At 40.5% G+C, this 72,089-nt stretch overlaps 1 pseudogene; it reads left to right on the top strand.

Annotated features, from left to right (window-relative positions):
- Window positions 1-16,944: 16,944 nt before the first annotated feature.
- Window positions 16,945-58,126, top strand: LOC132888273 (uncharacterized; annotated as a pseudogene).
- Window positions 58,127-72,089: the final 13,963 nt, after the last annotated feature.

Genomic DNA, 72,089 nt, shown 5'->3' on the forward strand with positions numbered 1-72,089 from the left:
TCTACAGATTTACCTTTGACTGTGCAGTGACAGTTCCATCATTCTATCGCTAAACGAACAGCTGATCACACTGAGGTGCTCGCTGACTGCCGATATTTATTAGTTTGGTCTTGTGTTTCCTTTCCTTTGCAACATAACGTCTTTTTTTCTTGCTTTCCATTACTGTAGTCGGTCTTTTACATTTCATTCGTACACTTACGTCCTCTATTTTTCTCTCCTGTTTCAAATTTGTATCTCACAATGCCTTGTGCGAATGGTGAAAACCCATCACATGATGCATGCCGTAGTATCTTGTAGGTGCAATGGACTTACCAAATCAGTCTCATCAAATCAGTCTCATGTAAAAATGTATCAGTCTCATAAATTCATTAATCAGTAAATCAACTCAGTCTCATAAAAAGGAATCAGTCTCATAAGTTCATTAATCAGTCTCATAAATTAATTAACAAACTGGGTGAAGGCAATTAGAGTTCTTTTCTTGGCAGAGGTTGGCACTTCAGTGAATATTGTGACAATAGACAGGACACAGTTTATTCCAAAGATACCATTTATTGAAATAGCTGACAGGAATTAGCAAACTAATACTGATCAGATGTAGCAACAATAGCAGCCAAGGAATAATTCAATATAAATGATGATACAATATATACAAAATATATACATATAAGAATCAGTAGTGTGTATGATAATTGAGGCACTAATGGTGATCAGAAGTAATAGGGTGAGTGGATGTTAAAATGTGATAGGGAAAATCACGTGGTTATGTGTGTGTGTGTGTGTGTGTGTGTGTGTGTGTGTGTGTGTGTGTGTGTGTGTGTAATGCGAATGGAATGCACAAGCCATGCCAGGCTATGCCTACAAGGAGAGCGCGTGAAAATTAAGACAAGAAATCTGGAGTTTGAACTAGCCTCGGTTAAAAAGCGAGAAAGAGAGAGAGCATGCACAATCTAACTAAACAGATAGTAAACAAAGTAAATCAACAACACACAGTCTAAGACCGACTTTCATGTGAATCAAAATGTGTACATTTAAAATCATAAATGAATTCAAATAAACAACACTGTTCACGTTAACTAGCTACAAGTAAAACTAACAAACTTTGCCCAGATGCCAGCCTTACTCGTTAGCGATTGGAAGTGTGCCTTCTCCTTGACAGCGCGGGACGCAGATCCGGGAAGAAGACGGTTTTGCTCCTTACTCAGGGTGATCACTCTTATTCGCAATTGGAAGTGCCTTCTGTTATCCGGGATAGCGCGGGACGCAGATCCGGGAAGAAGACGATTTTGTTCCTTCAGCTCATCAGCTGGAGATCCTCGGTCTTCCAATGATCTAAAAGGAATCTTGTTTATAATTTGTCAACGTTGAAAAAGGGAAAAGTGATCCAGTCACCTTTTCTCTTTGGAATACTGCATAGGCTGCAGTAACTAACCGGTTCAGTTATTATTACAACTCTGCGAAGGTCAAATACATTGAACTTTGGCTAAAGTCCGGTATCAATAGCTTGTTCTTTGTTCTCTGTCCTTCTGTAGCGCCAATGCATCGGCTTCTCTCTTTCACGTGTGGAATCCACCAGAGAGCGGATCCACAGCCAGAGAGAGCGGAATTCATTTCCCTCGCTGATTTAAAGCAGTCGTGATGTCACTGTACCTGGTATCCGGTATCCTCTCTGTCCAATACTGTTACAGGAAGTCAGAGGAAGGGGAGGAGATAAAGCATGGCATCGAGTACAGAGATGGGTGTGTTTCAAACTGGTTGTGAAAGGGTTACCATGGTTACGGGCATGGCCACTGTCCCTACAATCTTGAATTGCGTCATGATGAAGGAAGAAAAAATAATGGAGACTTTAAGGCCACGTGGCCCTAAATTCATTAATTGTTCTATTAAAAAAACTAATAAAATTGGAAGTCTGTGATTCAAATTCAGTAGCTTTCGGTCCACTAAACAAAAATAATTGGGTTTTAGGGAAAATTCTTTTTATGACCTACACTTGAAAAATTTGAAAAGCAGTCTACCTTTAATAAGAAAGAGGATTAGCTAATATTTTTTTCCAGTTTCTAGTTGTAAGCTAGGGCTACTAGCCAGATAGCTACAGGATAAGCACATAGATACTGTATTGATGTGAGAGCCAGAGAAGTAGCCTGCTGGAGTTTACTGCAAAAGAAATGTTGATCAGGATTTATAGTTGATGGCAAATTATTTGTGCCTGATGATCAATACTGGGAAGAGTGGCCAACTGTCTGAGAAAGGCAAGCCTTCTGGTGGCTGAACAAGCTGATCCATGATCTGTATGGTCTGGAATGATTTGGGCAAGGGAAGACCTAGTCACTGCATGATGATGTCTGAGTGGCTGGCTCTGTTTGTCACCTGTGCTCTTCCTGGGCAGCTTGTACTCTTCCCTCCTCGAAAGTTCCGGACAGCTCTACTGGTAGAGGACCTCCAACTACTTCTATCTGTTGCCAGCAACTCCCAGTTGTTGTGATCAGTGCCAGCACGAGCCAGCTGCTGCTTCAGCTGGTCTTTGTAGCGTCTGCGTGGAGCTCCTATGCTGTGTTTGCCATTGCACAGCTTGCCATAGAAGATGGCCTTTACAATTTGGTGGCCCGTACGGGGAATACTATCAACCAGGTAAGGAATTTTTTTTTTGAAAATAATTTTTCTAGGGGGGGCTTCCGCCTGGTTGGTGGTATCAGAAAAAAAACCAGTTGTTTATTTTGTTTGGTTATCCTCGTAGCTGGTTTACGGGAAGATTTTTGGTTATCCTCGTAACTGGTTTACGGGAAGATTTTTTGGTTATCCTCGTGTAGAGGCACGGGAAGGCTATCCTCGTAATTGGTTTACGGGAAGGTTATCCTCGTAATTGGTTTACGGGAAGGTTATCCTCGTGAATAAGCTGTCATGGGAAGAGCGCGCTTTATGAGTTAAACCCATAATAATTAATCTCGAGACTGATTCCTTCGTGCAACCATTATGGGGGGTTTCCCCATACGGGCCACCAAATTGTAAAGGTTCCCCCAGCTGGAACGGTCAACTTCTCGAGACCAATGCCCTTGTGCCACCTGCAGAATTCTGGAGCGAAAACACCGCGAAAAAAAAACAGACCAGAAACCAGAGATTGGCTTCACTGCCGTTTTATTCACAGTCTTTTCACCAAAGTTAAAATATTCCAAACATCCTTTTATAACATCCCAAAAAGCTGTTTTTGTGTGTTGTGTCTTTCGAATATGTGTGTGTGCACAGATGTGTGTGTGATGTGTAAATGTGTGTGTGTGTGTGTGTGACCTTGGCTATGTACGTGCGTGTAGAGGGGTGGGTGTAGGATGTGTGTGCGTTATGTGTGTGCGTATGTGAATGTGTGGATATCTTGTGCTAAGTCAGCAAATCACATCTTAAGTCCAATGGAATTCCTTAATTCCATTAATGTGTGTGTGTGTGTGTGTGTGTGTGTGTGAGTGAAACCTTCAATCATAAGCAAAATAATATTTCATATCAACGGATGTTTTTTAACAACTCAGCAATTCAGCATTTACGCACGTCAAAGAGTGCGAGATGTTTTTACGACAATTTTAAACAACGACACCATGTTTAGTCTAAAAGTGTCTTCTCCACTGGAAGAAGGTCACAAAGTAACTTGGTCAAGTTACACAGGAATACAGTACAACACTGGTATCGTAAAGTCCTTGGGATATTGGAAAAAAACTTTATGATATCAGAACTTTATGATAAGCCTAAAGTCACTTTTTAATAGAGAGCAAAGAAACACACTTTCAAATTCAATCTTTATTTGCAAACACATAACACATACATAACAAATCTGGATGACCAAGCTGAGTGGCAAGGTCCTGGGCACGTGCTTGGAGTATGGGGCCATTGACTGGAACATTTGAAGCTCTTGCATCACGAAACCAGAGGTCAAGTGCTTTCTCAATGTCTTCATGTGAGGATTTGCGCATTCTCTTGGCAGCTGGACTAAATGAAGACTGTTCATAGCTCTGAATAATCTCTTCTTTCTTTTTGATCCATACTGAGAGAGTGCAGGGCTTGATGTTGAACTTAGTCGCTATCTCACTCTTCTTGAGCTGACCAGCCTCAACAGCTTTGAGGGCTTGATACTTTACTTCCACTGTGTTTGATTCCAACTTGCGCTTCTTTGGTGTGATCTCGCTTGCCATTTTGAGACTGATTTACAATTGAGAAAACAGCTTGCTCTTTTATACTGTCCCCAAATCACCACTTAACTACTGATCAGATCAGCTCAAGCCCAGCAAGATCCTCAAGTGCAATTGATAATTACTCACTGCAGCCTGATACTCATTAAAAAGCTTAACACAAACAATGGTCAAGTGCAATCAGTAATTACTTAACAATCAACTTTGCAGGCTTCTGGGGTGCTTGACAGGAAAACTTTATGATAAGTGTAATTTATGGCCCCTGGGGACATCAAAATGACTTTACATTATACCTAAAATTTATGATAAGCAAGTTTATGATAAGCCAAAAGTTTTATATCATATTTAATGGACTTTATGCCGGGAAATGAAAATCACTTTACATTATCCATAACTTTACAATATCAGTGTTTACGATATCTGTGCTGTACTGTAGTTTAAAATCACTGTTATAGTATATGTAATAGTCTAAAATAATAAAGGATCTTAAAAAACTCTAAAATATTAAAATCATAAAGTCTTAACACTTTGTGCAGCAATAAGGCTAATATAAATCTATAAAACTTGGCGCTGTTCAGACACATTTCTGATCAATAATACACATTTCATATCAAAATAAGCAGAATGTTCTGATGATATGATAGCAATGTTCAGACAGAATGGAATTTTTAAACAATGTCTAGCTGAGACAGAAGGTCATTTTAACTGAACAGAATAAATCCTTACAATTTTGTCACAAAATAAATTACTGCCTTCTTGGTCAAGAATAAATACTTACAATAATTTATCCTTACAAAGGAATAAAACCTTACAATGGCCTTTGGCATTCTGGAGTCGTCCATGCACACGATCTGGCCAGCCCAGCCCAGCCCAGCTGTCGCAGCATCAACATGGTCTCGATGCTTGGGAGATCTGTCTTCTCCAGAACCTCTGGATTTTCCCCTATATTCACCTGTTATTTTAATAATTTTCAATGGAACTGTGGGAAGTATTTTATGGCAACTTTATTAATATCGAAAGATGAATAAATGTTAAGGATTGTTTGAGAGTAGATTGTGCCTTAAATGATAAAATAATAAATTAATATCCTCACTACTGGCGGCATGGTGGTGTAGTGGTTAGCGCTGTCGCCTCACAGCAAGAAGGTCCTGGGTTCGAGCCCCGGGGCCGGCGAGGGCCTTTCTGTGTGGAGTTTGCATGTTCTCCCCGTGTCTGCGTGGGTTTGCTCCAGTTTCCCCCACAGTCCAAAGACATGCAGGTTAGGTTAACTGGTGACTCTAAATTGACTGTAGGTGTGAATGGTTGTCTGTGTCTATGTGTCAGCCCTGTGATGACCTGGCGACTTGTCCAGGGTGTACCCCGCCTTTCGCCCGTAGTCAGCTGGGATAGGCTCCAGCTTGCCTGCGACCCTGTAGAAGGATAAAGCGGCTAGAGATAATGAGATGAGATCCTCACTACTTCTATTGCTGTCTGACATCCACCTGAAATGCACAAGCACATCACACTTACCTTAATGAAACACTTATTTTAATAGTACAGGTTAAGAAAACAATTGTGCTTTTATTCAGTATATTTCCTCATCCCACCAAAATTCATTTCTGGTTACATCACTGCCAGCACAACACACGGCATACTTCTGAAACTTTTCTAGATGTATGGTTTGCATCAAGTGCAGCAATCAGTTGTTAACCAACATTTGAGACCATGGTCAAGCCAGTTGCGGCAGAAGCTGGTGTGCACATATATACCCCAATTTACGGTAACCCTTCAGGTGTGGAAAAAATGGCTTTCGCCCATCGGTTTCAGTTAAGCTGTTAAGGTGAGCTCATGCGTGCTGTACAAAGGCAGTCGCTACATTACAGATCTACTGTGAAGTCTGGATTGGGTGAAAATGTTGAGCAGTAGTGTTCCACTGGCCAATTTAGTATTATTTTTTCCCGTGTTTGCATGGGCCAAATCATTTTGGATTTGGTCCACGGGCCTTGTGTATGGCACATGCTCTGGAGAATCAGCATTTATTCTAGCAAATTGGAAACATTTTTTTAATGTTTTCTTCTCTTTCTTTTTTGAAAGTAATCCTATCCATTAAATTGTCACGGACAACAGTCTCAATTCCATTCCCACCAAAATCAAAACCATCTTTTTTACTGTCACTGTTTTTACTGTATTAAACTGCCTCATCTTTCTGTCTGACAGAAACTAGCTCCTTTGTCTCTATGAAAAAAGCAGACATTGTTGAGATTTATATGAGCTACTTCTTGAAATATCCTCTAGAGAGACATGAGACAGAAGAGACAATTGCAAACTAGCAGACATAATGCTAGAGTTAAAATGAACAATTCAATTATCTTTAAACATAATTTCTGGTCTATTGCAGAAGCTCAGACAAAAGTACTCAAGATCAATAATTTCATCTCTGCACAACAATCTAACTGAAAAAGACAGACAGGCATTCATAAAAGAACGGCCATTGTCATAAGTATTATTCACATGCATTGTACTGAAAATCTATTGAGGATTAAAGCGATTTTCCAACTCAAGGATATAATTTGAGAAGAACATCACTGAAATGCAGTTAACTTCATAAACATGTTCTACAAAGAGCACATGGTATGATTTGCCTTTCAATATTTCAATTTTCATAATTAAACATTTAATGCAACTTCTATGTCCATATTGCCAATGTTTTTTTTTTCTGTGATTTGAGCTTTTAGTGTACCTTATAATGAGATTTAACTTAAAAGTGCTGAATGCAAAGTCGTCTGAAATTTTCAAAATTTTCTATTGTGCATGGCATTTTCCTATGTCTCGCAAGAAAAATATCATATGGACAAGATGTGATCATTTTGATGTACTGAGGGTCGCTTTTCTCTGTTTTGGGACTGTTTTCCTCCCTCTTGAGGTAAACAGTATGGCCCTACAGAAACAACTGAACATGAGGAGCTTTAACTAATTAGCATGACTATGGAACTGCGTCACACCAAGATGGCGATGCGCAGAAAACATTGTGACTCTGCATCGACCTCGGAGGTTTTTTCATTTGCAGGGATGTAATTTGTGGCTGACATTTGTGAATAGATCCACAAAACAAAAGACGAATATATATTTTCTCTTTTGTTGCTTGTGTGTTATTGTTTTTCTCTGTAAGATCAAAACATTAGCTGTATAACTCCATACTTGTTACCATGGAGTCAGGCCCATGCATTCTAAGGCTAAGATAGCTAAGTGCTAACTAGAATGATTTAGTTATCTGTCTAGAAATATGGCATGTCATCTAACTTTGCTCTACTTTGCAGTTGCACTCACTAGGCAAGCTTTCCTTCTTTCCCGCTGGCTTCTAGCTGGAGGGAGAGCCGAGTCCACCATGTTTGCCGATGCCAACTTGTTTTGGTTAAAAGTAGGTCAAACACGCCCCACTATGGTCAAGTGATATTGTCGCTCACTTGCTTTGGCAATCTCCGGAATCGTAAAATGCGGGACGCTTTTTATCTCGGCAAAACATTTCCACACAGGATACAGAGTGTGCGCAGCAGCAAAGCATCTTGAAACTCCAACAACAACAGAAATAGAACATTTTGCCCAGAATTCAACTTTGCAGTCAGAACCTTTAAACAGCTTTGGCAACCACATGCCATGATGTCATTCTAATACAACAAATTGAGTGTATTATCAATGTCTTATCACACACTGACAATCATATGCACGTGTTATTTAAACTGAATGACTTAAATATGGTTAGATACTGTGTGTCTGTTAATTTTTTTCATTTCTATGACTGTTTAGTTATTATTTATTGTTCATTGTTTCCTGTAACATTGTCCTGTACTTCATGTCTGGTACTTAACCACAACCAATTCTGGTATTTCTGGTCATACTGGCAATAAAGTGTTCTGAGATCTGAGTTCAAATGCCAGCAGAGAGTGAGGCCTTATCTTTTTTCCCTTTATAACTGGCTTTCTTGGTTTGTTCTTGGATTGACTCATTAATTGTAATACATCCAAACTGGATATCCTGTCGTTGCAACTGGAACGTCATATGAATTGGTGTATTAGTAACAACCATGAGGAGGAAGTACTCTGTGTAGAGTGGCATGTTATGATAGCGGCCATGGTGAAGACATCCACCTACCAATGGCCCAGTTCCTGCTTAGACACAAGAGCATCTTATGAGTTTCCTCTGTGACAGATGAACAGTTGGTCTGAGGATTGCATGGCCACTGTTCGGACTAATTAGGACTATAAGGGGAACATTGGACAGACTAGAAAATGTTCTGCAGAAAGTGATGGCCAGGTAGTGGCAGCACAAACTTCCCAGACTGGCAAGCTTCTAAGTACTGGTCATAATGAGAAGACATCCCTCATATAGTGGTATGTTACTAAGCTTCCAGACAGCTTATAGGCCAGAATGATGACATCTAACACCCAGTGGAGCAGTCTCTGCTTAGACAACGGAGCCCTATAGGGTGCACATAGGGCAGAACAAAGAATGGTCTGAAAAAGATACATGATGATGTCCAAGTAGTAGCAGCTTAAACTCCTTGGAGCACTCAGTCAGTCAGTCACTCACTCACTCATTCAATTATAGGAAATGCTTTATCCTGGTCAGATTTACAGTGGATCCAGTACCTATCTCAGAAACACAGGGTGTGGAGCGAAAATACACCACGGATGGGAGACCAGTCTTCATCCCTAATGGGGATACACTCATAAGGTGACTTTGGACATACCTAACAACCTGTGTTCATTCTCTCTCTCTCTCTCTCTCTCTCTCTCTCTCTGCCCCACCTGTCTCTTCCCTCTGTCTGTCTCTCTCTCTATCGAGCTACCGTACATGTCAATCCTGAGACTCCAGTGATGCTGACCTCTTCTGCTCCTCAAACCCATCTGATCCATTCTGATGCCCTATGTCTGGCTGGAGTCTCATCACATTACTCCTGTGGAGGACGGCCCCGTATGGACAGTTGAAAGTCACACTTGGAAGATGGCTCTGGACACTTACAGTAATGCATCTATGGCTGAGGACTACAATTAATATGATAACTTTAGGACTGCGGTTGTCATGAACAGTTTTGCACTCAAGTTTCCATCAATGAATAGTTGATAACTTCAAAAAAGCAAAACAAAACAGACCTCATGTTAAAACTATAATGAATTTCCTGGTTACACAGTTATACTTTGTGACTATATAGGACACTAGTATCGAAGCAAATTATTTATAATCATGCTATCTGTTATCACCCAAATGAGGATGGATTCCCTTTTGAGTCTGGTTCCTCTTAAGGTTTCTTCCTCGTATCATCTGAGGGAGTTTTTCCTTGCCATCATCACCACAGGCTTGCTCATCGGGGATAAATTAGGGATAAAATTAGCTCATGGTTAAAGTCTTTAATTTTCTGTAAAGCTGCTTTGCAACAATGTCTATTGTTAAAAGCACTGTACAAATAAACTTGACTTGACTATTTCAGAAACACAAGGCATGACGCGAAAATACACCCTGGATGGAAGACCAGTCAATCACAGGGCATTCTTAGAGCAGTATGCTTCTATGTCATGCCTATAAGGAGAAGGGGCGCTTTGTACTGTTACAAAGTAACAGTCCTTCCCCAAAGCCCCAGCAGTTATGTCTAAACTGCCTGCCTCAGTGACGTTGCTGCTGAGTTGGTATGACCCAGGTAGAAGACGTTATTTTCATATGTCTGAAACAGAATAGTCCAAGTGTGCAGGGGTGTTAGGTTGCTTAACTGCCGATGTGTCTTTAGTTTAAGGATGCTGTGGCTTTAAACTGTCAGAGCCAATCAAAACTTGATTGGCTGCCTTAGTGGCAGTCTGATAGTACAAAAGGGGATGAACTTTTAGTTTGAAACAGACACATTTTGAGAAGCAGTGGAGTTGCTGTGTTAGAGGTCTTCCAGGCTGATTTGTGGTTTGAAAGCTGATGTTCAGTTATGCAGTCTGAGAAGTTAGCAACTTACGCCCAGCACTTGGAGAAACTCTGTCAAACCTGTGAATATTGAGCTGCAGTTGTGCCTTTGTGCCTGCCTTCGCCATTTTTGTTGTGGCTCAGCCTACATAGATGGAAGTTATTGAACTGTATCTACTCAGGCCACCAGATCATACACATCATGCGCATCATCTCGTGAGTGCACCCTGGATCATCTTCATCTTCGCGGACCATCAGGATTTCATCTGGGACCGACATTTGGATCTTTAGTAAGAGCGCTCTTTTCTTTTGGATTTTCAAGGCCCTTTTTGTTTTGTTTTTTTTTGGACTAAAAATATCGGAGCGCCATAGCATAAAATTATGACTATTTCTTGTATAACTATGTTGAATCATGTTATGGTAATATTTTCTGTGTATTAAAAATGTATGTAATATATGTGTGGTGGTGGTGGTGGTGGTGGTGTTTTTTTTGTTTGTTTGTTTTTTTTTTTTTTTTAATTTCACATCACAGAATACCAGCTTTTGTTTGGGCTCTTTGATCCATTTTAGGGAGGTTGAATTTGGGATATAGGTTCTCTGACCTTGGGGTCTAGGATTCCGTAACAGAATAGTGGCATTTTTTTTATATGGGGCCAAACATCCAGGCCCTGATGATGGTGGTAACATTCACCACCAAGTTGCCCAGTTTTTGCTTCAACATGGGATGCCCTTGTATCTTTCCTTTCCTCAGGAAAGAACAGTTGTTCTGAGGATTGACTGGCCACACTTTAGTCTAGGCAAGATGTGTGCATTGGGTACCAAAAAGAACACTCTGCAAGTCCACCTTCACGGTGGTCAATCGATTGGATTACACAGTTGAATAATATGAGCTTAGGTGGGAGTTAAACTCCAGGTTTAACTACAAGATCACTCCAGATTCATGCATACAAAGGCAAGCTTATCAGAAAAGCATGCATGTAGCAGGATGAGGCATGGGTGGGCCTGAACTTGGTGCATACTTGAGCCATGTTGTCTTACATATACATATGTGATCTCACTCTCCCTCTTTCTCTCTCCCTGAGTAAATGCTGAGTACTTGGAAAGCTGCAATGTGATTTGTTTTTAGAGTTTGATTTTTTTTTTTTACTTTTTTATCGACTGCACCAAGGGCACAAGCATCAATAAGTAAGCTTACATTACTCAGAGTACCTTGACCCAATTGACCCAACAGAGACATGAAGTGGGAATTGAGTGAATCAAAGTCCAGACCTGTATGCTTATTAGCAGAGTCCAACTGAGTTAGCAGGGTCATGCTATTGCAAGGGAGACCCTCTCAACCACACTAGCAGCACATATGTTTGCACAGGTCCACTGGTCAGCTACGCAGTGGGAGATGTTCATAGAAGACACAGTGTTGAGGAAACAAGATGTTATGCAAATAGATAAATATGGTATACATGTGGTCTGTACATGATGAGAAGGACAAAATGCCTGTATGACAGCAGGATTTATTGCAAATACTACATCATACATTACTTTGTGAGTTTGTTGGAAGTTTTCCATATGTGTATGAATGTGTACAAGAAGCTGTTCAACTGATTCTGCTCAGTCCTTGTGGTTAGGAGTGAAATAAAACAGAAAAAAAATAAAACAATAGAAGTACAAGGACAGACTTAATGTCCCAGAAAAGATTTGAAACATTACCTTTGCCAGTGTCCACCATAAAAAAAAGAAACCATGCCAACACTCTGTAAGCATTTTATGCACTACATCTATGGATTTTGATTGGGATAGATATGTCATAAGGCTTGAAAAAAGACTGAAAGGAAACAAACAATTCCTACCTGTATTTGTGGACAAATGAATTTACTATCCTACTTGATTAGCTTTTTAGAGTAGGATCTATGTTTGAGTATACATTAACAATAACATTTTAAAGATCCAAACTAGGGCAGCATGGTGGTGTAATTCAATTATTCAAAGACTTTCTCCAAACATCAATTTATTGATACATTGAATAATACACCAACTTTGTCCACCTAAGATGGTGGGGTTAGAGACTTACCTTTTTAAACATATAACCCAGTCTATTAAATAGCTTGGAGTCTACATTTCATGATTCTTCATCATACACATTCAGAATGTCTATTTGCAATAAAATTAAACTATCCACAGTTTTCACAATCATTTTCTATGACACCTATCTTCTGTACCTTACAAGCCTGTCATTTTCTCATCTCATCTCATTATCTCTAGCCGCTTTATCCTTCTACAGGGTCGCAGGCAAGCTGGAGCCTATCCCAGCTGACTACGGGCGAAAGGCGGGGTACACCCTGGACAAGTCGCCAGGTCATCACAGGGCTGACACATAGACACAGACAACCATTCACACTCACATTCACACCTACGGTCAATTTAGAGTCACCAGTTAGCCTAACCTGCATGTCTTTGGACTGTGGGGGAAACCGGAGCACCCGGAGGAAACCCACGCGGACACGGGGAGAACATGCAAACTCCACACAGAAAGGCCCTCGCCGGCCCCGGGGCTCGAACCAGGACCTTCTTGCTGTGAGGCGACAGCGCTAACCACTACACCACTGTGCCGCCAGCCTGTCATTTTATTTTATTTAAACAACTGGACATCAGAAGCATTCCTCTCTACACAAAAGCATAAAACTGTTAGAAAATAACACTATTAGTTCCACCTAATCAGTTGGCGGAAACCAAATGAAATTCTCATCACAGTTTTTCTCTATCTGCTTAGAGGCTATTATGGAACAATCCAGTGTTTTTATTCAACAGTAGTTCACAACATCAAGTAAGAATGGAATAACCAGAGGGTGGCAGTTATTCAGTTATGGCTTGCTCATGATCTTCAACATCATTCAGAAATATAAAGCATTTTCAAGTCAAGTGGGTATTAATGTCACTTATCTATATAACATGTAACTGAATATGAATATGATTATTCATCCACAAGGTTCTGGCTTAGGCCCACTTTTTTTTTCTTTATGCAGTATATGCTACCTCTGGGTAATACTATCTGTAAGCATGGTATTAACTTCCACTGTTATGCTGATGACACACAGTTGTATGTTTCAACAAAGCCAGATGAGAGACACGAGCTTAATAAAATTGTGTAATATGTACAGGACATTAGACACTGGATGCTTATGAACTTCCTTCTACTTAATTCTGACAACACAGAAGTGATGGAACTAGGACCATATGTAGCTAGAAGTAAGTTTTCTGACTGCATACAACTCTGGATAGCCTTTCTGTTTCTTCGTGTGCAGCAGCAAAAGACGTCGGGGTGATCATTAACTCCAGTCTTTCATTTGAAACTCATGTTGATAATATAATGAGGATAACCTTCTTTCATCTTAGCCTCTTAAGGCCTAGAGTGCTGGGAGGTGTGGCTCACTGAGACAGACATACCCAAAATTAATCAAAAATAATTCTACAATTATTAGGTCAATATACATAATCTTGGTCTCCATGAATATGTAAGACCTCAGAAAATATATTTAGTGTCACTGTGATTATTTCAATGCTTAAGTAAATTGTGATACCGGTAAACCAAAGGAGAAATTTACATTTTTTAAAATCCTGGCCTAACATTTATTCTAGATTAGACTGTAGATAACACCATGATAGCAATAGTCCCCCACACAAAGATACCACATTTTTCTCAGCAAATTGCAAATCCTTGACTACAACTGGAAAACAAACAAACAAAAACCAGAATACCACAAAGTACACAGATGCTACAAACATTTTAGTAAGTATGGATCTTACCAAAACGGCATATTTTTTTTGTTAGCTTTTTACCTGAAGTCAATTATAGTAGCATTCTATGGGACCCGGTACAAGGTCTGTATGGTTTAAGAAATTAGAAATATTGCTAAAATAAGAAATGTACTGTCACTACACAATGCGGAAAAATTAGTGTATGCCTTTGTTATCTCTAGGTTTGATTATTGTAATACCTTACTATCTGGATGTTCCAGTAGGTGTATAAACAAGCTCCAGTTAGTCCAACATGCAGCAGCAAGAGTCCTGAGTAGAAATAGAAGATATGACCACATCACCCCTACGTCATCCACACTGCATTAGCTAACAATCAAATTTTGCATTGATTATAAAATACTTCTATTGACCTATAAAGCACTGAATGGTCTCATGCCACAGTACCTGAGTGAACTTCTGATCTTTTATGACCCGCCACACCTACTTAGATCAAAAGATGCAGGCTATTTGTTGGTATCTCAAAGATTGAAGGCTACATTGGGAGCAGAGCCTATTCTTACAAAGCCACACACTTATGGAACAGCCTTTCAAGTAGTGTTTGGGTCACAGATACAGTCTTAGTGTTCAAGTCTAGGCCGAAAATATTTTTGTTTAGTCAAGCCTTTGGTTAATAGCTTTTGATTAGGTAAAGGAGCAGGTCTGGATGGTTCTTGGGCATAGAGTATTTTGGTAAGCTGGGATGTATGGATGTTGTTGCCCCCCACTCACGTGTTCACTCAGGAGTGGCTGGCTGCTTTATATCCCAGGGCCTGCTCATGTCTGTGTTACCATCTGACTCTCCCTTTTAATTATTCTGTCATAGTTAGTCTTGCTGGAGTCCCTGGTTGCACTCAGTGCACAATGTACGGTATACTGTTCTTAACCATAAGGTGACATTAGTCATACCTAACAACCTGTGTTTTCTCTCTCTCTCTCTCTCTCTCTCTCTCTCTCTGAGTTACACATCAATCCTGAGATACCAGTGATGCTGGGATCTCCTGCTCTTCGGACCTGCCTGATCCATCCTGATGCCCTACTTCTGGCTAGAGTTCTCACCACACTACTCCTATGATGGATAGCACCATATAGCAGTATAAACATACACTTTTAAGATGGCTCTGGACACTTACAGTTTTGCTACAATGGCTTAGGGCTACAATTGCCATGAAAACTTTAGGATTGCAGTTGTCATGAACAGTCTTGCACTCAAATCACCATCAATGAACAGTTGATAACTTCAACACAACAGACTTCATGTTAAAACTATTTTGAACCTCCTAGTTACACAAGTGCACTTTGTGACTATATAGGTCATAGAAGCAGGTTATTTATAATTATGCTATCTGTTATCAACCAAATGCTGATGGGTTCCCTTTTGGGTCTGGTTAAAACAAGTGACTTTTGGACATTTAGACTCAGTGGTGCAGAGGTTAGCACTGTTGACTCACGCCAAGAAGGTTCTAGGTTTGAACGTTATGGCCGACTGGAGCATGTCTGTGTGTAGTTTGAAAGTTCTCCTAGTGCTTGGGTTTCCTTTGGGTGTGCCGGTTTCCTCCTACAGTCCAAAGACTTGCAGATTGGTTTAGCTGGCTATTCTGCTCATAGATGTGAATGTGAGTGTGAATGGTTGTTCATGTCTATGTTAGCCCTGTGATGTATTGGTGACCTGCCCAGGGTGTACTTTGCCTCTCCCTGAAGTCAACTGGTATTGGCTCCAGCTTCCCCTGCAACCCTGATGGATAGGCATTATAGATAATGGATATTTGGATGTGATAATGTTTTAAACTAATACAAATACAGACAGGAACAGTAGGTACACAAGGTGTGTCACATTGAGACTAGGTGTATGCACCAAGGACTTGGATCTTGCATGATGAAACAAAAAATTGCATCAGTGTGAGCTTTAAAGATGCCAAAGACAATGGTCATGTTCAGGGTTATCAGGTTCCAGCAAAATTTCCACCCCAACAACATCTCAGAAACCACACAAAGACTTTGCCCAAAAAGTTTAGGTATTGGACAATAGATATGCATTTTCTTCTTTTTCTCTCAGTCTTTGCATGGGAAACAGTTGAACAGTAGTGTTCAGACTTTCATGATTTATTTACAGACCTATTGCTCCATGTAGCCCACATAAGCCACATGCTTCCACACAGGACAGCATACTGTATGTCTGCTGGGGTTTCCAAAAAAAAATTACTTCTTGTTTAAATCCCAAAAATATATAGATATTTGGAGTACTAAACAAATGCAGGTACATATAGTTGCAGTGTCTATCCTCTCTATCCTGTATATTGGAATGTAATGTTCAGTTCAAAACCCTGTACTATGTGCAAAGCATAACAATACAGCAGTACACAGGTCTACATAAAGTGTAAATACATGACAGTGTGAGACAGTTGTAACAATGTATAATGAATTCACATGACAAAATACACAGAGGCGGCACGGTGGTGTAGTGGTTAGCGCTGTCGCCTCACAGCAAGAAGGTCCGGGTTCGAGCCCCGTGGCTGGTGAGGGCCTTTCTGTGTGGAGTTTGCATGTTCTCCCTGTGTCCGCGTGGGTTTCCTCCGGGTGCTCCGGTTTCCCCCACAGTCCAAAGACATGCAGGTTAGGTTAACTGGTGACTCTAAATTGACCGTAGGTGTGAATGTGAGTGTGAATAGTTGTCTGTGTCTATGTGTCAGCCCTGTGATGGCCTGGCGACTTGTCCAGGGTGTACCCCGCCTTTCGCCCGTAGTCAGCTGGGATAGGCTCCAGCTTGCCTGCGACCCTGTAGAACAGGATAAAGTGGCTAGAGATAATGAGATGAGATGAGAAAATACACATAGAACAGTGCAAGCTAACTATACAGGACAACAGAACAGTATCAAATGCGAAATGTGGCAGCAAGATCAAGTAAAAAGTAGCAGCAAATAAAAACATCTCACAATAACAAAGAACATGTCCCATAATAGCATTATAAAGTACATACAGTGTGTGCAGTGATGGTAGAACAATAGTAGGTGCTGGGAAAGGTTTGAATAATCCAGGTGGGTGGTGGGGAGCAGCAGTGTGTAGAGTAGTCGCAATGCGTCAGGGAGCTGTTCTAGAGTCTGGTGGTGGTGGTGATGTGGATGTTCTGGCACCTTCTGCTAAATGTCAAGAGGGTAGAGAACCTGTGAAAGTGGTGGGAGGGCTTATCCACAGTGCTGGTGGCTTTGCAGATGCAAAATTTGTGGTAGGAGGTGTCAGTGGTGGATAAAAAGACCCTGATGATCTTCTCAGCTGTTCTCACAATCTGCTGCTGGGTCTTGCGGTCTGAGACAGTGCAATACCTATACCAGACAGTACAGGGTGTTTCAAAAAATCTGATATAATTTCACAATCTAATAACTTTGCCAATTCTTGTTCAATTGACCTCAAATTTTAACAGCATGTGTGGAAACAGGTCAAAATTTTATGATGAATGTTTTTTGTTTTTATCTTTTTAGGTATAGAAACGGAATTCACTGGAAAAGAAAAGGCATTTTGTATGTTATAAAGTACATACAGTGTGCAGTGTACAGAGTATGCTCGAACACAGATGAACAAGACTGTGCAGTGTGCATTTATGAGAGAATTCTCTAAAAATGTACCAACTGAAATACAGATTTGGACATGGCACATACAGTTCAAAGAGGAAGGCTGTCTGTGTGTGTCTGTGTCTCAGGCGGCGTGCATATTGAAAATTTGTGAAATTGTTCATGGAATCCATATACCTTTGAATTTCTTATTCAAAATTTGAGGAATAAATCTTCTATTGCTCAACATTAAGCCTGTTCAGTTTCATTTGCCTAGACTATGTAGTTTCTGGGATACTTACTTCTCAAATATCACATTTTTTGAAACACCCTGTAGATACAGTTTCAGTACAAAAGCTGAAAGGAGCCATGATGAAAATGGTCAACATTTTCACAGTTATAGTCCTCAAATAATGTTACTTCCAACGTAATCTTGAATCTTTATTTTGGAGATATCATCTCTAAATTGATTGGCAAAACATTATTTGGCAAAAACATATGCAACAACCTTTCAACCTTCATCCATCCATCCATCCATCCATCCATTATCTGTAGCCACTTATCCTGTACAGGGTTGCAGGCAAGCTGGAGCCTATCCCAGCTGACTATGGTTGAGAAGCAGGGTACATCCTGGACAAGTCATCAAGTCATCATGGTCAATTTAGAGCCACCAATTAGCCTAACCTGCATGTCTTTGGGGGAGACCAGAGCACCTGGAGGAAACCCAGGCAGACACAGGGAGAACATGCAAACTCCACACAGAAAGGCCCTTGTCGGCTGCTGGGCTTGCACCCAGGACCTTCTTGCTGTGTGGCGACAGCTACACCACTACACCACTGTGCTGCCCTTTTTAATCTTCACAGAACCCATATTGCCAATAATGATACCACCTGGTAATATATGGTATGTACCCACTTTCCCACCTTATATTACTAATTACTTTTACACTTAGCCCTGACCTCAACCCCACTGAACACCTTTGGGATAAACTGAAACTCTGACTGTGCACCAGGCCTCCTCACCTAACATTGGTTGTGACATAACATTTTCTTACTAATGCTCTTGTAGCTTAAATGGTAAATCCACACAGCCATGCTCCAAAGTCTACTGGATAGCCTTTTCAGAAGAGTGGAGGTTATTATAACAGTAAAGATGGACTAAATCTGGAATGGGATGTTCAGCAAGTACATATGGGTGTGATGTTCAGGTGTCCATGTACTTGCAGCTCCTTTTTCATCTTATGTTTTTATCATTTATTACCAAAATTTCTAGTTGGATGTCATGATGCCAGGAGTGAACACTGCTGACCTCCACTTTTCTGCCTGTTGTACTATTTATTGGTTACAATGCAACATTGCAATCACCCAACCATCCTAAGCCCTTCTTATCTGTTAAGCCTTTTCCTGACCATCACCAAAGATACATTACCAAATCCACCACCAAGCATGGTGGTGATGCAGCCAGAAACAAAGGCCAAAGCTGAACTGTTTTATTCTTTTTTATTTTTATGTTTTATTTTTTAAACAGTCTGTAAAGGTGCATTAAATATGATTCACAGGACATTTCTGCCACAACATAAATGGAGTGGAAGACTGATGTGGTACATGTTCATGAAAGCCTTTCTCAGGAAAATGATGTATGAAATCCAATCACAAGTGAACACTGGAGATGCATTCATAACAACAGGTATGAATGGCCATGCATCTTGGTTGTCCACTTGTGATCTGATCACCTTGGCCAGATGTTAATGCAAGGTGTGAATGGGGCCCTATAAATAATTTGGAGACAATCCAGTGTACAGACAGGAGGTAGAGACAAGACTAAATGAAAACAAAGAATATGTTGCAATAAGGGTATGGGATGTGCTAATACTAGAGACTCCTTCCAAAAATGCTAAATAAAAGTCCCCTCACAGAATTTCACCATCTCTACAATTACGCATTTTAACTAGAAGGACACTCGGTAGAGTGTATACCTCGGCCAAGCCACATGTTCAGAGTTGCATCAAAACCTAATCAATTGTTCCTTGGCCCATGGTCCACCTTTGCTCAAAATGTCATCAAAATCGTTCACTTCTTTTTGAAGTACACTTTGAAAAAAAAAAATTCTGGATCCACATACATGTCCGGAGTTGCATCAAAATCTAATCACTCGTTTCTTGGCTCATGGTCCACCTTTCCTCAGAATTTCATTAAAATCTGTTCACTGCTTTTTGAGTTACTTTGGGAACAAACAAACAAATGAAAAGTCGTGCAGAGCATGATACTTGTGAAAATCACAAAGAAACGGAAGTTATGGCCGAATAGGTATTTTTACAAGATTTGACCTTGGTGACCTTGACCTTTGACCTTAACCCACCCAAAATTAATCATGTCTTTGTGTGACCCTAGTGAGCTGTCCTGTGCATTTTAGTGAAGATTGGTCAAAATGATAATGCTAGAGCACCAACAAACAAACGGACAAATGGACAGGTCAACAAACTTGCAAAAATCTCCGATGTTCACAAGTAACAAACAAACAAATGGAAATGAAAACATAACCTCCTCCAACAAAGATGGTGGAGGTATTAGGTTTCTTTTTAAGCTTAATGTGGAGTGTACACCATACAAGTTTCTGTGTATGAGTTGTTACAATAGAAATTATAATATATCACAACCCCGATTCCAAAAAAGTTGGGACAAAGTAGAAATTGTAAATAAAAATGGAATGCAATGATGTGGAAGTTTCAAAATTCCATTTTTTATTTAGAATAGAACATAGATGACATATCAAATGTTTAATCTGAGAAAATATATCATTTAAAGAGAAAAATTAGGTGATTTTAAATTTCATGACAACAACATCTCAAAAAAGTTGGGACAAGGCCATGTTTACCACTGTGAGACATCCCCTTTTCCCTTTACAACAGTCTGTAAACGTCTGGGGACTGAGGAGACAAGTTGCTCAAGTTTAGGGATAGGAATGTTAACCCATTCTTGTCTAATGTAGGATTCTAGTTGCTCAACTGTCTTAGGTCTTTTTTGTCGTATCTTCCCTTTTATGATGCGCCAAATGTTTTCTATGAGTGAAAGATCTGGACTGCAGGCTGGCCAGTTCAGTACCCGGACCCTTCTCCTACACAGCCATGATGCTGTAATTGATGCAGTATGTGGTTTGGCATTGTCATGTTGGAAAATGCAAGGGCTTCCCTGAAAGAGACGTCGTCTGGATGGGAGCATATGTTGCTCTAGAACCTGGATATGCCTTTCAGCATTGATGGTGTCTTTCCAGATGTGTAAGCTGCCCATGCCATACATACTAATGCAACCCCATACCATCAGAGATGCAGGCTTCTGAACTGAGCACTGATAACAACTTGGGTCATCCTTCTCCTCTTTAGTCTGAATGACACGGTGTCCCTGATTTCCATAAAGAACTTCAAATTTTGATTTGTCTGACCACAGAACAGTTTTCCACTTTGCCACAGTCCATTTTAAATGAGCCTTGGCCCAGAGAAAACGTCTGCGCTTCTGGATCATGTTTAGATACGGCTTCTTCTTTGAACTATAGAGTTTTAGCTGGCAACGGCAGATGGCACGGTGAATTGTGTTCACAGATAATGTTCTCTGAAAATATTCCTGAGCCCATTTTGTGATTTCCAATACAGAAGCATGCTTGTATGTGATGCAGTGCCGTCTAAGGGCCTGAAGATCATGGGCACCCAGTATGGTTTTCCAGCCTTGACCCTTACGCACAGAGATTCTTCCAGATTTCCTGAATCTTTTGATAATTTTATGCACTGTAGATGATGATATGTTCAAACTCTTTGCAATTTTACACTGTCAAACTCCTTTCTGATATTGCTTCACTATTTGTCGGCGCAGAATTAGGGGGATTGGTGATCCTCTTCCCATCTTTACTTCTGAGAGCCGCTGCCACTCCAAGATGCTCTTTTTATACCCAGTCATGTTAATGACCTATTGCCAATTGACCTAATGAGTTGCAATTTGGTCCTCCAGCTGTTCCTTTTTTGTACCTTTAACTTTTCCAGCCTCTTATTGCCCCTGTCCCAACTTTTTTGAGATGTGTTGCTGTCATGAAATTTCAAATGAGCCAATATTTGGCATGAAATTTCAAAATGTCTCACTTTCGACATTTGATATGTTGTCTATGTTCTATTATGAATACAATATCAGTTTTTGAGATTTGTAAATTATTGCATTCCTTTTTTATTTACAATTTGTACTTTGTCCCAACTTTTTTGGAATCGGGGTTGTAGAGAAAGCACATAAATATAAATCTGTGATTTGAATTACAGCTGGCACAATTGTCAGAGCTGCTGTTATAGAAACTGAGTCAACACATTTGAACCAATCAGTCTGAAGAATTCAACAGAACTTTGGAATAAAAATTAAATAAAATAAATACTGTTTGCTGAGATAATACAGTACAAATACGCTTTCATAATAAATGTTTATGCTTTTAGAGCAAGCCATTGCCAAATGAGGTTTGGCTTAAACCTCAGTAACTTTTAAGTTTTAGAGGTTATTTACTGTTTGAACTGTCTAAATAACAAATTTGACTTTCATATATTTGGGACTCAGGGCTTGGCACTAAACTAACTGCAGTTTAAGTAAAAAAAAAAACCAAAACAACCTCCCCCCCCAAAAAAAAAAAAAAAAAAAAAAAAACAGATCAGTCATTTCTGGGATCTTAGACAGGCATGGTGTAAATCATAAGCTGTTAGCAAGATTTAAACACAGGAGCTACTGATGAAGCTAACCAATTATTATTTTATTACACATATAATTTGTGCCTGACATTTATTTTTACTTGATGGGACAATTGAGAGTCTGGCACCGTTTTATATGGTCTTCCAGCACCTTTTTTGTATTTATGCGCAGTAAATATTTCACGATTTCATGCCAGAGAGCTCAATTACATTTGCTAGTCAGGGCAGTAAAACTCCAGCCAATTTTTTTTTTTTGTAAATCCACATTTTTCTGCACGAATAAGCAGGGAAGAACTACATTAATTGATTCAATGAATGGAGCAAAGCCTTCTCCAGCCCCCTCTTGAACTCTGAAATGGTGATTAGAGATGTATAATTGATTGAATTCTTAGAGAGCAGCTCTCTTGGCTTTTTTTTCTGTTTTTTTTTTCTGCTCTGCTGAATTACATGACTTTCATGAGTGACCTTGCCTGCTGTGTTTTCAAAGGACTTGCTCATACAGTACAGTACAGTATAGTTTTTCTGCTTCTAGAGCTTTATTTTTTCCTGGTTTTGATAGCAGATTTTATCATCAATAAAAATGCCACCTTTTTGAATAGATATTTTAGATCAATATCCTCCTTTTATTTTAGCACAGGTAAGCTGAGGCACACACAAAAAACCTGGGACATGAATAAGGACCTTGAAATTTCCACCTTGAAAATTGAACTGTGAATAAACAAAAACACAGGAAACCTTCGTGGATTACTGGTCTATAGTAATCCTAACCAAGTAACAGAATATTTAACAGTTATTCCACAAAATCAAGTCATACATGAGCTGATACCTGATGAGGCACAAAGTGCCGAGTTGGCTAAAAGCCATACACAATGAGACTGAGTGGAATAGCTGTTTTATTCTATCCAAGTTCACTGGATTTTGAGAAACAGAGCATTTTTATTTTTATTTTTTTGCAAATTCGATACAAAACTTTATACAAAACATCTGACAAAATCACTTCTGCTTAGAATGTAAACAAATCGGCGAAATGACAGTAGCAATTTGTGAAAAATGCAATCATGATAATTCTTGAAACATTAAAAAAAGATACGTTCTTACCATCAAATACTTTCATTTCATATTTTGTTGCTTTTTTGTATTTTTTAGGGTTTTGTTTTTGAGTAGAGTTTTTATTTCGTCCTAGGTTAGTTCAGCAACACGCTCAGCCATTTTGTTTTTCTCTACTCACGGTATATGAGCTTATATCCTAGTAGTAGAGTAGCCAATCAGAGAGTGTGATTGCTCAAATCCAGTGAATGTGGATAGAATATTACTTTTTTTCTATCGCTAAACAGATCATTGCAACAAAGCAAGTCTCTATGCCAAGTCATACAGTATGTCTGACATGATGTTTCATGGTGTGTGCACCATCACACACTGCTGAGCTTTAAGTAGGATGTGTATAAACAGAATGCATGATACTGCATTGCATTATTAGGTTTGCGAAGTATTTTTCATGTTACATCTTAGCCAGTTTAATGACATGTCTTAAGGAATGCCCAAAGATTACTTATTCAGCCAGGACTGTACACACACACACACACACACACACACACACACACACACACACACACACTGTGTGTGTAGGTATGAAGAGAGAATTCTGGAGCGCAGTGGAGGTAATTACAGGAAGCGTGCTTTCATTTTTTTCATTTGACTCCCCCTCTGAGTATGATTCATAAGTGGTTGTGAAATTAGGAAAATGTAGGCACACAAACAAAATCTGGCTTTGCAGTAATACACGTTACTGATTTACACTACAGCTGAAAAAGTGAAAGGAAACAGGTCACAAACAAATGGTCATGCTAATGAAACTGAGATGCCGACAGTCTTTAAACTCTTGACTATTAGGCTAATGAATTGTAACATAATAAGTGTGTGATGTTAATTGTAACAATAATGAGAGAGCGCCTTAATGGCTGCTTCCAAAATGGGCATCATGCCCATGTACTTCAGAGTATCAGTCTTTTCTTGAATATACATTAGTTTTTCTTTCTATTTTCTTTCTTTTCAAACTGTGAAAATCAGAATTAATTGAAATCCAAAGAGGCATTTAGAGAGAGAGAGAGAGAGAGAGAGAGAAAGAGACTGTTCATTACTGAATATGCAAACACAAATATAAGCAATATTGTCTGGCATATTTTTACATTGACACAATCATCACTGACAGCAACACAGCTTGAGACAGTAACTTGAAGAGAAAATAATTCAGTTCAATCTGTTAGAGATTTTTACAGCAGGTTTTCTGTTGGACATTTGTGAAAAGATAAAAGTTTCTTATGAAAGAAAAAAAAATAAGGTCGGTTATGTAACATGTTCCCATTAAAGAATAAATTAATTTCTCTTGTGTTGGAAAGGTCAGTGTCATCACTTAAAGCATATATAGTTGTAGTTTAACAAAAGCAAAATGAAAAATTCCCTGTTCTACCTAATTTAGTATTTTAATCTAAATATATGTATCTACACACTCACTTCTAAAATTCTAAGATTCCTGTTCTTGGCTGCAGGAGTGGAACCCAGTGTGGTCTTCTGCTGTTGCATGCTGAGATGCTTTTCTGCTCACCACGGTTGTAAAGAGTTGCTATATTAGTTACTATATCCTTCCTGGCAAAAAAAAAAAAACTCAAACCAGTCTGGCCATGTTCCTCTGACCTCTCTTATCAACAAGGCATTTGTTTCCACTCACAGAACTGTCGCTCAATCACTTGATTTTTTTTTTTTTTGCACCATTCTGTGTAAACTCCAGAGATTGTTGTGTGTGAAATCCCCAAGAGATCAGCAGTTTCTGAAACACTCAAACCAGTCCATCTGGCTCAAACCAACACCCATACCACAGTGAAAGTCACATTTTGAGATCACAGTTTTTCCCATTCTGTTGTTTGAAGTGAGCATTAGCTGAAGTTCTTGATTTGTATCTGCATGATTTTATGCTTTGAGCTGCTGTCAAGGGATTGGCTGATTAGATAACTGCATAAAACACCAGATGGTTGGGTGTTCCTAATAAAGTGGCTGAAGAGTGTATATCATGCAATGATACTATATGTATGTGTTTCTGTTTCTGTTTAGTATGCCAAATATTCATATCTGATATTATCATATCAGCAATGCGCCTGAAGAAGGCATGGCCTAAACCAGAACACTGCTATGCCTCTAGAAACACTGGAAAAAAAGGAAGTAAAAATTCCAGCACTGTGAGCATGTCACAAATAAACATTGTATGTGCATCACACACTGATCTTTCTTTGTCCTGCAGCTTCATATCTGACTTGTTTGCTCGCACCCACATGAAAATGTCGCTTGCCAGCTTGATTGTTTTTACTGCATTCCATGGAGCATTTAAACAGTATCATTAATAGAAAGTAAGAGGGTGGCCGAACAGTGTTAGCGAGCATGCTTATTAACAGTTAGTGAGAGGTGCTGTGAAATGTGTACACACAAAGCTATTCACAGGGCTATACTCAGCTCATGAGTCAAGTTGAATCTTGAGACTTTGGGAACAGGAATTAGAGGGATGTTCCTCTGGCGATGATTAGTCAACCAATTCTCTTTCTTCTGGAAACAGACATGATCTAATTCAAAATAACATTCCCAAAATGATCCTGTTTAAACACCATAATTTGGTAGTGTATCAGTCCTGATAGACACCTACAGCACAGTGCAAAAATCTTAGTCACTTTTTTTTCATGCAAATTTTGTTATAGATTTCTATTTTATGACTTCTACATTATCAAGTCAATACAAAAACATTTTAGAGTCCAAATGTTCATTTTCCAGCACAAAATTAAATGTTACAGAAAAAAAAGTTTGTATCTGAGCAGCATATTCCATAAGAGACTACTTTTCAGATGAAAAAAGAAACCATAACGAAGGCTGCTGGGTTTTGGTGCAAAATTAAGAAGCAAGTGTGACAGTCAAAGTGTCCAGAAGAACTGTGGCTGGTTCTGTAAGATGCTCAGTAAAACCTACAGATAATTTCCTTATAAAACTGCACTCACTGTACCTGAGACTACTATTTTTTTTAAGCAAAGGGTTGACTCGTCTCACACCAAATATTTTTTTCTTTTATTATGGCTTACTGCTTACTGTTTATAGTATTTTTTAATGTTGAAACATCCATCCATCTATTATCTGTAGCCGCTTATCCTGTTCTACAGGGTCGCAGGCGAGCTGGAGCCTATCCCAGCTGACTATGGGCAAGAGGTGGGGTACACCCTGGACAAGTCACCAAATGTTGGAACATTTCATTTTATTATTTTTAAGCCAGGGGCGGCATGGTGGTGTAGTGGTTAGCGCTGTCGCCTCACAGCAAGAAGGTCCAAGTTTGAGCCCCGTGGCCGGCGAGGGCCTTTCTGTGTGGAGTTTGCATGTTCTCCCCGTGTCTGCGTGGGTTCCCTCCGGGTGCTCTGGTTTCCCCCACAGTCCAAAGACATGCAGGTTTGGTTAACTGGTGACTCTAAATTGACCGTAGGTGTGAATGTGAATGGTTGTCTGTGTCTACAGTATGTGTCAGCCCTGTGATGACCTGGCGATTTGTCCAGGGTGTACCCCGCCTTTCGCCCGTAGTCAGCTGGGATAGGCTCCAGCTTGCCTGCGACCCTGTAGAACAGGATAAAGCGGCTACAGATAATGAGATGAGATTTTTAAGCCATTTTTGGTCAACAGCATTTCTGTACATGTGCCTAAGACTTTTGCACAGTACTGTAGATGCCCTTTGAACCTTTCTGGCAAGCTTTATTAAAATAAAAGAATAATAAATAATGAAAAAAATAAAAGAATCATGCTTTTCCAATTCATATTTGTATGGCTATTTTTACATTACCAGGCTGAAGGGACTCAAATGTGATTTTTTTTGCCTTAATGTGACACAGATCTGATGTTTTCATGGCTGTATGAATACAGAAATCTTATCTTTTCAGATCAGATTTGAGTCACTTTCATATGTGGTCCTAAATCCGATACGTATCCAATTCATTGCCATGCAACATGAATGAGAATGATCAGATCAGAATTTAGGTGGCTTTTTGTCTTCCTCAGCCAGCACCAGCAGCATGGCAAAACAACAATGGAGGAGAACGATATTAGCTCCAAAAACAGCAAAAGCTAGCCATCTGGCTTTTTTTTTTTTGCCTTTTTGAGCTGATCATGTACAGCTGGTGAACTGTTTGCTGTCCTCTCGAGCAAAATGTGATGCATGCATTAGATACTACCGCATACATTTAGTCAGTTTTAATACCATGATTCATCTCACAAATATGACATTCTTTGTTGTTGGAGATGCAGGTGACTCATGTAAAAATGTATCAGTGGAACAAGTCCGATCTGAGCAAAAAAATCAGAATTGAATAATGAGGCTTGTAATATAAACATAGCCTATAGGTTTAGAATACATTCTCCATAATAATGTATTCATAATTAACAGTTATTCCACGAAATCAAGTCGTATATGAGCTGATAGCCAGTGAGGTGCATAGCTTTAAGCCATGTATGATGAGACTGAGTGGAATAACTGTTTTATCCTATCCACATTCACTGGATTTTGAGAAATAGAGCAATTTTATTTTTATTTTTTGCAAAGTCGATACATAAAAACTTCATGCAAAATGTCAGACAAAATCATTTCTGCTTAGAATGTAAACAAACTGGTGAAATGACAGGAGCAATTTGTGAAAAATGCTATAATAATAATAATAATTCTTGAAAAAAAGATATGTTCTTACTATCAAACACTTCCATATTTTGTTTCTTTTTTGTATTGTTTTGGGGTTTTGTTTTCGAGTAGAGTTTTTATTTCGTCCTCAGTTGGCTCAGCAACACGCTTCGCCATTTTGTTTTTCTCTACTCATGGTATATGAGCTTATATCCTAGTAGTAGAGTAACCAATCAGAGCATGCGATTGCTCATATCCAGTGAATGCAGATAGAATAATCAGTGACATCCCTAATGTATATTAAATATGTATTACATTAACATGTTTGCATGCATTTCCTTGAAACTACATCTCGGTATAAAAATGAGCAACATGATATAAGTACAGAATCATGGCAATAAGTGCAATAAAACTATTTATGAAACAGCACAGCTTGAGGTAAGTTTATGCAGGAAGTTCTCAGAGGACATAAGGTTGCACAAGCACATGCACATCAGTAAATCCTTGGCTTATGCATATCATAATTAATCACAGCTCGGAGGCCATCACTAAGTGCTGACAGGAGTCAAGCAGTGGTGTTGCCCTCACAACCCTAATGACAGCAGCAGGTTACACAGACAGGCTGACATAGGCTCATGAGAAATATCATGACCAGTGATGTATATTTTTTTCCCTTCTCAAAATGATACTTTTTGAAGCACTGTAATACAAGGACATATTATGTAGTTTTTCTTGGGTTTAATTAGAGTCTTATGTTTTTATAATTAGTCGTTCTTTCACTCAGAGCTCCAGCCTGTGCATATGGCCAGCTGTGTGCCCTCAATACATTGTTCTGTAATCAGTGTTTTTTCAGCAATGTAGCAGCCCATTCTTCATAGTTGTGGCATTTAAAATCTTTCAAATATACAGTCATCTTCTGACTTATTGTCAGCTTCAGACGTATTGTCAGAGTATGCAGTACTGTATATTAAAAGAACAACACAAAATGACTCAAAGTTTTTGAGTCAGATGACTGGTGAATCTATTTTCTTCTAAGAAAACAATCCTATTTGAACTAGAAGGACACTTGGTAGAGTGTACTGTACACCTCCACCAAGCCACATCTTAGAATATCCACAAAAAAAAAAAAAATCCGCATACACATCTGGGTTTGCACCAAAATCAACCGTTCCTTGGTCTATGGTTCACCTTTCCTCAACATTTCATCAAAATCCATCCAATACTTCTTAAAGTTGCATTGGGAACAAACAAACAAACAAACAAACAGGTAAAAACATGACCTCTTTCAAGAAAGTTGTCAAAGGTAATATATTTTTTTCTCAAAACAATGTGGGAAAATCATTTCCATTCCTAGATCATAAATAAAGAAATCAAATTGTCATTTTTGAAAAAAACAAGCTTATTAATGACGAAAATGCTCTGAGGAATCAGCAATTTGCCGCTTTTGACCTTTTCTTGTTTCCTGATGTATAAATGTGTTGCAAAAGTCTTTTTATAATCATTTGCCTCCCAGTCATTTGGGGGAAAAACTGTAAAAAATAAATGTCTCCACCTGTTTAAGCCAGGCTTGTAGTACTCAAGTCCGACTCATGCCCTAATTTTAAAGACTTCAGACTTGACTTGGACTTGAGCACTGATGACTCGGACTTGGACACGTGCATTAACTGCATTCAGACTTGTAAATTGGAGACGATGACTTGGATGACTTAATTTTTATACTAATTTCATGCAAGAGAATGCACATTCACCTGTTCATACGTCATGTTCAGGAACAAACTAATGTTAATGGCACTAAAATGCCTGGAGAGAAGCCCCTAGGATTATCTGCTTTCCTTATACAGATTTATTGTGCAGTGGGAAAAAATGCACTGCTGTGTGTTCCATATGTAGAAGAACTATCAAGGAGACGACGGGGACAACCTCGAACTTCAATTGTCATTGGGCGAGACTCCACCCAGAGAAGTCAGTGTCACATTATGTTCATTGCTCTGTTGATAGCGGGGCTTTCTGACCAATGAACTAGCTAGTGTTAACCCTTTCTCATTTTATTTCCCCTGTTGATAGTGGGCGGGGCTTGCTGAGTGATGAACAAGATTTTTATCTGTAGCCTATTAACTAAAATGGGGCAGTCGAGTAGTAACAGTAGTCCAACACAGTAGCAGAGACGATTTCACATAAAGGCAGCAACAGCCACCATCAAATGTGGTTGGAGTCTTGTTCTCGGACTCGACTCAGGCCCTGTCCACACGGCAACGGATTCAGGTGACTCCGATACAATTGCTTATCGTTTAGGCCTGGCGTCCACACGGCACCGGCGTTTTGGGTGCCCAAAACGCAATCTTTTTGAGAACGGGTTCCAGAGTGGAAAGATCTGGCAACGTTGCCGTTGTGAAGTCGTCTGGATGAGTAGAACGGATTTGTTTACGATGACGTCACAACCACATGACTGTGAGTGCTTCACGCCGGGTAGAAGTGTAACGAATATCACCAGGAAAAAGCCTTACAGAGCACTAGTGAGAGGGAAACACGAGCTTGGATATTATTATTATTATTATGTTCAGTGTTAGTTCACAGTAGTAATGCAAGAAGCAGAATAGTGACAGTAATAGTGAAGCAAAAACATGCAATTGTACAAACACTGCAGCTCTACAGCAAAATATTCATTTATGAAATGGTCTGATTCTTAACACCAGTAGTGCCAATGATCTTCTCATTGCGATGTGATGCGAGTTGTCAACAAATCCTATAACTTGGTTCATGAAACGCGCTTACAAAATATTTTCACTGTGAATATTTGTGTAATGGTGCAATCCCGCCAGCAAAAATAGGGAAAAAAAGGAGCGATCTCACCTCTTCAGATGTTGATTTAAGTCCGACAATACATTCCTCAAAAAGGGCGTAGAGGAGCAAATTAATCCAATTTATTCCGGACCATTAAAGACGCCGCCTTCCGCGTAGAATCATACGTCATCCTCGCCGCCATATTGGATAGGTCAAAGCGGAGAATAAAGATTCATGTGCTGCCTTTAACTGTACCAACAGGTTTACCATCCAAACGAGATCACATGGGATTACCTTTCACAGGTGAGAAACAAATTAATCCATCAACGTGTAGTATTCAATTTATTCCGGACCATTAAAGACGCCGCCTTCCGCGTAGAATCATACGTCATCCTCGCCGCCATATTGGAGAGGTCAAAGCGGAGAATAAAGATTAGCTGCGTTTAACTGTACCAACAGGTTTGCCGTCCAAACGAGATCACATGGGATTACCTTTCACAGGTGAGACTGGAAAAATACTTTTCATTGTATTTGGTCATTATAATGTAATTTTACAAACAGATTTTCCTGACTTTGTGGCTAATATGAAGTCTCGCGCATTATGCGCATGCGTCCTTACTTCTTCTATTGTTCTGGTGTCTCCAAAGGGACCGTCTTACAGCGCCCCTAGAGGTGTGGCATGTGTATTGCATCGTTTTCAGCAAGCGTTGCGTTGCCATATGGACCTGATATTTTACTGATTGTTGCCCATTTGGACGCGATATATTTTTAAATAACATCTCGTTGCCATTGTCGTGTGGATGTAGCCTCAGATCAGTAGTGGACTTGACTCGAAATTTTATTTAATAACTTGGACTTGACTCGGACTTGAACACTGGGGACTTAAGACTGGACTCGGACTCGAGGTTTAGTGACTCGACTACACCACTGGTTTAAGCTGAAGATCACATTCATTACATATTACAAATTTCATACATTTTTAACATAGATCTTTTATGTAAATACAACAGACATCTTCATACGATAAATCTGAAAATGTCACTCATTACATGTTATTAATTAATGCATTTTTTTTCTTGTTGTGCATGCAGGCCAGAGATCATTATTTTTCTTTGATAGGCCTGCCTTCTGGGCGGCACGGTGGTGTAGTGGTTAGCGCTGTCGCCTCACAGCAAGAAGGTCCTGGGTTCGAGCCCCGGGGCCGACAAGGGCCTTTCTGTGCGGAGTTTGCATGTTCTCCCCGTGTCCGCGTGGGTTTCCTCCGGGTGCTCCGGTTTCCCCCACAGTCCAAAGACATGCAGGTTAGGTTAACTGGTGACTCTAAATTGACCGTAGGTGTGAATGTGAGTGTGAATGGTTGTCTATGTCTATGTGTCAGCCCTGTGATGACCTGGCGACTTGTCCAGGGTGTACCCCGCCTTTCGCCCATAGTCAGCTGGGATAGGCTCCAGCTTGCCTGCAACCCTGTAGAAGGATAAAGCGGCTAGAGATAATGAGATGAGATGAGGCCTGCCTTCTATCAAAGCGGTTGGAGCAATTTCCCTTTAATTACCATCTTAATTAATATTTACACACACGTCCCACATGTCATAACAAAACGGAAAGATGCTTATTTTTGGTAGGTTTCGAAGGTTGTAAGGTCAATTTGTAATGTCAAAGGGTCAATCCTAACCTCCTGCAGCATGTGTAATGCTATCATCACTTGCAGACTTGCCGGGACCCGCGGCAACTGAGGCTAGTCTCCATGGCAACACCAGCCGCAGCGCACAATGTCCTTGGTGTGAAGATGGAGGAGAGATATGAACACAAATTGTTCCTTGAAAAGCCTTCCGGCCCTCAGCCCCTGTGTGCCAACTCCCTCTGGTCAGCTTGACATGCATACATGCCCGGGGGAGCGAATGTGAAATTTTGAGAATGGGGGGTGAGGGGGGGCTTTGTCATTCCTCTGTAGAACAAAGGCAACCAGCACTATAGTTTTCATTTTCTACAGGATGTGTGCGTGCGCGCGCGTGCACGTTTAGGTGTTGACTCACATGCTGTACATTGTCCTCATCACTCAGCCTTTATTGATTGGCAACATGTTTATGCATACAGAGAAATAATCATGTTGCTCTGCCTCATCGTATCTTTTCATATGTTTCCTATCCACCATCACACAATGAATATTTGGTGTGCTGTGACGTGAAAATAAGATTTTTACCCCCTCCATGTTATATATAATAGACTAATCAGATTTCTGCTTGGATAACTGTATTTGCTGAAGGATTTTTTTTTTTTATGAACGTATTTGCATCTACAGATGTGTTTTGAATCAGTAACCGACATGTCACACATAGCATTCAAGAACAATACACAATCAAATCAGCAGCACATCCTGAACATTTCCATACAATACACTAAAATGTGTAGATGTGAACATTTCTGGAGACTTTAACAGCCCTTTAACAGCCACAAGAAGAAGAAAATAAAGCAGGTGTAACATCCTTTTGTCACATTTCTTAATAAGATTAACAACAATACATTGTTTAACTGAATCCTTTTTTTTTTATTTTGTGTCTCTACAATACAATTCAATACAATACAATAATCTTTATTACGTAGGTTCCCAAAATGGGGTCTTCATACCTAATTTACAAGTGCTGGAAAAACAAATAATTATACTTACAAATAATAAAATAAATGAAAGTATTCTAAGGAAACATACAGAAAGGAGTTATCAAAACCTAATAAGAGTTTGTTTGTTTTATCTGTAACTGCTTATCCTGTGCGGGGTCGCAAGCTGGAGCCTATCCCAGCTGACCATGGGTGAGAGGCAGGGTACACCCCAGACAAGTTGCCAGGTCATCACAGGGCTGACACACACATAGAGACACAAGCAACCATTCACACTCAAGGTCAATTTAGAGCCACCAATTAACCTAACCTGCATATCCTTGGACTGTGGGAGGAAACCCACGCAGACATCAACAGGGGAGAACATGCAAACTCCACACAGAAAAGCCCTCGTCGTCCACTGGGTTCCAACCCAGACATTCTTGCTGTGAGGCAACAGTGCTAACCACTACACCACTGTGCCACCCTAATAAGAGTATTATTTACAAATGTTATCATCAAACTTAACAGAATTAGTGTACAACCATCCATCATCTGTAGCCGCTTATCCTGTTCTACAGGGTCGCAGGCAAGCTGAAGCCTATCCCAGCTGACTATGGGTGAGAGACGGGGTATACCCTGGACAAGTCGCCAGGTCATCACAGGGCTGGCACAGAGACAAACAACCATTCACACTCACACCTACGGTTAATTTAGAGCCACCAATTAACATAACCTGCATGTCTTTGGACTATGGGGGAAACCAGAGCACCCGGAGAAAACCCACACAGACACAGGGAGAACATGCAAACTCCATACAGAAAGGCCCTCGCCGGCCGCTGGGCTCAAACCCAAGACCTTCTTGCTGTGAGGCGACAGTGCTAACCACTACACCACCGTGCTGCCCTAATAAGAGTACTATTTACAAATGTTATCATCAAACTTAACAGAACTAGGTGTACAACCACCTCTCAAAATAATGCAACTTTAAGTTGCGTTTAAAAATGGATAGTGATAGAGATTCATTGAATCTCATAAAACAATTGAAATGATCTGTACAACCCCGATTCCAAAAAAGTTGGGACAAAGTACAAATTGTAAATAAAAACGGAATGCAATGATGTGGAAGTTTCGAAATTCCATTTTTTATTCAGAATAGAACATAGATGACATATCAAATGTTTAAATTGAGAAAATGTATCATTTAAAGAGAAAAATTAGGTGATTTTTAAATTTCATGACAACAACACATCTCAAAAAAGTTGGGACAAGGCCATGTTTACCACTGTGAAACATCCCCTTTTCTCTTTACAACAGTCTGTAAACATCTGGGGACTGAGGAGACAAGTTGCTCAAGTTTAGGGATAGGAATGTTAACCCATTCTTGTCTAATGTAGGATTCTAGTTGCTCAACTGTCTTAGGTCTTTTTTGTCGTATCTTCTGTTTTATGTAGGGTGACCAGACGTCCCGGTTTTACCGGGACAGTCCCGATTTGGGGTTGTGTGTCCCGAGTCCCGACAAAAGTCTGTCGGGACACGGATATGTCCCAGTTTTCGCCACTCGTGACGTTTGCGACTGAGCAGCGTGGGAATCATTAGCGGAGAAATGTTTGCATTTACTATTTTGATGAATTGACAGGAATCACAAACTTTCCTGGTTACTGCCCCCTGGCCCTGTGGCATGGGTGTTTATTTAGCCACATTATTCCAGACAACAGAACGTGTTGCCATGCAACAATAAAATAAACATTAACTGGTGCGAATGTTCTTTGTCTAGCAGTTAGCAGCAGTAATGCCGCAGCAATTATGCCGAAAAGAAAATGTACCTTTTCCAAAGATTTACAGGGCACCTACCCCTTCCTCCGAGAGGTGCAGAACAATGCGCACGAAGCCTACTGCACACACTAAGTGTTCCTTCTCTGTAGCCCATGGTGGTAACACCGATATACAGGATCACATTAAAACGGCTAAACACAAGTGGTGGGTTGAGGCAGGGCTAATGCATTTTGTTTAGGGTGGGTGGATTGACAGTCGCCTTAGCTTTGTTCCTGTGCTTTGTTCTTGTACTGAGTTGGGTAGCCTATGTTGCAAATGATGTGCGCTCCTGTGGGGGCTTTCCTCGGGCTGTCGCCCCTCTCCTCCTTTATTGCTGTTTTGTTTGAGTGTATATTCTCAAATCACTTGTCTCTTTTTTGTTTCTGTTTAACATACCATTATTGCATTCCGTTTTTATTTACAATTTGTACTTTGTCCCAACTTTTTTGGAATCGAGGTTGTAATTTGAAAGACAGTGGAGTGGTGGTGTAGTGGTTAGCACTGTTGCCTCACAGCAAGAAGGTTCTGGGTTTGAGCCCCGGGGCTGGTGGGGGCCTTTCTGTGTGGAGTTTGCATGTTCTCCCCGTGTCTGCAGGTTAGGCTAATTGGTGGCTCTAAATTGACCGTAGGTGTGAATGGTCAAGAGGAGAAAATCTCTATAATAATCTGGTAGAAGGCAACAGAAAACCACTACTGTAATGTTCCCAGAGACTTTGATGGTTGAACCCGTCAGAGTGGCCACATCACTGTAGTGACGTCAAAATGGATGGATGGAATTTGAAAGACATTTATCATAAACATCATATTTCTCATCTTGGAAACCTGATAGGATTTTATTATTTTTCAGAAGGTTAATAACCAGTTTAGCTCACAGTAATCTCACACTGGGCCCTCAGACTTCACATAGGTTTTTACACCGGATGCCCTTCCTAACACAACCCTCCCCAATCTATCTGGGCTTGGGACTGGCAATAATTATGCACAGTCTTGTATAACCCTGTGGCTGGGTATTTTACCTAATCTGCATGTTTTTGGACTATGGGAGGAAACCAGAGCACCTGGAGGAAACCTGTGCAGACACGGGGAGAAGATGCAAACTCCACACAGAAAGGCCCCCATCAGCCACTTGGCTCAAACCAAGAACTTTCTTGCTGTGAGGTGACAGTGCTAACCGCTACACCACCGTGCCATCCCAATAAAACTTTTTTGCAAAAAAAAAGTGAATAAAACATAGTAATCCATTTTGGTATTACTAAACTATTCATCTTTGCTCTGATTGTAGAATATTTCCCTGACATCTAGACTCAAGGACTTAACCCCAATCCTCATCTCATTATCTCTAGCTGATTTATCCTGTTCTACAGGGTCGCAGGCAAGCTGGAGCCTATCCCAGCTGACTACGGGTGAGAGGCGGGGTACACCCTGGACAAGTCGCCAGGTCATCACAGGGCTGACACATAGACACAGACAACCATTCACACTCACATTCACACCTACGGTCAATTTAGAGTCACCAGTTAACCTAACCTGCATGTCTTTGGACTGTGGGGGAAACTGGAGCACCCGGAGGAACCCACGTGGACACGGGGAGAACATGCAAACTCCGCACAGAAAGGCCCTCGCCAGCCATGGGGCTCGAACCCGGACCTTCTTGCTGTGAGGCGACAGTGCTAACCACTACACCACCTTGCCGCCCCACCCCAATCCTTAAAAATCAAATCAACTTTGATAGTGTTTTGACTTTACTTTTTTTTTTCCCCGTTTCCCGTTGAGAGTATGTCGTGCACGTTCTGGCTGCCGCTTCTCACCGGAGTTTTTTTTGTTTTATTTTATTTCTTTTTCTATTTTTTTCTGTGTGTTTGTGTAGTTTGATGTTTGTTTGATGTTTGTTTGAGTGTTTTTTCCACCGGTTGTGGTGTAGCTCCGGACCTAGTTTTGGGCGTTGGTTCCCTCCAGGCCTTGGTTCGCCGTGGGTGATGCCTGTGCTCCCAGCTGTGGACTGCAGAGAGCTCGTTGCTCATTTTACATCATGGTTGTCCAGCGCTCTGCGCTTTAACGCTTGGCGTGATGTTCCGAGCGATGTTGCTTGGTGGTGTCGTAGCGGCTGTGCAGGCGGTTTGGGACACACCAGCGCTCTGCGTGGCGGAGCTTCTGTGCTCGCTTTGTGGATCCATGGCATGGTGTTTGAGCGATGTTGTTGACGGCGTCGCAGCGGCGGTGCTGGAGATGTGGGACTTGTTTTCGTGCGCCTTTTGGTGGGACTGTGGCTGCTACACCACGGGAATTACATCCTGATCCCTACTTGGTGGACTTTTTACTTTTATTTATTTATTTATTTATTTATTATATATATTTTTTCTTTGTTTATTATTGTAAAGCGTCCTTGGGTTTCTTGAAAGGCGCTATATAAATTTAACATTATTATTATTATTATTATTATTATTATTATTTACCTGTGTAAGCAGTAATCTGGCTAACATGCTGTGCAGCATTCTCAACTCCTAAATTCATCCTGACTCTGCAGTACTAAAAAAAAAATTGGCTTTTTATCAAATAAAAAATATTTGCATGTTTCACTGATTTCACAATAGCTTTTGATTAAATTTGGCACTTAGGATTATTGTACAAACTAGATGAAAGTGGTGTAGAAACTATGACCTGATCAAATCAATGTTACAGGGAACAAATGCAGCATAAAAATTGGCAATAAATGAAGGGGTGTGAAGTGAGACAGGGCTGCTGCTTCAACTCAACACTATTTAATATTTATATTAATGAGTTGGCCAAGCTTCTGGAGGAATCCACAGCTCCTGGTTTTACTTCTGATCAACTTCCTGCTGTACACAGATGAACTGGTTTCATCACTCAGGGAATAAGGAAAAAAAATCATAGAACACTACAATACACTAAAGTGGTCAATATGGCTTATACAGACCATTTTATTCAGGTTGAGCCCGAAATAAAGACATCAATCAGAATCACGGTGCCCAAAAGTAATGTGAGTTCCAGAAGTTTTGCTGTCATGGCCTTCAGGAGGACACTTGAAAGATGGCTTGTGATGAGAGCTCTGTCTGGCTTTCTGTTATATGCCAGCACTCACTAATCTGCTCCCTGTCATTCAGATTCAGTCTGTATTTACAAACTCAGATATTAGATGCATACCTGAATGCTCTCTCACTGACAAACCTTTGCTTGGTTAACATTTTGGATGTGCTGTTAGAGGAGCTACAGGAAGCTAAGTTACTATTACCAACCTGAAACTGATTATATTCCAAAAGCACAATTTTCTAAACCATTTTATTCTATCCACATTCACTGGATATGAGCAGTCGTATGCTCTGATTGGCTACTCTACTACTAGGATATCAGCTCATATACGGTACCATGAGTAGAGAAAAACAAAATGGCAGAGCGTGTTGCTGAACCAACCGAGGATTAAATAAAAACTCTACTAGAAAACAAAACCTCAAAGAATATAAAAAGTAACAAAATATGGAATGAAAGTATTTGATGGTAAGAACGTATCTTTTTTTATTTTTCAAGAATTATTATTATAGCATTTTTCACAAATTGCTACTGTCATTTCACCAGTTTGTTTACATTCTTCATCTTTAAGCATTAAAATTACATATGTATGCAATTTGTCACTGTCAGTAACAGCACTGAAAACCTGAGTTTGGAGCAGCCTCCAAACATGGCCGCTCCGGACGACACTTCCCAAGCACCACAGCACCCCTCATCACCAGAATTCTAACCTCAACATCTGTCTCTAATTCACCAGCAATCACTTTCCCTATATAAGCTCAGCTCTCACACTCTCTTTTTGTGAAGTATTGTTCTGTGTCCCTGTGCCTGACTTTCCCAAGCCGTTTGACTATCTGCCTGACTTCCCGTTATTGAACTCTGTTTACATTTATTTCTGACTTCATCCTCTCACCTGATCTCTGATATTCTGTTCGCCGATTGACTGACCCTTGCCTGTCCCTGACTACATCTCCAGTTTCCCGATTTGGCTTTGTTTACAGTTTGCAATGCACCCACTCTCCCCTGCGTTTTCATTTGTAAGTGCCTGCACCCTGACAGTTACGTGTCCACTAAGCGCAAATGATTTTGTCAGATGTTTTGTATGAAGTATTTATTTATTAAATTTGCAAAAAATAAAATGAAAATGCTCTGTTTCTCAAAATCCAGTGAATGTAGATAGAATAATACAATTATTCCACTCAATCTCATCGCACATGCCTGTCACCTCATGTATGACTCGATTTTGTGGAATAATTGCTAAATATTCTTCTAATACCATAGCCATTTGCAATTAGTTGCATTTTTAAATTAAATACCAACAGATTGGATCATACATTTTATCCATTTGTAGTTATTTTAATGTGAAAAATTAGGGAAACAATTTTCCCTAAAGATTGCAGGTGTTCCAAAGTAAAGCAGATGTTCCTAATAAAGTGGCCAGTGAGAGAGGTGGCTCAGACTAAAGCAGCCATTTTGTAATGAAATAATTGCTTCAGTCATAAACTATTCAGCAGGTCACAATCACAACATTATACCATTTTTAACTGCAGATGTTAAATGTTTGAACTATTCACAGAGGTCACAGTTCCACTCTGTCCCTAGTGATGCAGATTGAAGTGTACATGTCTCAGTTTGACAGAACAAAAAAGGGGTCTCACTTGAAGAAATGACGTGCTGACAAATAGAGGGGTCTCACTTAAAGAAAGTATGTGCTGACACATCCCACAACACACACTACAAAGATGCAGTGGTTCCTCCCACGAGCAGGACTCTCTCTCTCTCTCTCTCTCTTGCTCTTTCCATGAGCTTTTCTCTCCTTCCCTCTGTGGGAGGGTGGTATGGAGGATGAAGTGTCCCTTTGTGAGTGTAGTCCATTAAAAATAATAATAAAAAACAAAACAAAACAAAAAACGCCCAGCCTTTGAGTCGAATGTGTATCAGTATCAGCATACAAAATAAATGGAGGTGTTTTGGCTCTGTCAAACTCATAACTAAATATTGAGAGCATGACAAACAATATGTGAATCATACAGTTCTAAACAATATGTCCTTACAGAACAATTGCATATTGCCTATATATATATATATATATATATATATATATATATATATATATATATATATATATATAATTTTTTTTTTTTTTTTTTCTTGGCACATTTTAAGAATAATGCTGCAATGAAACATCTGATGCTGTGCTAGCGCACATCTTCAGCGACATTCCAGAGGTCATTGGCTGTTTTGGGTCTTTTGAACATCAGACACTCTCTCTGGAGACCCAGCTGAGGATGATCAAGCCTCAACCTGTGCCCCAGCAGCATTCTCCCACAGACCCACTCTTTTAATCCAGAGCCACCTAGAGTCGTTCTCTGATGCCTCCATGTTGTTGTAACTTGCTCTCCTCCTTCTCTCACCTGTGATGCTGAGTGCAGTGTAAGCCCTGCAGAGAGACAGTCATGAGACACCAATGATTCTGACCTCTTCTGCTCCTCAGACTCGCCTGATCCATCCTGATGCCCTACATCTGGCTGGAGTCTCATCTCATCGCTCCTGTGGAGGACAGCCCCATATGGACAGTCGAAAGTCGCACTTAGAAGATGGCTCTGGGCTTACAGTAATACAGTTATGTCTGAGGACTACAGTTGACTTGCTAACTTTAGGACTGCAGTTGTCATGAACAGTTTTGCACTCAAGTTCCCATCAGCAAACAGTTTATAACTTCAACAAAACAGACTTCATATTAAAATTATAATTATTTTCCTGGTTTCACAGTTATACTTTGTGACTATATAGGACACCATTATAGAAGCTAGTTATTTATAATCACACTATCTGTTATCACCCAAATGAGGATGGGTTCCCTTTTGAGTCTGGTTCCTCTCAAGGTTTCTTCCTTGTGTTGTCTGAGGGAGTTTTTCCTTGCCACCGTCGCCACAGGCTTGCTTACTGGGGATAAATTAGGGATAAAATTAGCTCATGTTTAAAGTCTTTAATTTTCTGTGAAGCTGCTTTGCAATGTCTGTTGTTAAAAGTGCTATAAAAATAAACTTGACTTGACTTGACAGTCCTGCAAAGCCTCTACACCCACTCTCCACAGGTAAGCACCTTGCCTTCCAGCCTTGTCTGTGGCAGTCAGTGATGAGGTCCTCATATTTTCCTTTCTTTCTCTCATAGGACTCATCCATGTGGTCCTCCCATGGCACAGTAAGCTCCAGCATGTTGATGTTCTTTGTGGTATCTGAGAGCCGGTATAGCAGCTTGGGGCAGTGCTTGTACACCTTGTAGGATGTTCTGCTTGGTCCTGGTGCTCAACTGGACCTTGCTTTCTTCACTAACCCCTGCACTTCTTTCAGTCATGGTTCCCTCAGGTCGAAATCTTCTGCTGGCTGTGATGGTCTTATCACTGCATCGCATTGCCCTAGATCTTGGTCTCTGATGGGATTGCTGAAAGTGTCATGGAGGTGCTGGTCGACTTCCTCCTTCAAACAACTGAGGTGTCCAGTACTTCTTTGTCCTAGGAGTTGCCTGGTGAACCCAAATGGGCTGTTAATGAAAGCAGTCCACATCTTAGCCCACTCTCTTCATCGCCTCATATGTTGTTCAGCTCTGCACAGGGTAAGGAGCCCCTTTCTCAGCATGCATTGATGTTCGTCCAGCAGTGCATCCTCTTCCTTGTTAGCCTCCTTGTGCTGCTTCTTCAGGGATTTGCTCTTTCCTGATATTGTGGATTTTTACTGCTCTTGGTTCTTAGTGTTTGGTTTCTCACTTCTCCTTGCCTCTTCAACACCAAACCTTTCAGCAGCCATGCTCACTATAATGATTTTCATAGTTCATAACCTCCTCTCTACATCCCCTCTGGCTGTCCCTTGCAGTACCTCGTCAAACTTTTGCCACTCTGTTGTTTTTCAAGCTTGAGGCCTCCTGATCTTTCTCCTCTCAGATTACATGATGAAAGAGACTGATTGACCACTACCCCTTTTCCACCAAATCAGTTCCAGGGCTGGTTCGGGGCCAGTGCTGGTGCTGGTTCACAACTCGTTCAACTTGCGAGCCAGCTGAGAACCAGTTTGCTTTTCCATAGCTCGCGGTGCTAAGGGGAACCACATCATTATGTCACTGTATATGCCAATTACGTCACTGTATACATCAGTTACGTCACTGTATACGTCAGTTACGTCGCTACGTTTGCATAAACCTTGGCACGAATATCGAAGCAAAAACAACACGGAAGAAGCAGCAGCAACAACAACAATAATAATGGATGACTTCGCGTTTGTACAGCTGTTGCTTCTCGTCGCTTAAAAATGGCGATCTTTCGCAGTCTTGTTATTGTTGTTGGTCTTAACAACTCTGCCACCCCCCCCCCCCCCCCCCCCCCCCCCCCCGCTGACATAAGCGGTTCTTTCCTCTGGCCCAGCAGAGAGTTGGTGCTAGCCTGGAACCGGTTTTTCTGGCCCCAGAGCCAGTTCTTTGTCAGTGGAAACAGAAAACCCGGTTCCAAACTAAGCATTGGCCCCGAACCAGCCCTGGAACTGCTTTGGTGGAAAAGGGGCACACTTGGAGGCTCTGGGCTCTATGGTGTGCTTCCTGGCCTGGCTCCTCCTCTATCTCACCAGATGTTTGAAGTATACATTGTGATGCTTGCAATCTCTCCTTGCATTTCATCCTAGATTGATGGATCTTCAGGCCTCTCTCAGTTTTACAGATATTGCCACACAAACATTCAATACTCTTTGTTACTGTCCCCTGCTGCTTATGCATTTGCTCAGTTAAGATTTAAGATTCATTTCCATTCAAGATTTAATTGTGCATTAAAGAATTACCATTTGCTCTTTGGCCTTCTAACAGCTTAATCAAACAAAGTCAAGGGCAATAGAATGAGTTGAATATGATATTCTGTATATACATAGATACAGTATGTATTTCATTTACTTTAAAATCCAAACTAAACAAGTTGTTGCTAGGCAAAACAAACCTCACCCAGCAGCACTTATTTTATACCTATATGTTGAGAATGGTAATATTTCTCAATCATCAGCTGTCAGGTTATAGTCCTATGAAAATCCATTACCTTGATTTTAACATTTCAAAGTCATTCAAGGTCAAAGGTCATGGTGGCAACTGAAAGCCCATATGGAACTTCTTACTGTATATGTTGATAATGGTAAACATCTAGCTATCATGAACCATTTTAAAGTTATAGCCCTTTGAAAACCCATGACCTTGAGTTTGACCTTTCAAGGTCACTCAAGGTAAAGATCATGGTGCCAAATGAAAGGCCATGTGGGAGTTTCTATATGCTCATGATAGTAAGCATCTGTCTATCAGCAACTGTTTTTGAGTTATAATGGGAAATGTTATTTTGATCAATGACCTTGACCCCCCCTGACACTTAACCCCAACCGCTATGGAGAATGTCCAAGCTACCCCATCATGCAGCCTATGGTTGGAAGCAGAATTGAAAGATGCACATTTTACTTTTGGGTTGAAGTCAATATGATGAATTTGAAGAAAGTTATCGCAAAAAAAAAAGATTTTGACCTTTCCAGTGACCTTGACCTTGACCCAATTACCCCCAAAATTTAATCAGGTAATCTACGGACCATTGCCCACCTACCCTGAAAATGTGAAGTCAATTGCTGCAACCATCTAGATGCTAGATTGTTAACAGACAGACACACAAACAAACAAACAAACAAATGAAAAGTTGTGCAGAGCACGATACTTGCGAAAATCACAAAGAAACAGAAGTTATGGCCGATTAGGGGTTTTTACAAGATTTGACCTTGGTGACCTTGACCTTTGACCTTGACCCACCAAAAACTAATGATGTCTTTGTGTGACCCTAGTGAATTGTCCTGTGCATTTTGGTGAAGACTGGTCAAGAAATGATGATGCTAGAGCACCAACAAATAAACAAACAAATGGACAAATCAACGTACTTGCAAAAATCTCCGATTTTCTCAAGTAACAAACTGCACTGATTACAATCCCTCACCCTGCTGACTTCATTGCAGGCAAGGTAAATATGAATACTGATAACAATGTTCATGATAACATTATCTTCCTCATTTTTCTCCCCTAAATTTAGTCAGCTTTCAATTCCAGCACACCAGACAGCTCTCGCCAGTGATAAGACTTCTACCAACTGGGGAGGGTGTCGGCTAACATGTGCTCAAATTTTTACAACTGCTGCTCATGTTGTGTCACAGAAAAGCGGATCACATTTGCAGGAAAGTGCTATCTGTCTTCTTCCTCATACGGGACTCCACGACTGGCTAGTGTCACTGTGATTGACAGGAGAGAGACAGTATGCCATCCCTCTCACCTACAGTACATGGTAAATTTTGCTCCCTTGGCTCCCAGGCATTGATGATTGTGGCATCATAGGGATTCAGACTTGCAACAATGCTTTTCTATCATGCCACTTGAAGACATCCATGTTGCTTTTAGCTCAGTCTTCTTCTGTAACTTCAGGGTCACATGATCATGTGACATCATCTGCTAAATGAGGTTCACCAGAAAATTGAAACAAGGTGACATTTCCGAAAGATGCTCTGCAGTGTCTGCTGAAAGGTTTTGACAGCAACAGTCATCACTTAGAGACAGTATGTATCCTCTGGGTGATAAGTAATGTTCATTTCATATTTCTGCTCATAAATATGTTTTTAAGATATGTACAGCATTGTGATCCAACTGTAATGTCAGAGTTACATAATGTTACAGATTAATTTAACAGTTTCAACATTTTTTTTTTGTTGTAGTAAACCTAGTATGCCAATGCCTCTGACATACTTGAACCACACTCAAGTACACTGTACAAAGCCACTCATGATGTTTGAAGGCATGCCAGTTCAGGAAGCATCATAATGCAACACACAGTATGATCAACAAAATTCCCTCAGATGCCATGATATCAAAATTGACAAATGTGGCTTTATAACAAGATGAGATTATGAACACTGCACTTAAGTGTTGAAATAAAATGCAATAACAACTTTTCTTTTTGTAAACAATGATTTAATCGTATTCACAAAAAATCATTTGATCAAATATTCTTATCCATAACCGCTTATCCTGTGCAGGGTCGTGGGCAAGCTGGAGCCTATCCCAGCTGACTATGGGCGAGAGGCAGGGTACACCCTGGACAAGTCACCAGGTCATCGCAGGGCTGACACATATAGACAAGCAACCATTCACACCTACGGTCAATTTAGAACCACCAATTAGCCTAACCTACATATGTTTGGACTGTGGGGGAAACTGGAGCACCTGGAGGAAACCCACACAGGCAAAATGCAAACTCCACATAGAAAGGCCCCAGTCGGCCACTAGGCTCAAACCCAAAACCTTCTTGCTGTGAGGTGACAGTGCTAACCACTACACCACCGTGCTGCCCTCAACTATTATTAGTTTTTCTTAATTGCTAAAATAACACCACTGAATGGGGTCTGACGATAAAGAATTTTAATCATAAACTATAAAATAAGGTAAGGATCATGTTTATTAATCCCTGAGGGGAAATTTAAAACATTGCTTTATCATAATATTCAAATTTATTTATTTATTTGCTTAACTCCATGTCTTATCTCTATTTTAAGGCATCAGGGAGTTTAGACATGCAGTTAGGTTAACATGGGGTGGTCTTGGGCTGAAGTGCCCTTGAGCAAGGCATCTAACCCCCAACTGCTCCCCAGGTGCTGTAGCATAGCTGCCCACTGCTCTGGGTATGTGTGTGTGCTCATTGCTCACTTGTGTGTGTTCACTGCTTCAGATGGGTTTCATGCAGAGGAGGAATTTTACTGTGCTTGAGTGTGCATGTGACAAATAAAGGCTTCTTCTTAACATACTTTTATATATAGAGTACTGTGCAAAAACCTTAGACACGTGTAAAGAAATGCTGTCGACCAAAAATGGCTTAAAAAATAATGAAATGAAAAGTTTCAACATAAAAAAAGGAAACAGCAGTAAGCCATAATAAATGAAACAAAGCCAATATTTGGTGTGACGACCCTTTGCTTAAAAAAAAAAAGTCATCTCAGGTACAGTGAGTGCAGTTTTATAAGGAAATGAGCTGTAGGTTTTACTGAGCATCTTACAGAACCAGCCACAGTTCTTCTGGACACTTTGACCGTCACACTCACTTCTTCATTTTGCACCAAAACCCATATTATATTTTCTTTTTCATCTGAAAAGTGCTCTCTTATGTAATATGCTCTTCAGATACATTTTTTCCCCTGTAACATTTAATTTTATGCTGGAAAATGAATGTTTGGACTCTAAAATGTTTTTGTACTGACTCAATAATGTAGAAGTCATCAAATATAAATCTATAACAAAGTTTGCATGAAAAAAAACAATAGGGTGCCTAAGATTTTTGCACAGTACTGTATATATCACCAAAATGACATGAAAATATTATTTACTTTCTAATCATACCTCATGTTGTGTAAGGTATGAAGCCCATTTAACAAATGCAGTGATAACAACTGCCTAAGAATAAAAATCTCCAAAATGTTGCTACTGTAGATAAGTGTGATTTCCTCACATAGTGAATATCACACTTTGTTTTGTTGGATATCTGTGTGCATGTCTGAGTGAAACAGACAAAAGCCTAAGGTTGTACTTAAAAAATGGCTACCAAACTATCCTCAGTGCTCCTATGCTATCATATATTCTTCAGAATCAAAATAATGACAGAGGACAAAGTTTAAAATGGTTAAACACACTAATAATAGACGAATAAGAAAGTTAACTAGCAGAACATATCTCACTGAATTAAGTGACAATAATATTTCAGTACTGATATAAGAGCAAAAAGTTAACAGTTTAAAAACTGCGAGTGACTTTTTCCTCAGGAGATAAGAGTAGACAGGTGATTATAAAGGTGATAATCAGAATGATTATACAGCATCAATTGTTAAACCTGTAGTATTTAACACATCCTTTAGTGCAGGGGTTCTCAACCTTTTCTACTTTGAGGCCCACCTATTCATACTTGTAACGAGTCAGGGCACATTAAAAAAGATCCCCAATTATTTTGGCTCATCTATTCTATTAGAATCTAATAATCTATTGCAAAGTGTATTAATGGGATGTAACATCGCTCCCTGTTGCAGTTGGGAGTCCAGGAATTAAATTAATGCAATAAAAACAAACTGTTTTTAATTGTAGGTATTGTATTTAAAACCTTATGAATGTGCCAGAAGTCAACATAAAACCATGCATGCAGGGCATTCTCAGTCAAAAGGGACTAATGATCCAAAAGTGGAGTCTGGTACAATAACACAAGAACTTATTGCCATGTTTGTGTTCAGCAAACAAGCAAGTTATTAAAACCAAGAAGTACACTCAAAAGAAGTGGATATAGAAACCACTCAATGGGATTAGATCCTTACATGCTAACAAAGAAGGATTTCCTATGAGTTGGAAAATTATCCATCCGTTGAGTTCCCCGAGATCTCAAACTACCTGGTGCGGCAGACATCGTTCTACACAGACAAACAGATGAAAACCTGGAAGAGCATGGAGGTGAACAATTTTTTATATGTGGCTGGGGTAAAGATCTGGGGATCAGGACACTACAAGATAGACAATGGTAGATGGATCCAAGTGCAGGGAGAGTGTTTATTAGCAGATGTGATATTTACAAAAGCAAAACACAGACGAAAGGAAAGCAGAATCATAAAGCAGAGCATTTAAATCACGTTATAAACATGGCTAGAGACAAACATGACAGTGATAATGATAATTCTTTGCAAAGCCTCCGTGTAAACAGTGTCTGTATCTGCATATGCTGATTGTGCTCGAATCAGTATCAGGTGTTTCCCATAACAACTGGGTCCCAAGAGCGTGCACAATGTGCTCTGTGAGTGTGTGTAGCCACTCAAGCTGCGCCAGACTCAAGTGTGCGAAGGCATGACAGTCAAGTGTTCCTCTGTTGTGTGACCACAACTTTTAGCTCACATGTATATCGCCATGCATCACCGCTAAAATGGCTCATTTTCATTGATAACCCATCACAAAGCATCTCAAGCTGTAGTGTGACCATAGATTAATGAGGCGGATGTAATGTCAGATGCAACCCAGCTACCCTACTACAAGTAAAAATTAGCTTCAACTTGAAAAAAAAAATCATGGCCCACTAGATGGTGCTTTGTGGCCCATTAATGGGCTGCGGCCCAGTGGCTGAGAAACACTGCTTTAGTGGAACAATGTCAAAACTTGGCCAGCCCCATCTGATCCTTTGCACACTATGCTAACCACTGCACACAAGTAAGATTACATCCCATACAGTTAGTTAAGCAAAACAACCAGTACTAAACCCTTCAGATTGGGAAGGTTTACACATTTGAATGTGTGTGAGGGCTCTGAGTTGTTGTCACTGAGTTGTTATATGATGCAGAACAACTTGCTCTAGATGTCAAATCAGCACTGGACCGCAATATTCAGTGTATAAATAACCTGTTTCAGCACAGTAGTTGATGAAATGAATATGGACCTCTTGGAAGCCTGCTATGTTTCTGACAGATTTAAACCTTATTACACAAGTGGGAGATCATCAATAGTCTTTCTGTTCCATTGCTTACTGATGAGCTGCAAAGAGTATTAATGTGAAAATGAGTCTGGCTATCGTGGCGAGAGGAAGAAAAGATGAGTAAATTATGATGTCTTTATTTCCTGTGAAATGGACCGTATAGCAGGCCTGTCTCTGGCCATCAGCATCGGCACAAGGTTGGGGGTTGTGCTAAATAAGGGTCAAAGGTACACTGCTGGCCAAGACAGTTGTTTATATTTCCAAATTAAAAGTGGCGGCTTGGCACATTCTGATTTGCCTGGGGTCACTCCGGCTCCATCTGCTGAATGAACGAGCAGCACCATTTCCTCACAGCAACAGAAGGAAAAAAATTCCGATTTACAGTTCTTCAGAATATGATTCTCTGCCTCTGCACAGAAGAGGGATATGTTTAGCTTCGGACTGACCTCTGCATGTTTCGGCAGAAGTGGCTGGAATATTTGGGATGTGAATCCAAACAGGGCTTCACTTCTACACTTCACATGTGTGAGAAGAAAGTTCCTCATTGTGCATGCTACAAACTCTGGCTCCTGGCAGCAGCCTCATTAAACATTCATAAAGCTAAATCTGTTTTGCTTTTCTTTTCCTAAACACCAGCCTGGCTTCAAAGAGATGTGAGAGGGAGACCTTTTCTATATTTATTAGGCCTTGAACCAAATCCCCTGCCTGTGTGAGCTGTGGAGATACGTCTGCTGAAGGGAAAGGAAGACACCTCAGATGGACCCAAGTTTTTATATGCATGCCTCATGTATGTGTGTACACATTTAAAACAAAAAAAAACCCAAAAAACCAGACTATTACGACATTCCTAATAATGTGAAGCTTTTCCCTAAATGCCTTTTTAAGAAAACCAGAATTCTGCAGAGACACAGAAAAATAACTGAGCTGAAAAAAACTGATGGACTGATATATTCTCCAGGAACCTTTTCTTTGTATTTCAGCAATCAATTTATCTAACCTTCAAAACCTGTCACTCCCCACTCAGGAGTCATCCAAGGCCACTTTTCGAAAAAAAAAAAGTGATTTAATTCCATTTCCCCCTTTTCAAACAGTTCAGGTTATTATTATTATTATTTATTTTTTTAAATAATACAACACAATTCTGTTCTCTCTTGCCATTTGTTTTTAACTACTGACATTTACTTCTCATATCTCTGTAGCAAAAGGCTGTTGTATAATCAAGAGATAAGACGAGGAAATCATAATGTGTTTCCCACTGAGAGAAACTAACCTGTGTGTATAAGAGCTCTAAATGACTTTTGCACTATATACAGTACCAGTCAAAAGTTTGGACATCCCTGTAGGTTTTTTTCTGTATTTTGACTATTTTCTACATTGTAGAACAATTCTAAAGAGATCAAAACTATTAAATAACAAATGGAACAGATATGGAATTATGTGGTAAACAAAAAAGTGTTAAAAAATAAATTTGTTTGATATGGCTCATTTACATCATTTGATTACATTCTACTTCCACTTGAGGCCAACTTATTGACCTACGAGTAACCATGAAACATTTTATGTTCTAACAATAAAAGTAATAAATAGTATATTGTTATAGCAAGAAAGGCTTCTTGTTATAATGTAATGTGTTTGTACATCATCCATCCATCCATTATCTGTAACTGCTTATCCTGTGCAGGGTTACAGGCAAGCCGGAGCCTATCCTAGCTGACTATGGGCGAGAGGCGGGGTACATCCTGGACAAGTCGCCAGGTCATCGCAGGGCTGACACATAGAGACAAACAACCATTCACACTCACATTCACACCTACGGTCAATTTAGAGCCATCAATTAGCCTAACCTGCATGTCTTTGGATTGTGGGGGAAACCGGAGCACCCAGAGGAAACCCACGCAGACACGGGGAGAACATGCAAACTCCACACAGAAAGGCCCCATCAGCCACTGGACTCAAACCCAGAACTTTCTTGCTGTGAGGCGACAGCGCTAACCACTACACCATCGTGCCACCCACTGTATATACAGTATCAGTCAAAAGTTCAGACATCCCTACTCATTCATTGGCTCTTCTGTATTGTGATGACTTACTACATTATAAAACAATACAGAAGACATCAAAACTATGAAATAACATATGGAACATATGGTAAATGGAATTATGTCGTAAACAAAAAAATGTATCCAGCGTTTACCTCGATGACGCTTTGTACACTATTGGCATTATTTTAACCAGCTTCATGAGATAGTCACCTGGAATGCTTTTCAATTAACAGGTGCCTCATCAAAAGTTAATTCGTGCAATTTCTTGCCTTTTTAATGTGTTTGAGATCAAACAGTAAATAATAAATAATAAAATACAGTAAATATCCCTATTCCACAACTGTAGTAATCCATATTATGTCAAGAACCGCTGAAATAAGTAAAGAGAAACATCCATCATTACTTTAAGACATGAAGCGTCTTTTAATGAATAAAAACAAAGAAAAAACATTGAATTAGAAGGTGTGTACAGACTTTTGACTGGTAGTGTATATAATGTATGTGTATTGACCCCTGGTTGCAGTGATAACTGAATCATTTGTAGATATGATGTGTATGAATGCTGACTCCTTCTCATCACACTATTCCTGCGCGTGCAAAGCACAGCAGTATACAGAGGAAAACACTTAGTCTTCACTTAGTCAGCTCAGATTATAGCACTGGAGCAGTGCAGGCAATCACAAAAAGCTTGGATTTGCACAAAAGCTTTTAACATACAGTATGGCCATAATAAAATCTATGAAACGAGTGATGTGTTCCAAATGATCTGCTATGTACTGTATCGACATATACAAATAAATAGTTTCTCGTATTATTTGAGTGGAAATTCCTAATTATCGTGTGAAATATTTATTCAGCACAATCATATTTGATTGATTTTGGCTCAAGATGACAAGAAGAAAAGGAAGGAAAAGACAGGAAAGCTAGGCAGTAAACAGGATTGGAAATTGCAGTCAAAAGAGCACATTATATAAGGAACAGTAAAAGAGCAGCAGCTATATATGGTTTAGGTCCACTTGTCATTAAAGAGAGGGTCACTGTGACTCAATAGTTCTTCTGGCTGATCACCTTTATCTGATGATGAAACATTTCTATCCTGATGGGAATGGTTTCTTCCTGCAAGACTTCACTCTCATCCACAGGGCATAAGGGCTCACTGTTCAATTGAATTGTTTGATGAGGGTGAAAATGGTGTAAATTATATGCTATGACCTTCACAGTCAATCCAGTTGAACATGCATTTGAAATTTTGGTGCAATGGGACAGACAGATCTTTCTATCACCATCAACAAAACATCATCTGAGGGACGATCTTCTGGAAGAATAGTGTTCATCCCTTGTATAAGGCTTTATGCTATCGGGCATGATTTTTACCTCACCCGCGGCAGAGTAAGCAGGGCAAAGTATTGTAACCGGTGCAGTTTGTTTGTTGTTTTTTGTTTTGTTTGTTTGTTTGTGTGTCTGTCTGTTAACAATCTAGCATCTAGACAGTTGCACCGATTTACTTCAAATTTTCAGGGTAGGTTAGCAATGGGCCGTAGATTACCTGATTAAATTTTGGGGGTAATCGGGTCAAGGTGAAGGTCAAGGCCATTGGAAAGGTCAACCTTTCAGTCAAAATAGCATATTTTCCATTATAACTAAAAAACGGTTGCCGATAGACAAGTGTTGACTATTATGAGCATATAGGAACTCCCATATGACCTTTCATTTGGCACCATGATATTTGACCTTGAGTGACCTTGAAAGGTCAAACTCAACATCACGAATTTTCAGAGGGCTGTAACTTGAAAACGGTTGATGGTAGACAGATATTTACCATTATTGACTCATAGGAAGTGCCATATGGGTTTTCATTTGGCACATGACCTTGAATGACTTTGAAATGTCAAACTCAAGGTCATGGATTTTCATAGGACTGTAACCTGACAGCTGATGATTGAGAAATATTACCATTATCAACATATAGGTATAAAATAAGTGCTGCCAGGTGAGGTTTATTTTGCCTGACAACACTTGTTCCTTTTAGTTTTATCCATTTCATCCATTTGTATTGTATAATATTGTCTAGTTCTTGGGGCAGGATGGTGGTGTAAGTGGTTAGCACTGTCGCCTCACAGCAAGAAGGTCCTGGGTTCGAGCTTTTCTGGGGCCTTTCTGTGTGGAGTTTGCATGTTCTCCCCGTGTCTGCGTGGGTTTCCTCCAGGTGCTCTGGTTTCCCCCACAGTCCAAAGGCATGCAGGTTAGGTTAATTGGTGGCTCTAAATTGACCGTAGGTGTAAATGTGAGTGGGAATGGTTGCTTGTCTCTGTATCAGCCCTGCAATAACCTGGTGACTTGTCCAGGATGTACCCCGCCTCTTGCCCATAGTCAGCTGGGATAGGCTCCAGCTTGCCTGCGACCCTGTAGAACAGGATAAGCGGCTATGGATGGATGGATGGATGTCTAGTTCTGTTGCTATATTGTCTTTGTCTTTTATTGTCTCTTGTCTGCTGCTGTAACACTGGATTTTCACAACTGGGATTAATAAAGGGTTTCCTTATTCTATCTTATAGCCTTCCATTGACATAATTATTAATGCAGCGAATTAATGCAATCCCTACACCTAACTACACCTAAACCTAACCCTAATCTTAACCTCAGTAACTGAAAGGAAGCCTTTTCTTTTATTGTTGTTGTTTAAGCATGCACACACACACGGACACACACATACGGACACATGGACACACGCACTTTCCCCCGGCATTATAAAAAGATGAAGCTGCATAGTCAGGCAGATCTGGCACTGGCTTCCTTTTCTCAGCTCAAGGCTTCTCACTCATATCAGTGTGTGCAGATGGCTTCTGAATACCAAACACACACTACAAAGAGATGTCAACACTTCAAGCAAGATTTTGCTTTAAATCCGAAACAGCAAGAAGAAGAAAAAAAAGATGAGACTCCGTTCCATTCCGTTCCTCTGCCTGTATATGTTATGGGATACATAGAGGAAAGGAAGGCAGATAAAGACAGAAAAAATAAAGAGAATTCCCTGGGTGTATACAGATGTTCCATGTAAACGTAGGGTTAGGGTTAGCTAACCTGGCATGAGTCAGAGATACTGCAGTGATAGTACAAGTGTGAAATGTAGCTTCTATTTCCTAGTAATAGAATCACCTACAGCCCGTCAGGTCAGTTCGAAGAAACTGTCTCTGACAGTAGTCTGACATTTCACTGTAATCAATCATGAACCTGCTGTGGTGTAACTCCAAAACTTTGAAGTGTAGGGTTGTCTCTCTAAAGTCTTGCCAGTGATGAAATTCCACTTGAACGTGATCCACAGTGAAAGTATGAAGTGCATCAATGTGCAGCCCATGAGGACTGAATTCTACAGTAGGTGGAAGGCTGTACAAACCCTGCATGATTCATTACTCTAATGACTCACAAGTCCTACCTAAGTTATTTTGCAGCAGTTATAAAATTCAACTTCTGGTGAGGTGAATGACATAAGGTCATTCCACTTACTGGATGTCTCAGGCTGAGGTGTCAAAGCAGTGTTCTTAACAATATAATATCTTCGATTCAGTTTTATTTGTAGAGTGCTTTTAACAGTTTTAACAGCTTTAAAAACCTGCCCGTGATGACATGAGAAAGAAATGCTGAAAGGAACCAGACTCAAAAGGGAACTCATCCTCTGTATCTCAACAGCTTGTGGGATAATAAAGCATTACTTTTTCACAGTTGTATATGTTAAATATTTGTTCAAAGGTCACAGTTGTTATTATTAGAGCATATGTTTTTAAGTAAGTTTTCAAGTCTACAGTATCTAGGTGAAATTATCCCCCTGAAGAGTGAGCGAGTCTTGGGCATACACTGTTTTTGGTAAGTGCAATCTTTGGGGTATCTTTACAGGATTATCGACAGAAATCTTCAGGGTATCTTTTTCACTTACTCATTCACTCACGTTCAGTGACTGCTTTTTCCTGGTCAGAGTCACAGTAAATCCAATGTCTTATTGAGCTTTCAAAATACTGATCAAATGCATGTTGCAAAGTGTTTCGTTATATCGATGTTACATGATTTATATGGCCAAATACAAAGTCATTCAATGCGTTCATTTGATGCTTCAGCTGCCTTCTGAAATGGTCTAGCTCAGTTGTAAGCAGATGCTGGGCTACAGTAATGTCTGTGACTGTGATTTCAGGGAATGATCTTCTCATGAATAAGAGAGAAATATCACAGCCATTAGAACATCATTATTGCACTGATGCATGGGAAGAGGAGCCATTATAATACACAGTTGTACACAGAGAAATATTTAAACAATATTGTATGAACAAATGTGTGGTTATACTGAATACTGGTACGGTTGTGATCTGATGTAGGGATGAAGCCTCAGGCTGAGTGTTGTAGCAGTTCCATCAACAAGACATTAATATTGAGTAACTGACATTTTAGACAAAATATGGCTAAATGTTCAGGTTATTTTTGTACCGCTAGCGGAAAATATCCTTTAGAAGCCACACTCACTTTATAGCACACTGACTGGCAGGCTAGCTAGCTAGCTCACATTGATTTGGACATTTCTGCCATTTTCATCTACATATGATGACCTCTCATATTTTAAGTCAAAAGTTATATTCCTGAAAAGTATGATTTGCCATGTCCACTGATGATGTGGCTATATCTACTGTCATGACAATTTTGCAATAGGAAGTGGAATTTTGTGTATGGAACACAGATGAGCGGAAGGATACACACAGTGACACATCATGGTGTGGTTACACTAAATATAAGCAATCTTGGAACAACATTTAACCAATCACATTCGTGGACCGGAACTACTAACTGTTGTATAATATAGAATGTAGGTCCTGGTAGTATAATTTCAACATGGCTTAGACCAGAGGTATTCAACTAAAATTCAATTTGTAAAGGTCCAGTTAAATAAAAGTTATTGCATGCAAACATAAATAAGCAACTAAATTAATAATTGACTCTATGCTCAAAAACTTACCTTTTAAAGGTGAACCATTACTGATTAGTTCTGGCTATAAATAAGATTTATTTATTTATTTATTTATTTATTCATTCATTATTTTTTTTTTTTATATAGTGGTGCTTCATGTTGCCCATTTTGACCAGCATGACTGATGGCTAGAGTTTTGACATTGATGTAGGGAGAATGTACAAACCCCATTTCCAGAAAAGTTCGAATTTGATGCCTGCAACACTCAAAAAAAAGTTGGGACAGTTGCATTATTACCATTGTGTTACATCACCATTTCTTTTCATAACACTTTTTAATCACATGGGATCTGAGGATACAAATTGTTGCAGTTTTGCATTTGGAATTTTTGTCCATTCTTACTTGAGACAAGACTTCAACTGCTCAACAGTCTGTGGTCACTGTTGTCTCACTCTCCTCTTCATGATGCATTATACATTCTCAATAGGAGGCAGATCTGGACTGGCAGCAGGCCAGTCAACCCCACACACTCTGTGCCTATGAAGCCATGCTGTTGTAGCCCATGCAGAATGAGGTCTGGTATTGACCTGCTGAAATAAGCATGGATTTCCCAGGAAGAGATATCACCTTGATGGCAATATATGTCTCTCTAAAATCCCAATATGCACCTCAGAGTCAATGGTCCCTTCACACATATGTGACTCACCCTTGCCGTGGCTACTGATGCACCTCCATATTGTCAAAGATGCTGACTTTTGCACCGTTCTCTGATAACAAAATGGTCATGTTCACCTTTGGCACAGAGAACTTGATGTCTACTTTTCGAAAAACAAGCTGAAACATGGACTCATTTGACCACAGCACACATTTCCACTGTCTTTTGGTCCATCTGAGATGAGTTCAGGCCCAGAGAAATCAGTGGTGTTTCTGCATAAAATTGATGTCCTCCATCACTGCAGAAGACTTTGCGGTCTTCTTTGAAGAAAATATTGTGGCCATTCGTAACTTCTTCACCATCTCTTCCCCTCCCCACTGTCCCTTCCTCTCTCCTCTCTGCTTTTTCTCCTCTTTCCTCATCTAATGTCACTCAGCTCCTGCTCTCTCATCATCTTACCAACTATGACCTTGACCCTCCAGAGTGTCATTCCTAATATCCTCCCAATTATCACTTCCCTTGTCAACTCCTCCTTGTCGTCCTGATACTTTCCCTCCAGTTTTAAATGGGCCCACATCACCCCACTGCTGGAAAAAAAAACACCCTAGACCCCTCTGCCATCCAGAATTACTGCCCAGTTTCTCTTCCCCCTTCCTATGCTTGAACATGCTATTGCTAACCAACTCTCCTCATTTCTCTCACCAGTCTGGCTTCTGAGCCACACACTCAACTGAGACTGCACTTCTCTCTGTCAGTGAGGCACTTCATGCAGCATGTGCCACCTCCCTCTCCTCTGTCCTGATTCTCTTAGACCTTTCTGCTGCATTTGACACTACTGATCACCCCATCCTCCTGTCATCCCTATCAGCACTGGGGATCTGCAGGACAGCCCTGGAGTGGTTCAAGTCCCACCTCTCCGGTTGCTCCTTCCAGGTTACCTAGGCTGGTACAGTATTGGCACCATGCCCACTTACTACTGGTGTCCCCCAAAGTTCAGTCCTTGGTCCACTTCTCTTCTCTGTCTACACCATAGTCTCTTGGCCTGATTATCTCTGCTCAAGGTCTATCCTACCACTGCTATGTTAATGACACTCAATTGGTTCTCTCTTTTCTTCCTTCTGTCATACAGGTCTCTGCTTGCATCTCTGCCTGCCTGCGTGACATCCAGAGCTGGATGGACAGCCATCACCTGAAACTCAACAAAAGCAAAATGGAGGTGATCTACATTCCCACTCCATTCTGTCCACCTCTGGACTTCATCTCCCTGGGGGACATCTCTATGTCAGCTTCACTCAGCATGAAGAACCCAGAGGTGGTGTTCGACACCAGACTCTCCTCTTCGGTGAACATCACTGCAGTGACCCAGATGTGCAGATTCCTCCTAACAGCATTGAGAGGGTCCACCCCTTCCTCACCACCTACTCTACTCAGCTCCTGGTCCAAGTGCTGATCCTCTCCTGCTTGGACTACTGCAAATCTCTCCCTGCTGGCCTCCCAGCATCTGCCACCAGACCCCTGCAGCTCATCCAGAATGCTGCAGCCCACCTGGTCTACAACCTCCCTCATTTGTCCCACACTACCTCTCTGCTTGCTGCCCTTCACTGGCTGCCTGTCACAGCTTGCATCAAATTTATGACATTGGTGCTAGCTTACCAGACAGTCAAGGGTTAGGTCCAGCATACCCTGAGAGACTGATCCAACTGTACATGCCAGCCTGATCCCTATGCTCCACTGCTACTGGTCATCTGGCCCCTTCTCCTCTCTGCTCCTGTCCAGCCTGCTAAAGAGTGCTGTCTGTCATGGCTCCCCATTGGTGGAATGACCTTCCCAGTGAGTTCAGAACTGCTGACTCCCTGACCAACTTCAAGCGCAGAGTCTTCAGGCTGCACCTCTCCCATGCTTCCCTTTCCACTGTGTAATCACATTGCTGTCTTAGCTGTCTTGACCAGCCCAGGCTGTGTACTGTCTAGCCTAGTCATGATGACTGTGTTAGCTATTGTTTTTTTTTTATTTTTCTCTATTTAGTTGTACTTTGTCAGCTTATTTGTATGGATGGCTTGTTTTCCTTGGCTGTTTGCTGATGGTTGTTATTTCAACAGAATATTACACTAGGTGTTATTCTGTCATTTGTTCATTTGACACTAGGACTTTCTTGTCTAGAAATTCAGCACTTCTTGTACCTGACTTTTGTACTTGTATGTTGCCCTGGATAAGAGCGTCTGTTAAATGCCTGTAACGTAATGTGTAACCCACTAGGTGCTACAAGGTTCAGAATATATGGACCAGGACTAGATTTGTAGTGGGAGGGTTGAAAAAAAAGAGAATGAGGACAGACACAATAGGTAATTGGAGCCACGAGGTACGTTTAAGATAAATTTACTGTACCAAAATATAAAAAAAAGAATATAAAATACAATTCAGTGCAATAATCACTGGGTACTCAATATTCCACAGTACTCACAATCTTTCAACAAAAATAAACTAACAGTGTCCATATGGAGTGTAATGTTCCGTTAATGTCCTTGTTGATATCTGTCAGCGCGCTCAAGTCAAAAGTGTTTATGTCAAGTCAGGGGGATATCAAAAAGTCAGGTGTGTGGTGGTCCTACCACACCAATACATATGTGAAAGCAAAGAAGGGATGTGGTGTCCTCTTTGGCCTTGGTTCCTCACTCCTCCAATTAAGGAGAGATCTCACTGGGGGCTCGCCATCTCCCATCAACAGGGGAAATCCAGATCCAGTTCTAATGATTCTCAAAAACCCAGCCAAGACGACGCTGCCAAAAGTAGGACTACTCCTAGCTCACGGATCCCCGTACACCTCCGATGTCTCAGGTAAGTATTTTCTAATGGATAGTCAGTGTTAATAACCGCTATTATAACTTTCTGTATTTCTCATCCGCTCCGGTCACTGCTGCTTTGACCCACCATGCAACTCACTTGACTTCTGTGTGAAGAGGGTGGGACTTGTTCCCTCTTGACCAATCATATGTCCACTCTATGAAATGCAACAAATAAGGATTGTGTGTGTGTAAAATAACTGATTGACAGACTGATTAACAAATGAAATTAAATTAATAAGGAAACTATAGAAAAATAAAATATAACTGGACCCAATTCTCTACTGGGTTACACCCTCCCCCTTTAAATATCATGCACGTCCCGCTGCATGATCCACTACTCTACAATAGGGGTGGTCATCTCAAAAGCTTGACTCTGAGACCAGTAATCCACATCATTATTACTTAGGGAATCGATAAAAGCTTCACTGAGACCACGGAATAGTGATTTGACTACCGTGACCAAGGGATTGCCTAACAGGGGATAGTCAAGTCTTTTTGATGGCTGACGAGTTCTCCCAGATCTCCTTATAGGTTGAGAGAGTTTTGAGTGATTGTTTGGAGTCACAGTCACTGGTTGCTCATTGATCTGGTCTCTCATCTCTATTTCAGCAACTTCTTGATTTCCAGCCTGCATGGGGCTCATTCCAGGTAAGTCTGACGCATCTGCCAAGGTGTCATCTGGTGTGGGTGAAGGCAAATCCAAGAGGCTGTTTAGTGCCTCTGGGTCAGTTTCCTCACTAACCAGCAACTCATCCGTTGTGTTTTCATGATTGACATCAGGAAGTTTTGAGTCGGTCTCATTTCCTCTTTCAGGTGGTTTCGAGCTGGACTCCCCATCATCAGATGTCTCCTTAGAGGGACTTTCAGGTAAGTGGGGGGCTCCAGTGGACATGTCAGGTAAGTGTTTGTCAGGCTCCGTTCCAGATTTTGCAGGTTTCTCTTTCCGTTTAGCTGGGTTTAGTATTGGTGTGTCATAGATCTTGATGAATCGTGTCTCTTTCATCTCTTGAGAGGGTTCAAGCTGAGAACCGATCTCATCATCATCCTCTTGAATCCAGTCCTCAGTCTCTGATTGGGTAACACTTTGTCGAGTAGGTGGTCTCTGACGTTTACTGATATTGTCAGATTGCTCTTCTTCTGACTGTGAGAGGAAACCACAAGGGAGTAAGAGGTCCCTGTGGAGTGTTCTTAGGGGTCCATCTTCTCTTTCTGGTTTCAGAGTATATACAGGGAAGTCTCCCATACGTTTGGTGACCACGTACACCGTTGGCTCCCACCGGTCTGCCAGTTTGTGTTTACTTCTGAGCCACAGATTTCTGACTAAGGCCGTGTCTCCCACATCTAAAGTGGACTCCCGAACAGCTTTGTCAAACCTTCTCTTATTTTTTTCAGCTACTTGGTGAGAGTTCTTGGTAGCTACTTCATAGCTTTCCTTGAGATGGTTTTTCAAGGTTTTCATATAGTGTGAATGTGAGGGGGGTCTGTTTGTTGGTGGCTGGCAGCCCAAAAGCAATATCGATGGGCAGCCGGGGCTGTCTTCCAAACATGAGCTTGTATGGGGAGGAACCTGTGACATCATTTTTTGTACAGTTATAAGCGTGTGCAAGGGATTTTACATAGTCACGCCAGTGGGTTTTTTCTTTGTCCTTTAATGTACCCAACATACTGAGTAGGGTTCGGTTGTAGCGCTCCACTGGGTTGCCTCTTGGGTGATACGGGCTGGTTCTGACTTTCCATATACCTAGCAGGGAGCTCAGTTCTCGAATTGTGTGTGACTCACAATCTCTACCTTGATCACTATGGAGCTTTTCTGGGAAACCATAATGCACAAGGAAGTGTTCCCACAGGCTCTTTGCCACAGTGCTGGCCTATTGGTCTCTTGTGGGAATGGCCACTGCATACTTAGTAAAGTGGTCTGTGATCACTAGTATGTCTTTTGTGTTCTTGCTGTCAGGCTCTAACGAGAGGAAGTCCATGCAGATTAACTCCAGGGGCCTAGTAGTCTGGATGTTTACAAGCGGGGCTGCCTTATTGGGTGGAGCTTTTCTGCAGACACATCTCTCACACGCCTTGATTTTCCTTTCAACATCTGAGGCCATCTTAGGCCAATAAAAACGGGACCTTACCAATGGAACCCTCATGTTCCTGATACATGACAGCTCCCAACCCTGTTGTGCTGGTGTCTGTATGGAGGAAAAATGGCAGCTTTGGATCAGCATAGCCAAGCATGGGTGCAGAGGTGAGTTTCACAATTATGCTTTCAAAAGCTAGCTGACATGCATCATTCCAGTGTTCTCCAAAAGGTTGCTTAGGGTTTAGGTATTTACCATCGTCTGGACCGGTTTTACTGCCCTTACGCCGAGGTGAATAGCCAGCGATGAGTAAGGTAAGTGGTTTAACTATTTTTGAGTAGTCCTTCATGAACCTTCAGTAATAACTGGTAAACCCAAGGAACGACTGGAGTTCTTTCAAGGTTTGTGGTCTTGGCCAGGTTTTCAGTGACTCAGTTTTCTCTGGGTCAGTCTTTACCCCCTCCCTGGACACAATGTGTCCTAAATAGCAAACAGAGGTTTGAAAGAATTTACACTTGTCAGGCGAGAGCTTGAGCCCGTACTCCCTCAGACGTTCAAGGACATGAATGAGCCTGGTCTCATGCTCTTCAAGTGTGCTAGAGAAAATGATCAAATCGTCCAAGAAGACGAGAACTTCTTTCAAATTGATGTTGGCCATACACTTCTCCATGACCCTTTGAAAAGTGCTTGAAGCATTGGTAATCCCCTGGGGCATATGGTTAAATTCATAAAACCCAAAGGGGCATACAAACGCTGTCTTCGGTTTGTCTGTCTCACACATCTCGATTTGATAATACCCCGACTTGAGGTCCAACACAGAAAACCATTGTGACCCAGCAAGGGCAGAAAAAGACTCCTCCAAATTTGGCAGTGCATAGGCATCACGGATGGTCTGCAAATTTAGCTTCTGATAATCCACACATAGCCTCGCATCACCATTTCTTTTCCACACCACAACAATAGGTGATGAAAAGGGGGACTCAGACTCTCTAATAACACCAGCATCTAGGAGTTCTCTGAGATGTTTTTTGACTGCCTCGAAATCATTAGGATGAATGGGTCTTGATCTCTGTTTGAATGGAGTCTCGTCCTTTAGGTTAATGTGATGCTGAACCTTGGTTGTATGACCAAAATCGAGTTCATGGTGAGAGAAAACATCAGAAAAGGTGTTCAATGTTTGTGTAATTTTGTGTTTCCAATCCTCAGGAAGTGACGATGTTCCAAAGTTAAAGCTCAGGGGAGACTCAGGGCCCGTACTCTGCTGCTGGGCAGAGCAATTAACTGTAACAGGTTGGTCACTTTCTTTTTTTTAAGGGGTTTGGAATGACACAAACAGGGGCAACTAAGTCAGCAATCACACAATTGGTGGGGAGAGTAATGTCGTGATTTGTCTCATTCCTGAGCAGCACTGGGACTTTGTAAGGCACATGCTTTGGCAAAGTAATGAGGCAGCAATCCACGAAAACACCACCAGGCATGGACAAGCTAGTTGGCTGTTCAAGTAATGCCCACTGTTCTGACCCTGCTTGACTGGAACACAAAAACCTTTCAACCATTACCTTCTGGTTGGCAGGCAGAACATGTTGTGTTTGCCCTCTGATTTTCACCAGACCAATCTTGCCATCTTCACCTTGCTTTTTCCTGATCTCAAGTGCTTTCAGGACTTGCCAGTAGCCATGGGGGATGGACTTACGCTGAGGTAAGAGCTCACAGTACAAGTCGTACAAGGGGTCAAGAGTGTTTGTGCCAATTAGCAAGGGAAGATCGCTGTTTGAATGGAGGTCAGGCACAATTAAGGCCAAGGTGAATATTTCAGCTTCACGTTCCAGAAAGTTTCTGGGGAACTTGATGTTTGTCTCCACATATCCCAGATATGGGACAGTCTGACCATTGGCTCCCTCAACTGCAAGAAGGTCAGAAATGGGCTTAATTGGTTGCTCAGACAAATGATCTTGATAAAAGGTCATGGACAAGGTCGTGACTTGGGAGCCTGTATCCAGAAGACAATTGCAGTCTACCCCATCAACAGCTACTTTGGATGTGCACTTCCTCCCCACAAGTCGTTTGGGCAGTTTTCTGTTGTGACATACATCTGTGTTTAAGTTCAATGCTTTCTTAGTGATTGTGTGAGTGGGACGATTCTCATCCCTAGCTTCTGTTTGTCCCTCAACAGAAGCTTGAACTAGTTTAAATCAGAGGCGTCAGTGGGGTTATTGTGGATTTCCCACATGCACTGCTTTTCTTTGAGTGCTTCTCTCTTTGCATTTACCAGAGCTGGGTTCAGTTTGTTGCTGTAGCTGGAAGCAATGTGAGCATCTTCCCCACACCTGAAACAATACCATGGCTTCGGTCGGAGTACCCTTGCTGTGGTTTGTTTAATCTCTTTTGTTTCTGGTTCACGCTTTGTCTTTTGTTGCTGTTTTTTGTTCCCTTTAGATGCAGATTTTACAGGTTTTTCTGTGCATCTGGCCTGCAGCTGTGCTATTTGGGCAGAAAGATTTGCAATTAGCTTCTTGAGATCACCATCTGCAAAGGAAGCATCATCAGGATCCACACTGGAGTAAGAACTGCTCATATCTGGCATACATGCCATCTGCAAATGTGAGAAAGCTTTTGTTTTAGTTATCCCCAAGTGCTGCTTCATTCGGATTGCTTTACTTGCCTGCTTATCCTCTTCCATCCTCAGTAGGAGAAGCAGCTCCGCAAAAGATGGGGGTTCATTTCTCTGTTGTTCAAGTTGGAGATTGGTTATCAACTGACCATCCCAGCAGCCACGACAAAACTGTCGGAGAAGTTGTTTATCTGCATCAGAAGAAGCTATCCCTTTTCTACCGATTACTGAAATCAAGGCAGTGTGTAACCTCTGTAAGTAATCAGAAGCTTTCTCACCAACATTCTGGTTGGTGTTCAAAAAGCGAGCAAACAGCTCATCACCATCCTCTACAGCGGCATAGGCTGAATCAAGCAGTGTGAGGTAAGCTTTGAGTGTAGCTGTTGGGCCCAATGATTTCACAATATTCACTGCTGGGGGTAAAAGACTCTCCACAATTTTCCTCACCACCTGAGTATCTGGGATAGTGGGATCGTTTAAACAAAACTCCACACTGCTGCGCCAAGCATCATAATCCACTTCAAAAGCTGGGTGGGGGACTCTCCCTGAAAAAGGTTTCAGCTTGTAAAATGAATTGGATTGAGACCCCACCTCACGGCTTTTAACAATGTGCTCCACAATAACATGTTGCACCTCTGGCATGCTGATTTTTTGATTTTATTTAGGTTTTCCACATGTACATTTACAATAAAGTACACATTTAATTATTGTAAAGACGTAAAAAAAACGAGGATGACACAAAAAAGTCTAATAAAATGACTTATTTCCATTGTGGTCCTCATAAAAAATTACAAAATGGTGACAATATGATAGAGGACAAAAATTACAAAAATGTATAAGTAAACAAAGTGTATAAAAATAACATTAATAATATTATTAATAAATAAATTTAAGAAATATAACTATCACATTTTATATATCACAAAATATCACAATTGTTATCAGAGAAATTGAATAACAATTTACAAACATATTAAAAGTACATGAGAGAGTCCATTTTTAATGATTCTAATAAAAACCTTTTGACTTGTTTCTTAAACTTTTGTTTATTGGTGAGCGTTTGAACACTTGTGGGTAGGCTATTCCAGTCTGCAGCTCCCGTGTACCTGAATGTACTCTTACCCAGTGTGGTCTTAAATCTGGGTAAGGCCAGTGACCTGACACTTGCTCGAGTTCGGATGTTATGGACTTGGCTGACATTGGTACAAAACGAAGAGAGGTAAGAAGGGGAGGTATTATTTACAATTTGATGAACATGATTTAGCTTTAGTTGGACAACACGTTTTTCCATTGGTAACCAATTAAGTTGAATAAAGTGGGCAGGAGTAATGTGGGTACGAGGATGGAGTTTTAATACAACACGAATTAACTTATTTTGACACGTTTGAAGTTTGTGCTTAGTTTTTTTAGTAAGACCACTGTACCAAGAAGAACACGAATAGTCGAAGTGACACTGAGCCAGAGCGGTAGCCAATAACTTCATCGTCTCGCCATCCAGGTATTTTGATTTACGAGCCAGATATTTGGTCCTGGAGCTGACCTTTTGAATAACTGATTGGGCCATATCTTCGCCAGAAACGTAATTATCAATGATTGCACCAAGATATTTTATTTTGAGTTTTGGAATAATTTGTTTACTATTACATTGTATATTTAAATTCTGAATTTTATTGATTTTTGGTTTTGAGCCAAAAAGGATTGATTCCGTTTTACCTAGATGGAGAGACAATTTGTTATCAACTAACCACTCGTACACATTGGATAGCTCGGTACTCAGAGATTGTTCGATGACCTGTACATCTTTGTCTGACACCAAAAGAGCAGAATCATCTGCGTATAAAAGTAACTCACAGTTGACAGCTGATTTCATGTCATTGACATAGAGTAAAAACAACAATGGACCGAGAATACTACCCTGAGGTACACCACAGGTTATAGCTGCCGTTTCCGACAAAACACCATTTACAGACACTCTTTGTTCTCGACCAGTTAAATATGAACACATCCATGCAACGACGCTATCACAACTTCCGATTGCCTTTAGTTTGTACAACAAAATCTCATGATTAACCGTATCAAATGCTTTTTGTAAGTCTAAAAGAACCATACCACAGTATCTACCTTGATCAATCTCACCTTTAAGGTAGTCTGTTAGGTATATTAAGCATGAATCAGTAGAATATGATTGACGGAAACCTGATTGAAGATGATACAATAAACCGTTGTTTTGTAAGTATTCATACAACTGGTTGTAAACAACCCTTTCCAGCACCTTTGACAAAATACTGAGGACAGAGACTGGCCGATAGTTACCACAGTCTGTTTCTGAACCTTTTTTGTACAAGGGGATTACTTTAGCTATTCTAAATAATTTGGGAAACTTGCCCATTTGGATCGAAATATTAATTATATGAGTGATGCTTGGAGCAATAAGCTCTGCTGCATCAATCACAAATCGGGCGGGGATATTATCCAGACCTGTGGCCTTCGACGAGTCCAGAGTCCTCAGCATTTTACACACCTCAAAAACCTCGATGGTAGCCGATCAAGTCTGCTGGCAGCTGTGGAGTATATATGTTTCTGTTTATTGGCAGGACAGTTGCAGTGGCATCTTCAGTTGGTCGAGGGGTAGCATTATCTGAGCTTGGATTCCCAATGGCAGGAGAAACAGGTGTAATAACCTGAGTTTCACCAGGAAAAGATGATGGGTCTGGTTCTGCAGCTTCAGTGGGGCTAGCTTCTGCCTCTTTCTCCACTGACTCTCCTATCCTAGCCAAATCTGCCCTCAGAATGCCTTCAAATGATCTAGTGCTCACCTTTGCCAATTCTCTTAGCTCAGTTAAGTAAGCTACTGTTGCTGAAGCACTAACCTCAGTACTGAAAACATTGGCTAGGCTTTGGATGTGGTAAATTACCTTTGGATCTGTAGAAGCTTTGTGTAAAGGTAAAAGTCACTTCGCCAACTCTCTAACTTTAGCCTCATGCTGAAACTCAACAATGGCTTTTGGTTCTTTATCAGCAGAGGGAACTTCAATTACTCTGGCTACTAACCCATATTCTTCCAAGAGGCCTAAAACTTCTTTTTCAACCGCGGTCTTACTTAATCCAGACATCAAAACTGCATTTTGTGTAACATTTTCTGATTTCACAACCTCCATTTTTTTCAAGATAAATGCAAAAAAAATATTTTCTTTGAACCAGTAGTTGAGATGATCTACAGTAAAACCCAAGGTAAGTGAATGTTGAATGAGTCCTTCACTGCTCCACTTATTAATTGTTGTCTGCTTTTTTCCTGTCTTTTTTTTTTAGATTTAAAATAGCAAAAGTGCAGGGGTTTCTATCACAATTCAACCCTCCTGGCTGGCTCGCCAAGATTTGTAACCCACTAGGTGCTACAAGGTTCAGAATATATGGACCAGGACTAGATTTGTAGTGGGAGGGTTGAAAAAAAAAGAATGAGGATAGACACAATAGGTAATTGGAGCCACGAGGTACATTTAAGATAAATTTACTGTACCAAAATATAAAAAAAGAATATAAAATTCAGTGCAATAATCACTGGGTACTCAATATTCCACAGTATTCACAATCTTTCAACAAAAATAAACTAACTAACAGTGTCCATATGGAGTGTAATGTTCCGTTAATGTCCTTGTCGATATCTGTCAGTGCGCTCAAGTCAAAAGTGTTTATGTCAAGTCAGGGGGATATCAAAAAGTCAGGTGTGTGGTGGTCCTACCACACTGATACATAAGTGAAAGCGAAGAAGGGATGTGGTGTCCTCTTTGGCCTTGGTTCCTCACTCCTCCAATTAAGGAGAGATCTCACTGGGGGCTCGCCATCTCCCATCAACAGGGGAAATCCAGATCCAGTTCTAATGATTCTCAAAAACTCAGCCAAGTCGACACTGCTAAAAGTAGGACTACTCCTAGCTCACGGATCCCCGTACACCTCCGATGTCTCAGGTAAGTATTTTCTAATGGATAGTCAGTGTTAATAACCGCTATTATAACTCTCTCTGTATTTCTCATCCGCTCCGGTCACTGCTGCTTTGACCCGCCATGCAACTCACTTGACTTCTGTGTGAAGAGGGTGGGACTTGTTCCCTCTTGACCAATCATATGTCCACTCTATGAAATGCGACAAATAAGGATTGTGTGTGTGTAAAATAACTGATTGACAGACTGATTAACAAATGAAATTAAATTAATAAGGAAACTATAACTGGACCCAATTCTCTACTGGGTTACAAATGTAATGTAAAGTTGGTTAGTAAAACTATTGAAAATATTTTCTTTCTACTTTTCTCAGTTAAATAACTGTTCACATGAATTAACAAATCACAGATTTTTGTTTTTATTACATTTTGGAAAATATCCCAACTTTTCTGGAAATGGGGTTTGTACACACACTTTTCTAGCCATTCGTCTTCATACATTCTGTTTTCATGTCACGTCAAGTCATGTCATCAGCTCAGACCAAAGAGAGTAAACAAAATAAAAAATCTATGAAAAAACTTTCTCACCGAGCATCTCTAGCTCTGTAGCAACATCCTGGGTCTTCTGTGCTGCCTTTAGCTACATAAATTATGTAAGTGCATGTGATTCTAGAAACAGCAATAGAGGATATTCTGCAAAAGCTGAGCTAGTTTAAAAATTTGAGCTATTGAACTATTTTATGCCAATCCCAGCTGACTTCAGGCAAGAGGTGGGGTACACACTGGGCAGGTTGCCAAGCTATTGCAGGGCTAACACAAAGAGAAATAGAAGGGCACTTGGTAGCTTGTGTACCAATCTGCCAAGCCATGTATTATCACCATCTAATCACTTGAACATAGGATAATATACAAACTGTACACCAAATTTCATCAAAAATCTGTTCATTACTTTTTGAGTTACATTTGGAACAGGCAAAAAAAGGAAAAAAAATCCTGGATCTGCATACATATCCAGATTTACATCAAAATCTAATAATTTGTTCCTTGGCCCATGGCCCACCTTTCCTCAAAATATCATCAAAATCCATAATCCATTCACTACTTTTTGAGTTGTGTTGTGAAAAGTCAAACAAACAAACAAATGAAAAGTCATGCAGAGTATGATACTTGTGAAAATCACGAAGAAACGGAAGTTATGGCTGATTAGGTGTTTTTACAAGATTTGACCTTGGTAACCTTGACCTTTGACCTTGACCCACCAAAAACTAATGATGTCTTTATGTGACCCTACACTGCAAAAAAAAAAAAAAAGTTGCGTGCACTCGAAATTTCAAGGCAACAAACTTCGAAAAAAAATTTAAATTGGGCAATTACACTAAATATTTTAAGTTTTGCTTTTGAGTTTGCTCAACTCTGAATTCTGATTTTTGTCAACTCAACTGTAAGTTGTACTAACTTATTTTACATTGTAATAACTTTTAACCCTTACTTCTACTAACTCTCCTGTAAGTTGTACTAACTTATAATTTTACATTGTAATAACTGAATTTTTACATAGAGAATCCACTTTAATTTGGTTAAGTTAGCATAGCAGAATAATCTCATCTCATCTCATTATCTCTAGCCGCTTTATCCTTCTACAGGGTCGCAGGCAAGCTGGAGCCTATCCCAGCTGACTACGGGCGAAAGGCGGGGTACACCCTGGACAAGTCGCCAGGTCATCACAGGGCTGACACATAGACACAGACAACCATTCACACTCACATTCACACCTACGGTCAATTTAGAGTCACCAGTTAACCTTACCTGCATGTCTTTGGACTGTGGGGGAAACCGGAGCACCTGGAGGAAACCCACGCAGACACGGGGAGAACATGCAAACTCCACACAGAAAGGTCCTCGCCGGCCCCGGGGCTCGAACCCAGGACCTTCTTGCTGTGAGGCGACAGCGCTAACCACTACACCACCGTGCCGCCCAGCAGAATAATTTAAAAGGAATTAAAAATTACACACTGCAATAGTTAATAATGTAACTCAACTTTATCATTTAGAACCAATAACTTCTAATCAAATGTATCAATAATTACAGATGCAACATATACATTCAAAACATTTGTTTTATTTAAACTGTACCAGCATCAAATCCCTTCCAACAGGGCCAGGTAAATGCAAACTAATGAGACCCAATTGTCCCAGTCCTAGCACTCAACTTGTGCTACATTGTATACTTGTAAACTTTGACACTGAGTATAAATCTACCCCAAGATAAAAGAACATGTCTCATCAAACAGCTTCAACGGCGTGGGTAAACTTGCAGAATTCGCACTGCATTAATTTCAATCTGAAAAACAAAGATAACAATTTGCTAGGGATTAGTAAAACAGTCAGTAGAAATTTTAAACATTTTATCAATTTAATGACAATGTAAACAGTAGACTGGACACTAGAGTTGACAAGACTGACATTATAATATTCTGTCCCCTTTTTAACTTTTAAAACATTTTGCTGCAGTAAAGATGAATTACAATTAATGTATATTAATTAAGGACACTACTCAACAAACCAACACCTACAACAGTCTAGGTTAAAAAAGTCAGCAGTCAATACGGCAGTATTGCATAGCAGTCAGCACATTTGCATGACATTTGAAAAAAACTAATTATGGCCTTAATCCTTCTATAACCGATTCAGTTATGGTGACGCCAATTCAGTGCATTTCACACAGTGCAACCAGTGAGAAGATGTGTTTTATTTAAAAAAAAAAAAGGAAGCCCGAGGTCAGACCCGACCCGAGTCATATATTTTCAACCCGCACCCGGCCTGGACTGAAGCGTCGGTTCGGGAACTGTTGTTGAAAACACAGCAACCGTCTTGATGTAAATAAACGATCTTTAGTCGAATACGCGGCTGCATTCAGTACAACCAGTACATCACTGAACATGTCATAAATGTGCACAATGTTATGGCTGTTATGTTATGGCTGATTGATGCATTAGGGATTAGATTAGCTGAGAGCAAAATAACTGTACCTTCACACATGCACACATTGGTTATCTGAGTTCCTCCACCTGCACAAATAATATTCATTAATTCATTCATTATCTCTAGCCGCTTTATCCTTCTACAGGGTCGCAGGCAAGCTGGAGCCTATCCCAGCTGACTACGGGTGAAAGGCGGGGTACACCCTGGACAAGTCGCCAGGTCATCACAGGGCTGACACATAGACACAGACAACCATTCACACTCACATTCACACCTACGGTCAATTTAGAGTCACCAGTTAACCTAACCTGCATGTCTTTGGACTGTGGGGGAAACCGGAGCACCCGGAGGAAACCCACGCGGACACGGGGAGAACATGCAAACTCCACATAGAAAGGCCCTTGCCGGCCCCAGGGCTCGAACCCAGGACCTTCTTGCTGTGAGGCGACAGCGCTAACCACTACACCACCGTGCCGCCGCACAAATAATAATAATAACATAAACTTCTGAACTCACCACTGTCTCAACACATAGTCAGTCATTTACTGAGACCAGCAGACGGTACAGAGAACTGAGTAGAGAGGCAGGCAGAAAACTAACTGCACAGCGGACCAAACTGCAGCCTGTGGCCGGCTCTGCTCTCTCTGTGTTTCTACTGTCAAACCAGCCTGCTCACCTGCTGTAGTCCTGGATCATAGATGGAGCAATGCAGGTGCTAAATTGGCATGAGTGTTATTACCACAGTGTAGTAACACCGCCAATTCTTCTGAAAGATGACATGAAATGTCAGCTAATGTTGCGACCACAATTTTGAGTTAGCATTAATACCCTAATACTACTCTTATAGCTTTAACAAGTTAGCAAACACAATACCAACCAGTCAGAAGATAACATGCCTGTCCTGTTTGAATGGCATTTGCCCAGGCAAGCTCACGGTTAACTGATGCAGCGCTGCTAGCACCAGTTAGCTGCTAGCTTTTGCTAACAACTGAAAAGCTGTTTGTATTTTAATATTGAAAATGTTAAGGTCACCTTCTCCATTCATTTACAACGTACTGCTCAACTCGACTCAGAATAACGTTCCCGTATCATTTTAACTTAATTTAATTAACCCTCTGGAGTCTAAGGCCTTTCAGAGACTTTGAGGCTGTTTGCAACACCCTGACATTTTCAAGTATTTCAACTAACTGTAAACATCTATGCAAAAGTGGCACATATGGTTGTATTCTGAAAAGCCTAACAAAAAATAATATGAAAGTAAAGTGAATGTAATACAAACACGTTTTATTTAAATTGAGTGTAAACACAACTGTACAAAAAACAGGTTTTAGAGGTCTTCAAACAGTGCAAGAAAACACACAATAAATATATCTAGCCAAGACTTTTGAAGTTTGAACCTTGTAAACAAAAGTGTTGGCTGCATAAAAGTAAAAAGAG

Source organism: Neoarius graeffei, chromosome 6, assembly GCF_027579695.1.
Source record: "Neoarius graeffei isolate fNeoGra1 chromosome 6, fNeoGra1.pri, whole genome shotgun sequence".
Classification (NCBI taxonomy): Eukaryota; Metazoa; Chordata; class Actinopteri; order Siluriformes; family Ariidae; genus Neoarius; species Neoarius graeffei.